The sequence below is a fragment of the Lathyrus oleraceus genome, chromosome 4 (genome assembly GCF_024323335.1).
Source record: "Lathyrus oleraceus cultivar Zhongwan6 chromosome 4, CAAS_Psat_ZW6_1.0, whole genome shotgun sequence".
In the NCBI taxonomy this organism is placed as follows: Eukaryota; Viridiplantae; Streptophyta; class Magnoliopsida; order Fabales; family Fabaceae; genus Lathyrus; species Lathyrus oleraceus.
The window spans coordinates 293,638,739-293,710,827 of record NC_066582.1 but is presented as its reverse complement, the minus strand read 5'-3'; the positions used below and the strand labels follow the sequence as shown (position 1 = coordinate 293,710,827).

General features: G+C 36.7%; 1 protein-coding gene and 1 non-coding gene across 2 annotated transcripts; one reads left to right on the top strand and one right to left on the bottom strand.

The window, feature by feature from the left end:
* Positions 1–46,896: 46,896 nt before the first annotated feature.
* Positions 46,897–47,003, top strand: LOC127077723 (small nucleolar RNA R71). The gene has a single exon (XR_007787502.1). It is a non-coding gene; the product is annotated as a small nucleolar RNA R71 (small nucleolar RNA).
* A 9,903-nt stretch (positions 47,004–56,906) lies between these two features.
* On the bottom strand, positions 56,907–58,881 carry LOC127137167 (uncharacterized). Its single transcript, XM_051063652.1, has 3 exons — positions 57,930–58,881; positions 57,572–57,758; positions 56,907–56,949 (listed from the first exon to the last, which is right to left on the bottom strand). The coding sequence occupies exons 1-3, from the start codon at positions 58,879–58,881 to the stop codon at positions 56,907–56,909; spliced, it is 1,182 nt and encodes a 393-aa protein (XP_050919609.1).
* Between the last annotated feature and the right edge of the window lie 13,208 nt (positions 58,882–72,089).

Here is a 72,089-nt window from a genome sequence, read left to right as displayed (position 1 = left end):
ACAACCAGTGTGACATCCAAAGTCTGATAACTAGAATTTCACTCTCTAATTTTTTATTTTTAGAAAATAATGAATTATCTCTCTCTAATTACCTCTTTGTCCCAATTAACTAAATCTCTTACTCCTTGCTCCCATTTATTTCTATTAATTCACACTTTCACCTCATTTTTACTAATTCTCTATTTCTATTATTTTAATTTAATTATTTTTAGCCAACCAACTAAATAATTCGCATAATTCACACAAAATAATTATTTAATTAATTTCACACCAATTAAATTAAATTAAATTAATAAAATAATTAATAATTTTAAATCGGGGTGTTACAACATACATTACTGGTTTTTGACTTTTTCTCCTTTCTTTTGTTGTTCACATTATTTTTGTTTTTGTACTTTTTAAATGTTCCGCATATCACTATAGTATTGATTTGTAAAATGGACCTTGCATGTACATATAAAGAATTTTGTTGTTGATGTTGTATTTTTTATCTTTGTTTTATTTTATTTTATTTTATGTTTTGAAGTCTTTGGTTGACAAGTCAAACCTTTATTTGTTTTTTTTCTTAGATTTTATCTGCATATTATGGTCATTATATGTATTATTAATATCAATATATTTAGATTTTATAAAAAAAGTCTTGTATTTGGACCATTTGGATGTGAGATGTTAGGCCCATTAACCTTTTTTTGCACCTCCCATATGTTGTAAAAAAAATTGTAAATATTGTAAATAAATTTATGTTGTTGTTATTTCATTATGATAAATCGGACTTTTGAATAGCAAATTTGACAATCTTATGTCATTATGCCGCTGAAATTTTTGATATATTGAAAGGATATTTCTCCGTGTTATGATCCTTGCGTACGACATTCCACTCATGTTGTCATTACGCACAAACCGACTTTGAGCACATCGGGGTTAACTTTGCATTTTTTACCATTTTGCTCATGACTTAATTATGCATTGTTTATTATATTTCCTAAGTAATAGGACGAATTAAAATGAACCTTTTCAATAAGAAACAACTTTGGTTCAACGCCAAGTGAATTTTTCGCAAACCTTAGTCCAATGCCAAGTGACATTTTCAAACTCGATTAAATCATTCTCAATTTCATAAAATCCTTTTCTTGATTATAACACAATGCTAAACTCTTTTCATAAACAAACACGAAAGAAGAGGATCCTTGGTCTCTCGCATTCCTTAAATCCTCGAATGATCGGTCTTAACGCATACGTTTTGGGAGAGTTGTTTGTTCTTCCTTTCGTTTCTAAAATACTTAACATAAACTTGGACAAAAAAAGGGACCGTTGGAGTCTAGCACTCCGATAGAATCTTTGAACAATCAATTATGAGGCATACATCTCCTTATTGAATGATCATTATCCATCAAACATAATTTCATAAATATATTGAATGAAAAGTATCTTTGGAGTCTACCATTCCAGTAATCCCTGAATAATGGCCTCGAGGCTCACGTCTCATTCTTATCAAACATTCTTCATTCACTTAAAAAATACTCAACACATCAATCTTAATTCCTCTCCCCCGTAGGATCAACAGACTCTTTTTCAAAAGAACATTGTTTAATCCTTTCTAATATGCATACAAACTAGCGTTTAAGTCTCCACCACGAGCAGGCAAGCCCATGTGTAACCATTAGAATGTGATCTAAGAATGTGTTCATTAAAACAATCCAACCAATTAAACATATCTTTTTCTTGCCCACGTGCGATCGAAACCTTTTCACAAACAGACATTGTTTAGTCCATTCTAACACGTATGCAAACAAGAGCTTAAGCCTCCTATGTGCAAGCATACAACTAAATGTTTAAACTGCTAGAACGTGATCAAACATGATCCCTTCTACCACACAAAAAAAAAATTCTAAGCCTCCCATTCGCGAGCATATAAGCCAATGTTTAACCGTTGGGATGCGACCTAAACATTCATTCTCTAAAATCAATCAACCAACACTCATTCGCTATCAAAAACTACGTAGCTTTGATTTCTCCATTGCACCTGGAGATACGTATAAGTGAGATTCACGTATCGTCAAGCACTATAACCAAAAACACCAAAGATATCTTTTATCTTGCATATAACTATGTCACTTTGAATTCCTCATTGTACACGAGGATACGTAGGAGCGAGATACGCAATCTCATTAAGCACCATAATAAAAACCTTTTTGCGACCCCTTTTGTCTTCCTTTTGCACTTTTGATCACTTGAAGAAAAAAATTAATATAAGCAAACATTCAATCACAAATCTAACTAAAAGATTCATGTTGAGTGCAACGGACATGAGGGGTGCTAATATATTCCCCTTGCATAATCGACTCCTGAACTTGAATATTGTTGCGATGATCATTTTCATTTTCTTTTAAGGGTTTTATCACTATTTTCCCTTTCCTTATTTGGAATAAATAAAGTTCAATGGTGAATCTGTTCGAATCATTTTTTTTGCAACTTCGCGAAGGATCGTATTTTTCGAGATGTGACACTAAGGTCAATTAAGTTATCCAGAACATCAATTGGAATAGTTCTCATGGATTATCCATTTTTCCTCCTCAAATTACTGAAGACATTTTGAAGATCAACTTGTCATTTGATAATACTAATACTGATGAACTCATTTTGACAAGATATATAAATGGTGATCTATCTTTTAAAGAAGCCTACAAATATATCATTAGGGATTACATTGAGCCTTCTTGAACAAAAATTATTTGGCATCTCTACATACATTCTGCTAAGTCATTTGTGACTTAGAAGATGATGCATAATGTTATTGCAACATGAGACAACTTGATTCGAAAGGAAATGCATATAGTTTCAAGGTGCTCTCTTTGTAATCATGATGTGGAAACTAGAGACAACTTACTTCTTAGATAGTGCGCCTTAATTTTTTGGCAATGGGGGAGCGATTGTTTGACATGAAAATTGATATAACTAGTTATAAAAGCTTATTCAAACTTGCTGGTAAAAGTTGGAGCTCTCAAATTTACAATCTGATCATGAATATCATTATAATAATTATTTGGAAAACTTGGCACACAAGAAAAAATGTCCAATTTTAAATGATAATATTGACTTTGGTAAACAAAACATTATTTAAGTTAAATATTTTGGTTTATATGACATCTACTTCTTTCGAGGGGAACTTGTATTCTTCAATTCATGAGTTTATAATTATGAAATTCCTTGACATCAAATGTTGATAATTGAATTAAGTGCAACATATATAGAATTTCAAGAGAAAATATTATAATATCAAGTTATGATAGCATACTCAGGGGTAATTTAGAATTATTATTGGAAGCTTTCTCATATAATATTGGAGTTTGCACATCCTTTCAGGTTGAATCACATGAAATCGTGTTTGCTATTGAATATGCTAACATGAGAAATTTGGGAAATTTTTTACTTGAAATTGACTCAATGATGACCATTCATGCATTTTTTAATGTGAATATTATTCATTGGCATCTTTTAATTAAATGGAAGAATATTTTACATATTATTCATTCCTTTATATCTTACAGTTTCAGATAGAAAAATGTATGTGTAAATAGATTAGTCAATGCATTTTTTTTGTTAATTATGACACTTGGTATGATTCACTTTCTTTTTAGACTTTTGAAAGTGTTTTGAGAATGTTGAGCATGTCCAAGTATCGTTTTTTATAACTATTTGATGTGTTTGGTTTATGCCCTCATCCTTTTTGTTTTTTCTTTTTTATTCAATAATCTATTTTTATTAAAAAATATATAAAATCAAATACCTTTTTAAAATACGCGTAACAATAAAAAACCATTTCGAATGTGTTCTATATTGTGAGACTAATATAACAATTTACTCTATTAGATAATATTATTATTCTTATTTTATTATATAACATTAATAAGGGTAGTTTAGTCTTTTTCTATTATTTAGTATTATACTCTTTTGTAATTCTTATTCTATAAACTTTTGTTATTCTAATGGAAACCCTAAAATCACTTCTCTTTTATTAAATTAGTATCAAAGAGCTTGGTTGAATCAATAGGATATTTGCAACAATAAAAAAAATTATGACTTTGTTGTTATGGTTTGTTTCCTTACTCATTCAATTGATTAGTCTTGCCAATTTCATGTTTATCATTTTACTTCTTTTCTTCCCACAAAGTTTTTTTGATAGAAGTTCATTCGGGTTTTGAGTTTGAATTTGTTTGAACTTAAAATTTTTAGAAAAGTAGTATTGGCAGGTGAAAAATATGATTCTCTTCAATCTATTATTGTTCAACTCAGTGGATAAAATTATGATTATTGGAGTTATGTAATGAAAAAAATCAAAGGAAAAAGGATGTTGAGTTATGTTGATGAAAATTATGCTGAGCCCACAGATAAAAAAGATGAAGCAGCTTATGTAAAAAAATTGAAACATGGGATGTTAGTAATTCGAAGATCCTCACTTAGATTAATAATTTTGTTTCTCAGTCAATAGATGTGCAACTAGTAAAATATGATATTGCCAAGGAGATTTTTGATCATTTGAAATGTTTGTATAGTCAATCTAGTTTTGCAAAATGGTACGAGTTAGAAAGTGATATTAGGGCTCTTAAACAAACCAAAATGACCACTCAAGAATTTTATTTAGCCAAGACTGATTTATGGGATCAATTTACTCTAATGGAATCAGCAGAATCAAGAATTGTCAAAGAATACATTGAGCAAAGAGAAAGTAGTATCTCGTTCAATTTTTTTTGGCCCTTTGGGATGATTTTCAAAGTCTTCATGGAAGTATTCTACATCATAATCTTCTTTCTAATGTTAATTCAAATGTTAATGAGTTATTGGCATAAGAAGCCAAACTTAAGACTCACTATAATATGATTCAAAATAAAGGAATTCTCTACACTCCTCCATCTGGTTTTGCTTCTCATATTCACAAAGGAATATATCAAGGTAAAATTGGACTTGGTTTTGATGAATGTACTCTTTATAAGAAGAAATTTCATCGGAAATCTTAGTTTCTCGAATTGTTAAGAGAGAATAAAAAGAATTTTGAAAATCCATCATCTAATGTTGTTATTGGTTCTCCTACTAACTTTGGTTTTGGTTCTGATTGTGTATGTCCATCTGAGACCACTTCTCATATAGATGATATTGTGGAGCAACTCTGAAAGATTCTTTCTACTAAGTCATGTGGCATTCCTGCCTCCTCGATTAAAGGTTCAAATTATTTTAGCCTATCAGGTATGTCTCCCTTCATATAGATCATTGATTCTTGAGCAGCACATCATATGTCATATAATGATAAAACATTTGTGTCTTTAAAACCTTCTTCATTTATGTCACTCATGACTGTTGATGGTACACATGCATATACCATTAGCATGCATTGGTTATGTCTATTAAACTAATATGTCACTTTCTAATGTTTATTATATTCCTAGTCTTACCTTGAGTCTTGATTTTGTTAGTCAATTGTGTAATTTTGGTTATTTTATTTCATTTTCTTCCACTTCTTATTATGTACATGAACCACATTCTGAGAGGCTGATTGAGATATGTTGTAGACGGGGGGCGGCTTTATATTAGTTTTTTTTTTGAATTATTTTTATTCTAGTTTTTATTTATGGAATTCCCTGTCTATGACATATATATGCTTATAGATACTATGTTTAGTTTATTGATGACTATACTCGTTACTTTTGGGTTTACCTTATGAAAAATCCTTTTGAATCTTTTGATATTTATCATATGTTTCGTGCAATGGTTAAAATGAAACATAATGTTGTTATGAAGTGCTTTCATTGTGATTAAGGTGGTGAAACTATTAACCAAACATATTGTATTAATACTCCTCTTCTAGATAGAGTTGCTGAAAAGAAAACACTTGTTGAGACTACCCATTTCTTTTTATTGTCTGTTTTAGTTCCTATTTAGTTTTGGGATGAAGCAGTTCTTACAGATGTTCATGCTACTAATAGAATCCCCAAATCCATCACATCAGGTTTGTGTCCTTTTGAAATTTTTATGATTCTAGCTCTGATTATTCTTCTTTGAAAGTCTTTGGCTCTACTTGCTTTGACCTTCGTACACAAGTAGAACATAGTAAGTTATCTTCTCGTTTTTCCATATGTTTTTTTTGTTATGGGGATGGTCAAAAGGGTTATCGTTGTTATGATCATCAATCAAGAAAACTATATGTTTTTGGTCATATTGTATTTTTGAACACATTCGTTTTTTCTCTATTTCTTTTGATTCTCATATTACTAGTAGTTCGGAACTCACCCATGTTGATCCTTTTGTTCTTGATGATAATATTTCTAGTGATTGTAATTTTTAGAATTGTGTAACACCCCGATAATAATATGGTAATTATTTAAATTAAGTTAATAATATATTTATTAATTTAATTAGATAATTGGATTATTATTATTATTATTTTGGAATTATTGAATTATTATTATTATTGGAATAATAATATAATTTGGAAAATATATAAGTTGGAATAAGTAAAAAGAGTTTCATTTGGAAAATAAGGTTTCACGTGAAACTCAGAGAAGCGATTGAGAAAGTGGAGAAAGGGCAAAGAGGCAGAGCAAGAGGAAGAAGGTTGGAGAAGAGAAGAGCTTGGAGCTTGAGATTCGCCGGATTAACTTAGGTAAGGGGGTTTATCGTCGTTTAATGGGTATTATGGGTTAGCATGTAATGGGTAGTGATAAACCGTTGAATTGACCCTAATTGGGATTTGTTGAATGCTGAAAATTGTGATGGATATGTTGTGTAAAAACTGAAATTGAACCTGTAATTGAGTGTGTTGTAATTTCCCTGACGTATAGCTTTTTACGGAATTGGAATCGGAGGTCCGGAAGTCCTCCAACGGCAGAAAATGCGGGGAATTCTGCATTCTGCCTTGTGTTAGCGCAGGAACAGCTTCTGTCTTGCGTTAACCGGTTAACCCAGGGTGTTAACCGGTTAACACTGTGTTGAACTGTGAAATTATTGCTGTTTGTGCTGCGTTAACCGGTTAACCCAGGGCGTTAACCGGTTAACACTGTTAAGTTTTGGGACAGGAAGCGTGTTTGTGCTGCGTTAACCGGTTAACCCAGGGCGTTAACCGGTTAACGCTGTTGCATAGTGGAAAAAGTGTTAATTAAAATGTTGTATGCCTAATTGATGGTTGCCTATATCGGTGTGTGATATAGTAGGGATTAATTCCCGCTATTTTGAGCAGTATAGGTGTTAGTAGAGTGTGCTAATACTGTGGTTAATTATTTGACATGATATGATGTTTTGATACATGTGTTGATGATGTTGATAGTATGCATAATGTTGTGAATGTATATGTTATGTATGCAATTGTGAATGGACTGTTGTATGGCTTAGAGTGTGAGCATATGTCCATTGTGGATTTTGTTGTTGATGTTGCATTGCTAGATGATTAGCATGCATATTATGGCCTTTAGGGTGGTAGCTAATTCCCATGGTGAGGAATTAGTGAGTTAGTCATTTTGGACTGTTGTTGATGTTTGCATGCTAGGTGATTAGCGTGCATAGCATGACCCATTGGGGTGGTAGCTAATTCCCATGGTGAGGAATTAGTGAGTGAGTCACTAGGTCTCAAATGAGTGGGACTAGTGGGCTTGGTAGCCGTGCCTGGATTTGGACGGTGAGGTGAACTATATGTTCACAAAGAGTCGGTACCGCATGCATGGAGTCTCATTGCATAATTGATGTATGGCGTATAATATGAATGGATGTATTCCAGTATTATACGTGTGTTGTGTGTGGTGTTGATGTTGAGTATGATTGAGTTGACATTGCTGTTACTGAATGTGTAATCTGATTTGGGTGATAAAACTGTTATTTACTTAGCATTACATGATGTTTTATAATGCTTATTATATCGATTGAGGAACTCACCCTTACAACTATTTTTCAGGTAACGAGCAATAAGTTGAGTAGAAGTTAATGCTTGGAGTCTAGTGTAGTCTCCTTAGTGGGTCGTGCTCTGATAGATGTAATATCGGGATGGGATGTTTTAACTTGTTTTAAAGGTTTTATTGTTGGTTGTGAACCATTTTACATGTAATATTTTACATGATTGATGAGATTTCTATCCGCTGTGTTTATGCAAATGCTTATGTTTTGAATTAATAAAAGAGCATGACCGTTATATTGGTGAATGGTGTGGAATATTGTGTGACACCCTTAAAGGGCATATTTACTCTGATTTATATTTGTTGTTTTAATTAAACATTTGGGGTATTTTAGAAGGGTGTTACATTAGTGGTATCAGAGCATAGTCGGTCGAGTCGAGTCGTAATTATTCTGTTTCCCCTGTACGGGATAGGTGTTGTGTAACCCTATCAGTACTTATTGTTTTAGTTTGTTTGGGTTTTCAGAATAGAGATGGCTGGAAGAGGTAGAGATGATGCTGCGATTGCTGAGGCTCTGGGTATGCTAGCTGGAGTACTTGGAGGGAATCCGAATGTGGTGGGAATGGGAGCTGCTCGTCAACTGAGTGAGTTCCAGAAGAACAATCCTCCAATGTTCAAGGGAGCATACGATCCAGATGGTGCTCAGAAGTGGTTGAAGGAGATCGAGAGGATCTTCCGAGTGACTGAGTGTGCCGATAACCAGAAGGTCAGGTTCGGTACGCATATGCTGTCAGAGGAAGCAGATGATTGGTGGGTTGCTACCCGCACTGAGTTGGAAACTGCTGGGAATGCTGAAATCACTTGGGCTGTGTTCAGAGAGAGATTCCTGAGGAAGTACTTTCCAGAGGATGTCAGAGGAAAGAAAGAGATAGAGTTCTTGGAATTGAAGCAGGGTAACAAGTCTGTTACTGAGTATGCTGCTAAGTTCACAGAGCTGTCAAAGTATTATACTCCCTATAACGAGGCTGCTGGAGAATTTTCAAAATGTGTGAAGTTTGAGAACGGGTTGCGTCCCGAGATCAAACAGGCTATTGGATATCAGCGGATCAGAGTGTTTTCTGACTTGGTTGACTGTTGCAGGATTTTTGAACAGGATTCCAAAGCCAGAGCAGAGAGCTATCAGCAAAGGGTTGATAGGAAAAGCAAGCATCAGAATGATCGTGGGAAACCGTATGCAGCTGGCAGAGGTTTCCAGAGTCAGAGTGGGATGAAGAGGCCCAGTGGGGGAGACTCTAGTGCTCCTGCTAAGTGTTACAGATGTGGTCAGGCTGGACATCGTGTCCATGAGTGTACCAGTGCTGAGAAGAAATGTTTCAAGTGTGGCAAAGGTGGTCATTTGGCTGCAGAGTGTCGGTCGAAGACTGTGACTTGCTTCAACTGTGGAGAGGTGGGTCATATTAGTCCACAGTGTCCTAAGCCAAAGAGAGAATCAGTCGGGAGGCAAGGTCTTTGCTTTATCGGGTTCTGAGACTTCTGCAGATGATCGTTTGATCCGAGGTACGTGTTATATTAATGGCTTTCCTCTTGTAGCTATTATTGACACAGGTGCTACTCATTCCTTTATATCTTTGGATTGTGCTGTGAAACTTAAGTTAGAGATATCTGAGATGTTGGGTAGTATGGTGATTGATACTCTTGCAAAGGGTTCATTGACTACTACTTCAGTTTGTTTGAATTGTCCTTTGAGTATTTTTGGTAGAGACTTTGGGATAGACCTCGTGTGTCTTCCACTAGTGCAGATTGATGTTATTCTGGGTATGAACTGGTTGGTGTTTAACCGAGTTTCTATCAACTGTTTTGATAAGACTGTGATCTTTCCTGAGATTGAGGAAGGGAAGAGTTTGTTTCTATCTGCAAGGCAGGTGAATGAGGCAGTGGCAGATGGGGCAGAGTTGTTTATGCTGTTAGCGACTTTGGAGGCTAAAGATAAACTAGTGATTTGTGATCTGGCTGTGGTGTGTGATTTTCCTGATGTGTTTCCAGAAGAAGTGAATGAATTACCGCCAGAGCGTGAAGTTGAGTTCTCGATTGATTTGGTACCTGGTACTAGGCCGATATCGATGGCTCCGTACCGTATGTCTGCTGTTGAGTTAACTGAATTGAAGAGTCAGTTGGAAGATCTGTTGGATAAGAAATTTATTCGTCCGAGTGTGTCACCGTGGGGTGCACCAGTGTTATTGGTTAAGAAGAAAGAAGGTACTATGAGGTTGTGTGTGGACTACAGGCAACTGAATAAAGTAACGATCAAGAATCGGTATCCTTTGCCGAGGATTGATGATTTGATGGATCAATTGGTTGGTGCGAGTGTGTTCAGCAAGATAGATTTGAGATCTGGGTATCATCAGATACGTGTGAAAACTGAGGATATTCAGAAGACTGCTTTCAGAACAAGGTATGGACATTATGAGTATTCTGTAATGCCTTTTGGTGTGACTAATGCGCCTGGAGTATTTATGGAGTATATGAATAGGATTTTCCATCCGTATCTAGATAAGTTTGTTGTGGTGTTTATTGATGACATTTTGGTGTATTCGAAATCTGAAGAAGAGCATACTGAGCATTTGAGAGTGGTTTTAGAAGTTCTCCGAGAAAAGAAGTTATTTGCTAAACTCTCTAAATGTGAATTTTGGTTAGAAGAGGTTAGTTTTCTTGGTCATGTAATTTCAAGAGGTGGTGTTGCTGTTGATCCTTCTAAGATAGAAGCGGTGTCTAAGTGGGAAGCTCCGAAGTCTGTTGCGGAGATTCGAAGTTTCCTTGGATTGGCTGGTTATTATAGGAAGTTCATTGAGGGATTTTCGAAGTTGGCGTTACCGTTGACGATGTTGACTAGAAAGGGGCAAGCGTTTGTTTGGGACTCAAAATGTGAAGAAGGTTTCCAAGAGTTAAAGAGAAGGTTAACTACTGCTCCTATTCTGATATTACCGAGTCCGTCGGAACCATTTGAGGTTTACTGTGATGCTTCATTGTTGGGTTTGGGTGGTGTGTTGATGCAGAATAAGCAGGTTATAGCTTATGCTTCGAGACAACTGAGAGTTCATGAGAGGAACTACCCGACACATGATTTAGAGTTGGCAGCTGTGGTATTTGTTCTGAAGTTATGGAGGCATTACTTGTACGGGTCAAGATTTGAGGTTTTCAGTGACCATAAGAGTTTAAAGTATTTGTTTGATCAGAAAGAACTGAATATGAGACAGAGGAGATGGTTAGAATTTCTGAAGGATTATGACTTTGGGTTGAATTACCATCCGGGTAAAGCAAACGTAGTGGCTGATGCATTGAGTCGGAAATCATTGCATATGTCTATGTTAATGGTTAAAGAATTGGATTTAATTGAGCAGTTTAGAGACTTGAGTTTGGTGTGTGAGAGTACTCACAATAGTGTTAAATTGGGAATGTTGAAGTTAACGAGTGGCATTCTGGATGAGATTAGAGAGGGTCAGAAATCCGATATGCTTTTGGTTGATAAGTTGACTTTAGTGAATCAAGGCCAAGGTGGTGAATTCAGAGTGGATGAGGATGGTGTTTTGAAATTTGGTAATCGGGTGTGTATTCCGGATGTTACCGAACTTAAGAAGAGTATTCTTGAAGAAGGACATCGTAGTGGCTTGAGTATTCATCCTGGAGCTACGAAGATGTATCATGATTTGAAGAAGTTATTTTGGTGGCCGGGAATGAAAAGAGAAATTGCGAGTTTTGTTTATTCCTGTTTGACTTGTCAGAAGTCAAAGATTGAGCATCAGAAGCCGTCTGGGCTAATGCAACCGTTGGCTATTCCAGAGTGGAAGTGGGATAGTATCAGTATGGATTTTGTTTCTGGTTTACCGAGGACAAGTAAGAATTTTGAAGCTATTTGGGTGATTGTTGATAGATTGACGAAATCGGCTCATTTCATTCCGATCAGAATGGATTATCCGTTAGAGAGATTGGCTGAGTTGTATATTGAGAAGATTGTAAGTTTGCATGGTATTCCGTCTAGTATTGTTTCAGACAGAGATCCTAGATTTACATCGAAGTTCTGGGAAGGTTTGCAGAGGGCTTTGGGAACTAAGCTGAGATTGAGTTCTGCATATCATCCGCAGACTGATGGTCAGACTGAGAGGACGATTCAGTCACTAGAGGATCTTTTGAGGGCTTGTGTTTTGGAAAAAGGAGGTGCTTGGGATTGTTATTTGCCTTTGATTGAGTTTACCTACAACAATAGTTTTCATTCGAGCATTGGTATGGCACCGTTTGAAGCTTTGTATGGTAGGAGATGTCGGACACCTTTATGTTGGTATGAGTCCGGTGAGAGTGCTGTGGTTGGACCAGAGATTGTTCAACAAACTACGGAAAAGATTAAGATGATTCAGGAGAAGATGAGAATTGCTCAGAGTCGTCAGAAGAGTTATCATGACAAGAGGAGGAAGTCACTTGAGTTCCAAGAGGGAGATCATGTGTTTCTTCGTGTTACTCCGATAACTGGTGTTGGTCGAGCTTTGAAGTCGAAGAAGTTGACACCTCGATTTATTGGTCCTTATCAGATTTTGGAGAGGATAGGGGAGGTAGCCTATCGTATCGCTTTACCGCCGTCGCTTGCGAATTTGCATGAGGTTTTTCATGTGTCTCAGTTGAGGAGGTACATTCATGATCCGTCGCATGTAGTCCAAGTAGATGATGTACAGGTGAGAGATAACCTGACTGTTGAAACATCGCCTATGACGATCGAGGATCGAGAGTTGAAGCAGTTGCGGGGTAAAGAGATTGCCTTGGTAAAGGTAGCTTGGGGAGGACCAGCAGGTGGCAATGTGACTTGGGAACTGGAGAGTCAGATGAAAGAGTCTTATCCGGAGTTATTCGCTTGAGGTATGTTTTCGAGGACGAAAACTCTTTTAGTGGGGGAGAGTTGTAACACCCCGATAATAATATGGTAATTATTTAAATTAAGTTAATAATATATTTATTAATTTAATTAGATAATTGGATTATTATTATTATTATTTTGGAATTATTGAATTATTATTATTATTGGAATAATAATATAATTTGGAAAATATATAAGTTGGAATAAGTAAAAAGAGTTTCATTTGGAAAATAAGGTTTCACGTGAAACTCAGAGAAGCGATTGAGAAAGTGGAGAAAGGGCAAAGAGGCAGAGCAAGAGGAAGAAGGTTGGAGAAGAGAAGAGCTTGGAGCTTGAGATTCGCCGGATTAACTCAGGTAAGGGGGTTTATCGTCGTTTAATGGGTATTATGGGTTAGCATGTAATGGGTAGTGATAAACCGTTGAATTGACCCTAATTGGGATTTGTTGAATGCTGAAAATTGTGATGGATATGTTGTGTAAAAACTGAAATTGAACCTGTAATTGAGTGTGTTGTAATTTCCCTAACGTATAGCTTTTTACGGAATTGGAATCGGAGGTCCGGAAGTCCTCCAACGGCGGAAAATGCGGGGAATTCTGCATTCTGCCTTGTGTTAGCGCAGGAACAGCTTCTGTCTTACGTTAACCGGTTAACCCAGGGTGTTAACCGGTTAACACTGTGTTGAACTGTGAAATTATTGCTGTTTGTGCTGCGTTAACCGGTTAACCCAGGGCGTTAACCGGTTAACACTGTTAAGTTTTGGGACAGGAAGCGTGTTTGTGCTGCGTTAACCGGTTAACCCAGGGCGTTAACCGGTTAACGCTGTTGCAGAGTGGAAAAAGTGTTAATTAAAATGTTGTATGCCTAATTGATGGTTGCCTATATCGGTGTGTGATATAGTAGGGATTAATTCCCGCTATTTTGAGCAGTATAGGTGTTAGTAGAGTGTGCTAATACTGTGGTTAATTATTTGACATGATATGATGTTTTGATACATGTGTTGATGATGTTGATAGTATGCATAATATTGTGAATGTATATGTTATGTATGCAATTGTGAATGGACTGTTGTATGGCTTAGAGTGTGAGCATATGTCCATTGTGGATTTTGTTGTTGATGTTGCATTGCTAGATGATTAGCATGCATATTGTGGCCTTTAGGGTGGTAGCTAATTCCCATGGTGAGGAATTAGTGAGTTAGTCATTTTGGACTGTTGTTGATGTTTGCATGCTAGGTGATTAGCGTGCATAGCATGGCCCATTGGGGTGGTAGCTAATTCCCATGGTGAGGAATTAGTGAGTGAGTCACTAGGTCTCAAATGAGTGGGACTAGTGGGCTTGGTAGCCGTGCCTGGATTTGGACGGTGAGGTGAACTATATGTTCACAAAGAGTCGGTACCGCATGCATGGAGTCTCATTGCATAATTTATGTATGGCGTATAATATGAATGGATGTATTCCAGTATTATACGTGTGTTGTGTGTGGTGTTGATGTTGAGTATGATTGAGTTGACATTGCTGTTACTGAATGTGTAATCTGATTTGGGTGATAAAACTGTTATTTACTTAGCATTACATGATGTTTTATAATGCTTATTATATCGATTGAGGAACTCACCCTTACAACTATTTTTCAGGTAACGAGCAATAAGTTGAGTAGAAGTTAATGCTTGGAGTCTAGTGTAGTCTCCTTAGTGGGTCGTGCTCTGATAGATGTAACATCGGGATGGGATGTTTTAACTTGTTTTAAAGGTTTTATTGTTGGTTGTGAACCATTTTACATGTAATATTTTACATGATTGATGAGATTTCTATCCGCTGTGTTTATGCAAATGCTTATGTTTTGAATTAATAAAAGAGCATGACCGTTATATTGGTGAATGGTGTGGAATATTGTGTGACACCCTTAAAGGGCATATTTACTCTGATTTATATTTGTTGTTTTAATTAAACATTTGGGGTATTTTAGAAGGGTGTTACAAATTGCATGTTTGATACTATTGTTAATCCTTATATTAACATCCCTCTTGTTCCCACGGATACCCAACAACTTCCCGCCATTTTTGTTCCTCCTTTTCATCCTCCTCATTATCCGTCTCGTGATCGTAAATATACTCAATTTTCTGATTTTGTCTATTCCACTTACTCTACTTCTTCTTCTTATTTCCTAACCTTTATTCGCAGTTTTTCTGATCCATCCTCTTATAAAGAGTTTATATTTGACACTCTTTGGAAGCTGGATATGACAGAAGAACTCTTTACTCCCCACAAGAGAAATACTTAGGAGTTAGTAAGTCCTCCTCTTGGAAAACATGTTATTGGATCTCAGTGGGTATACAAGATAAAAACTAGGTTTGATAAGTCAGATGAGCACTACAAAGTACATCTTATTGCTAAGGTATTCTCTCAAAAATATGGTATTAGTGGCCATGATGGAAGGTCAGGAATTCGAGTCGAAGCTTGACCGCCAAAGAGGAGAAGGATGAATCCGCTTCTTGAGAAAAGCAACCCAGATCCTCAAGAAACCAAGATAGCTTAGCAAAAAAACTCAAACCAACCCTCTCAATATTAGTTATGAGAAAACATGGTGTTGAATATATTGTTGAACCTTGTTAGTGATAGTTAACTCACTTAGTGGTGTATAACTTAACATCTTGTTTGTGATGATTATCAATATGAAGTATATTACACACACAAAAAAAGTAATTATGCTTTATGTCTTCTTTTTTGTTGAGAATAACAAGTGTGAGTAGTGTGGGGAAGTCCCATATGGATTAAAAATGTCGAGACTTTAGCATTTATAAGTGGGAGAATCCACACACCTATCTCCTTAAGGTTTTGGGTGAGTATATGTTGTATCTCTCATAAAGGTGTGTTTCTCATAAATAAAGTCCCTAAAGTAAAAATGTTCCTCGTGTTGACCCTCCAAATTGACCCCAACAGTGGTATCATAAGCCTTTGGTTCGAATGAAGGGACTGGCTCACTTGTATCAAAAGTATCCCCATATGGTCGTAGGTAGAGTGTCTCGTTAAAGAGTGCCAATGGTGGTACAAATGTATGTGATAAAAAAAATGTGAGGAGTTTGAGGAAGTTTTACATTGATTAGAAATATGGGGACTTGAGCATTTATAAGTAGGAGAATCCACACACCTATCACCTTAAGGTTTTAGGTGAGTATGTGGTGTCTCTCACAAATGTGTGTTGTTCATAAACAAAGTCACTAAAGTAAAAATGCTTCATTGTGTTGACCCTCCGAATTGGCCCTGACATTTTTTATGTGTATTATATGTTACTTTTAAATTTAATTTTTATTTTATTATATACTTTTGTAAATAAAATAAAATAATTTTTTTAACAAAAATATCAAAAGTTAATTTTTTTAAAATAATTATTTTAATAAACTAATTATCTAAATGAAAACATTATTTAAATATTAAAAAAATACTTATATAAAAAAAATACTTACATGGTTCGACAACAGTCAAAGATGTGCATGCCATAATCGAAGTTTGTTTTTGCATGCAAATATTTATGTTAGTTTGTTGTTTAAGTTAGCATGATAAATTGGGTCAGGTTGTTTATTATGTTAGTTGAAAGATATGGTTTAGTTTTCTTATAAATAGTATACTTGTTATGACTTTTCCCATAATCCCTGATAATCCTAATCAGAGTGAGAAAGTGGTGTGGTTGAGATTCAATTGTAAACATTGTTCATTAATATGTAATTAAATCCAAAATCAAGTTTTTTAACCACTTTGGTTGTTCTTTCTCTTCTATTCTCCCTTTTATTTTCCTTTGTCATTTTCTTGTTCATCAAGAAACTAATCATACTCTATTTTTTGGGCATCGATTTCACAACAAATTGATGCACTGATCATGGAGGAGAAGATGTCATCAGCAAAGTATGAGAATGAGAAATTCATCAGTGTGAATTATTTCTATTTGTGGCGCTTGAAGATGCAAGCCCTATTGGCTCAGTAGGGTTTGTTAGAAGTGTTTAAAGGAATGAAGAAGATGGATGTTACCCTAATTGAGAAGGAGAAGACGACGATGATCGAGAAAGCCCACGGTGCCATTATAATGAGCCTTGGTGATAAGGTTCTCCGACGAGTCTCGAAGGAGAAGACGGTAACGGGTGTATGGAGCAAACTCGAGGGTTTGTTAATGACCCAATCCTTGGTCAACCATCTCTACCTGAAGCACGCTTTATATTCATTCAAGTTGAGTAAAGATAAAGTCTTGGATATGCAGCTCGATATATTCAACAATTTGGTTCTTGATCTTGAAAATATTGAGGTCAAGATTGATGATGAAGATCAAGTGTTGCCTTTGTTATGTGATTTACCAAGATCACATGCTCATTTCAAAGAAACTCTCTTGTATGGAAGAGATTCATTTACCTTTGAAGAAGTTCAATCAGCCTTGAACTCTAAGGATTTGAACAAACGAAAGTAGTACAAGCCACCTTCTGTTGGTGAGGTTTGTCCGTTAAAGGGAAATTCGTGAAGAAAGATGGTAGGTTTGAGAAGAAGAATGGTAAAGTCCTACAAAATTCTTATGGTGGTAATGCTCTTGCAATTAGGTGTTTTCATCGTAAGAAGGAGGGCCACACAAGAAAGATGTGCCTTGGTCAACTGAATAATCATGGTGGAAAGGATAATGGTAATGCAACTATTGTGCAAGACGATTATGAATCATATGATATCCTGGTGGTTTCAAGAAGCGACTCTTGCAAGGAGAGGATTATGGATTCATGTTGTACTTGACACATGACTCCAAACAAAGACGTTTTTGAGGAACTATGTGATCAAGATGGTGGATCAGTGTTGTTGCGAAAACTTAAATCCTGCAAGATTGGATGAATTTGATCTGTGAGATTCAAGCTCCATGATGAGTAAATAAGGCTATTGACTGATGTCAGGTATGTACCTGAACATAAGAGGAATTTGATTTTTCTTGGTGAACTCGACAAGAAAGGATATGTTTTCAAAATAGAGAAGATTATCGTAAGGGTAATGAAGGGGTTGAATGATGTCTTGAGAGGCATTAAGAGGAAAGTCATGTATACCTTAGATGCTAAGGTTGTAAGTGGTCCACCAGATGTGGAATCCATAAAATATGTGTCGAAGACTGAGCTATGGCACAAGAGACTTGGCCATGTCTATGAAAGTGGTCAGGTCAAATTTTTAAAACAAAATCTGTTATGTGGTGACAAGGTCGAAAAACTAGAGTTTTGTTAACCTTGTGTATTTGGTAAATCCTGTTGGGTGAAGTTTAACAAAGGTAAATAAAGAACACATGAATCCCTTTATTATATCCATGTTGATCTTTGGGGGCCTGTAAGAAATATTTCACACTCAGGTGCAAGATATTTTCTATCTATAGTTGATGATTACTCACGAAAGTTGTGGCTATTCATTCAAAAAGATAAGGATGAAAATTTTGAAAATTTCAAAAGTTAGAAGACTATGGTCGAAAACCAGAACGATAGGAAGGTCAAAACGTTGAGGACCGATAATGGTCTTGAATTTTGCAATGACTCTTTCAACAACTATTGTGTTGCACCTGGTATTGCAAGGCACATAACTACTGCAGGAAATCCTCTACAAAATGGTTTGTATGAAAGGTTTAATTGAACCATTTTGGAAAAGGTTAGATGCATGCTGGTTAGTGTTGGATTGAAGAAGGTGTTATATGACGAGGCTATTGTGACCACATCATACCTGATAAATAGGTATCCTTCGAATTCCTTGGGGATGAAGACAGTTGAAGAAGTTTGGTCAGGTTATCCATGTTGGTGTAAGCCCTAGAGGACAATACTTTTGGTACTTGTATTGAATTATTTGTTTAAAATAAAAGGCGTTTTCTTTATTATGTTTGTTTAATAAAGTCCCTAGAATAGCTAGTTTTTTTAATGTATCAAATGTGACTTAATCATGAGATACCATTAAACATAAGGACATTATTCTTAAAGTATCCGTAGTCGAGCTTTGTTGTGAAGTGGGATAACATTAAACCATTAAGACAATTATGTATATAGACTGATGATCATATCTCATGGATCATGGATAAGGAATTATCAAGTTTTAAACATAAGTATGAATATTAGAAGTAATATTTTTACTAGATTGACCCGCTATGAGAATACTACATAGAATGTTATGCAAAGTGTCATAAGTTATTCTCATGGTGATAGTAGTGTATACCACCCTTCGACCTGAAACCATTATGGACCCTAGATGTAGAGTCGAGTGCTTTATTGTTGATCAAACATTATCTGTAATTGGATGACCATAAAGACAGTTGATGGGTACTCCACGAAGCATGATGAGGGAGATGAGTGACCTAGATGGAATTTGCCCATCCTACGTAACAGGATAAATGTCTAAGGGCCCAATATTGAACTAGACAAGGATGACACGGTCTATGTCTTATGTTCAATATAAACATAAGGGCAAAAAGGGTAATTGTAAACACAAGTATTATTACAAAAAGGGATTTGTCATATCACATGACATTTTCGTCTCTTGGTAGCAGTGATGTGTTGCTAGATATTGCTCACTGTTTATTATGTTAAATACGTGATTTAATATAACTGCCAATATTGCGAAAACCTACAGGGTCACACACAAAAGGACGGAGTGATGAGAGACAGAGTAAATAAGGAACATCGTAAGGTACGGTGCACTTAAGTGAATTGTAGAACATCGTAAGGCAAGTTGCACTTAAGTAGAACACAAAATTTGGTAAAGTACCATGCGCTTAAGTTATGGGCCACATACACTTAAGTGGGCTTTTTAGCTTGTAGCCCACACAAGTGGTTCTATAAATAGAACCCTTGTGCAGAAGCATTTAACTTGATGAAATATCGTTTTTGTCTCTCTCTCTCTCACTCAAACCCTTCATTCGTAGAAGCTAGCACTGAGACTGAAGGAATCTGTTCGTGTTGGACTGAGTAGAGACGTTGTCACCATTCAACGCTCATGATCACTCCTTGGATCTGCATCAAAGGTTTCAATCACCACAAGAGGTAACGGTTTATATCACTGATCATGCCCATTCGTAAGGATCACTAAAGGAAAAATTTAATTTCCGCTGTGTTTAGGATCGTAATTTTCCTTCAGTGGTATCAGAGACACTTATGAAACCATGCATCTGATAGCTGTTTATTTTCTGTATTTTCTGTATTAATACGATTAAAAGACAAAATGAATTAAATAATAAACAAGTAATTAAATTTGACATCATGTGTGTATGATTTGGATGATTGATGTTGACTATGCTTCAGAATATGACATTAGTATGGTGAAGTAGCGATACATCAATCGTTTATAGGTTACACAAATGAGATTGATCAACTTATATATATATATGATATAAGTAATTTTGATGCAAAATATGGTATATATGATATATTGTTTCTATTTTGTTCTTTCAAACACTTAATGATTGATATTCCTTTGAGTGATCAATGGTCATTTGCTTCGGAATCCGACATTAGTATGGTGAAGCAATGATATGTTGATCAATCATACCGAATTATCAATCGAGGTGTGTTTGACGGTATGAAATTGTTGCATGAGGGTTCGTGACAGTACAAGGGTTGTGTTTTCAAAGAGTTATGCAATTAGGATTGTGACTGCACAAGAGTTGTGCTTTAAAGTAGCAAGTGTTGATGCAAAAAACGACGTCGGTTTCAAATGAATTGTTTATTAAAATTTTGCGTCGGAGTGCTGCGCCTAACAACCCTATACGGGGCGCTTCCCCCTTGACCCCCGTCGCTTACCGGGCAGCGGAACCCCCAGCTAACTCTGCGTAGTATGATCAATCGCCGAAATTTAATTTGGTTTATTTAATTAACAGAATTTAAATTAATAATGATAATGTGTTGATTATTATTGTCTTATAGTGATTAGTTATGGCCTTAGTTATCCTTTATTTTGTTTTTCGAATTTTAAAATACGGCTTGTGTGTCATGCCTCTCTTTTAATCTCTTAATGTAACGTGTTTTTTATCTCACTCCCTCGTATGTAAAACGAGTTTCTTTCATGTAATGTAATGTTATGAAGAAAGAGAAGAATATAATATAAAAGGAGGACAACCTTGAAGATCTTGCTTGGAGAAGCTTAGATAGTTATTGGGTTAACTTAGGTTCTCTCATTAGCTTGGAAGAACAATTTCGTTAGAGGTCATAACTGTTTCATTTTGTATGTATGTGTAAGACCCCAATTTTGACCCTAAGATCCCTCATGTTATCTCATCATATGCATTGGCATTGGATTCACACCTTGGCATCCTCCTTACCCCTCATTCATTGGGTTTGCATTAGGAGAGATCACCAAGCACATTTTGATTGTATCATACTTGATTTTTCTTTTATTTACTAACCAAAATACCAAAAATATGTCAATATATAGTTTTTTGCTTTTGTAGGTAGTGTACATGCTCACCTATGCTCTATCAAGCTCATATCTAGGGTTTGAAACCCTTAATGCAAGGATCCCAATCAAGAATTGGTTTACATTGGATCTAAGTATCATATATGGATCCCCATGATCTTCACATGTTATTTTGATCAATAAATCATTAAGAGTTAGGAGTTGGTTTGCCTTGGAAACCCTAATTCATCTAGGTATCTTGTGTGACTTCCTTAACAAGTTTCTTCAACAATTGATCAAATATTTCAAGGGATACTTCAGATTAAATCATCTCATGCATATATTATCCTCCATGAGTCCCAAAAGTCAAGAAAATGTCAAGCTAGAAAGTTGGTTCACGTTGGTTGACTAGAGAAAGTCAACTGGTCAAATCCGGGGTTCCCTAGACCCTATCTCCTACAATTTTTGTCATATGAAAATGATTCTAAGAGAAACATTACTCTAAATGACATAAAAAACAACTTTCATGTTTAAGTCAAGTGATAATTATTCTTGGAAAGTCATTTTTTATGGTGAAGGATTATAGGTCATTTTGTCTGAACCCTAGTTTGGAGGTCAATTTCCCAAGACCATAACTTGCTCAATTTTTACGATATGAAATCCATTAAAATTGTATGATCAAATTCAAGATGTCTACTTCAACTTTTATGTTTAGAGTAAGTGCAAATTCAACTTGAAAATGCATGTTCCAAGAGGAAACATTATAAGTCATTTTGGACCAATACCATTGAACAAGTGATTTTCCTCAATTTCTAAAATGCATAACTCCCTCATTCCAAATCTAAATGAGGTCAAATTAGTGACTAAATTGAATAGGTTTAAAAGAGATACAACTTTGATGAATGAACGTTTTTCATTTTAAGTCCATAGAAAAATTTGTTCAAGGTGGAAGAAGTGAACATTTGACTTGGGACTTAATATGTTTGATTTCCCAAACTTCCACCTCAAAATTCATTATGATCCAAACTTCAAATGAAAAAGTGTTCAACATGAAAGTTGTTCCCCTTGATCCCGCCTTTCCAAAAAGTCCAAAATCATCTCCTTTGGATAATTTCAAGTTCCAATTTTTACACACATTTGCATGAGCTTCTAACATGATTTCAGCATATTGTACATTGGATTTTTGATCAAAACACATCATCTTATGGGCCTAGTGCACGCCCATGCATCCATGCAAGGGAAAATTTGAAATTTTCCCAAAATTGCAAGTGTGCAAATATCAATCACATTGGCTATAAATAAGACCTTTCATGCTCAAAATTATGGACCTCATGCCCAAGCTTTGAACCTGCAACAATAAACCCTCACCATTGAAGGATAAACCTGAGGATTTTCTTTGAAAGTCGAGTTTCAATTCTCCATATGTTTTGAGATTGAAATTCCAAGAGTCCATCCTTTTCCTTGATCTATTTCTCTTCCATCAATCATTTGAAGCAAGGCCAAGCATAATTGGAAGCAAGATCGAGCCAATCTGAAGCACCATTGAAGGTGAATTTTCATATTTTTCATCTCTTCAATTCTCCCTCAATTCTCCATCATTCTTGTTGATTTTTGGTTGTTTGAAGTCCTACTAATGTAGGCAAGAAGATTGAGTTGCTTTGAACTCAAATCGAAGCAAATTAGTTCATGATTCTCAAAACTCAAATCCCTATATCTTTTTATATACTTGGAATTAGACAAAATTGAGGCTAGATTCGTGCTCCTGAGCATTTTTTCTTCAAAATAATGTACTCATTTTCCATTTTTCTTTGAGTTGAGCTTGGACCAGTCCGGTGGTCCTCACCGGAGAAGATGACCGGAGTTAGGGCTCCGATGGTGTGTTTGCAAGGTTTCAACCATCTGATCTGGTTCACAGCTTCTAATCTCATCCATCCAAAGTAATTACCACACGTGTGGGACAGTTGACTCGTGTACACATGGAGCGCGCTTTTTCACCCATCTGATCTGCCACCTCAATTAATGAGGGAGATCAGATGGTTCTCATTTTTTGAATTTCTGATTATTTCATTTAATTGATTATTTTTAATTAATTCATATTAATTTCATTATTAATCCAAAAAATATGGGACTTTCACCAAAAAATTCAAATATTTTTCTCTTTCATTTTCTGAATTAAAATTATTTTTTGGATTAATATTGATATTTTTCATGATTTAACTTTTTGTGTGCATATTTTTAATTGTTTAAAAATACTTATGACTTTTCAAAAATAATGAAATTTTTTCTCCAAGGTCCTTTGACCTTGTTTGACCTATGATAAATCTCTTGACCATTTATTTGGTGATTTGAAGAGATTTTAGGTTTTTGATAAAACATAATTAAACTTAAATGCGTTTTAATTTGATTTTTAATTGATTAATTGTGAATAATTTGTGTTGAGCCATTTTTATTGGTCAAGGTTGATTAGACTTTTGTTGGATTAAAATCATTGGATTTAGGGGATTGATGAAATGTACATTTCATCTCCCAAAATGAATGAATGATTTTAATTTAATAAAATTCCTCCCATGATCAATTTGTGTTTGTCTCATTTCCCCTCCCTCTTCATCTTCAATCCCATTCTACCCCATACCTCTCATTGACCAATGATATCTCAATATCATAAGGCTAATTGGTTCATCAATAACTTATGTTAAATGAACCAATACAAGATGATATTAGGTCCATCCTTTGATCATTTTCTTTTTATGTGTGGTATGTTTTAGGAGTACGGTTCATTGCACCATACCTCTAACATGCATTAACACCAAAAATTCTATTGCTCGACCTCAGATAGTTGTGACTTCTACATAAGTCCAATTACGATTGCTTAACATAGCGCTAAATTTTGATCCAAAAGGCATAGAATTCTAGTTAGTGGGATTGTAAGTCTCCCCCCTTTCATGGTATTGTGTGGAAACTTGGCCGTTTTTCCTTACTTTGGAAGATGTCTTGGTTCAAGGATCCATGCTTGTGAATAGAGGGTTAAGTGTTCTCCAAAGAATGACTTAATAAATTGAAATGCAAAATAATCCTAACATCTAATCAACTAACATTTGACTAACTTTTATTCTTATTGCGTTTAATTTCAAGTCATTTACTTTATGTCATTTATATTCAAGTCATTTACCATTTGCCATTGACATATCATTTAATTTGTTTATGTTTATGCCATTTTTCCTTTTGCTCATTTGAGCCATATATTGTGATTGTATATATATGTTTGTGTATCTTGTTTGTGTATCTTGTTTGTGTTTATGGTCTTAGGACCTTAAAGTACATAATAAACCACAAAAACCCCTAAAAAATGTTTGTGTGGACTATTGGATGTGATCTGAGCTTTGGACTTAGAATTAGGCAGCATTCCCTATGCAAAAGGACTTAGCCAATGCCAACATTTCTGAAACCAAGTTATCATCATTTTAGCTTTCATCTGATGCAAGTATTTGGGATCCACTTGAGTTCATCTGCTACATGGTCTTGATGCAAATGTTACTTTAAACCTGTGTCTAATGCCTTATTCTTAGCCATTCAAGGAGTATGTCATCTGATACATGGGAAGATTATGAAGAAGACTATGAAGTTTCTAGTTTGCATTTGGCTATCTTTATTTGATGCCTTGCTCTTCACTTTTTGACTTGCTTATTAATATTTCTTGATTTAAAGTCCAGAGGAAAAGTGGGTTTCTATATGACATTCTTATCTATTGGATTTCATCCCATTGGTCAGATCTTTTCCACTCTCAACTTTTAAATTTTTGCTTAGGATTAGTCTCTTCATCTTCTCCCACTTATTAAATTTCAAATCTCTCCCTCCTTTTTAAAATCTTCTTTGCTTGTGATTTCTAAACTTAGACCTTATTGCAAATTAGAAACTTTGGCCTTATGCCATTGCATTTTTAAAAATATTTCCTAAATCAAACTTTTAAATGAATCTAACCATATTGACTTACAATTTCATAAAAGACAAAAAGAACTAACATTCATCCAAACTCTTTTAGGCCATTTGTCCCTCTCTTAAATTTAAATTTTTGTTATAAGCAATTCACTCACTTTGAAATTGATACCACGAACTACGAGGTTTTGATCCCTCATTTTTATGTTGGTACGTACGCACAAGTCTGAAGGTCTTATCAAACACAAAAATATAATCAATGAATTCTTTTCTCATCCCCACACTCTATTTGTTACAAACATCATTTTACACCAAAACACATGCACACATAAAAAAAATGGCTCCCTAGGAGTACCTAGGACACTTTGGGTGCTAACACCTTCCCTCTGTGTAACCAACCCCCTTACCTATAATCTCTGGCCTTTTATTAGTTTTGATTTGAAAACTTCTTATCTTTGGGTTTTGTTCGTACTTTTCCTTTTTCCTTTGGAAACAATAAAAGCGCGGTGGCGGCTCTGGTTTTATTGACGTTAAGTTTGTCCATAGCTTGATGGTCATGAATTTATTGCTACATAAATTAAGTGGTGACTCTGCTGGGAAGTAGTCCTCAATGGGTTTAGCCTACTTTTAATGTGTATATAACGGTATATCTGATGTTTTTATATTTGTTTGTATGATATAATCTTCTTGTTGTGCTTGGTGATATTTGAGTGGTGAGATAAGTTCTAACCCTAACTTAAGTGCAATTAAGATAGGATGATGGTATAATCATGTTCAACTTGTGTGGAGTAGTCCTTAATAAGTTGGCTTGAGACCCGTCTACTCAATGGAGACCCTTTTGGAGCTATTGATGTCACACAAGTTATTTGTGGTTAGGCATTACTTTCTCTGATTTGGGGTCCGAGAAGGTGAGGACCGTAGAACATTTAACCCAACTTGGCCTATTTAGGACGTAGTGAGGAGACTGTTCAAGTGTAGACTTCATAACAGTTGTTACGCGATACTACACTCAGACGAGTTTCTCTTGAGAATATTATGGGTTGATGAGTCAGTCATCCTAACCTGTAATATCCGATAGGTGGAATTAAGACTCTGGGATCTTTTTAGAACCTGATCTACAGGTTTTTATCCTTAGTACACTCCTTTGGGATGGTTCTTAACCCGACTCCATGCTCGTGACTCACAAAATACCCTTGATTCTTGGTCGATCCAATCAAGTCTTGTCTATGTAAATGGAACTTGGGTGTCTATAAGGTGAAAACCATAATCCACCAAAATGGATGATTGATCTTGACAATGACTTGATTCATCCCTTGACCTTTGTTTGTTTGCCTTGTGTGTGATCCCTTACTTGTGATTGTTGCATTCATGCATTCATGTGCATCATAACATTCATCACACGAAAAATAACTTCAAGGAACTGAGGTTTTATTTGTAAATATTCAGACCATGGATTGTAGACAAAGGAACACTAAGAAGTACAATTTCAGATATCCCGACTTGAAAGAGCTAAGGAAGCTATCATCTTTTGTATTAGATCCCTTGGAGTTCAAGCAACATCATGGAAAGCTCATATTTGTACTGTCTACTGATGTGGTTGAAGGACTCTTGAGTGTGTTGGTTCAGTTTTATGACCCTCTTTATCGTTGCTTCACTTTTCCCGATTATCAGCGTGTGCCTACTTTGGAGGAGTATGCCCATCTCTTGGGAATACCCGTTTCTGATAAGGTGCCTTTTAGTGGATTTGAGGAGATTCTCAGATCTCATATTATAGCTGAAGCTCTTCACCTGAAGAAGTCTGAGATTGAGGCTCATTGGGTGAAGAAAGGAGGAATGTTTGGGTTGACTTCTGAGTTTCTCATTGGGAAAGCTACTGAATTTGCTCAATCCGATAGTGTGGATGCTTTTAAATCCATCTTTGTGTTGCTCATCTATGGTTTGGCTTTGTTCCCTAACATTGACGGTTTTGTTGATGTTAACGCCATTAGAATCTTATTGATTGGGAATCTTATGCCTACTTTGTTGGGTGATATGTACTTCTCTTTGCATTTGAGGAATTCTAAGAGTGGTGGAACTATCGTGTATTATGTTCCTCTTCTGTATAAGTGGTTTATTTCGAACTTGCCTCAGACGCCTGCTTTTGTGGAGAATAAGCAATGTCTACAGTGGTCTCAGAGACTTATGTCTCTCACCAATGATGATATAGTTTGGTATAACTCCGTATTGAGTAGCTTGGATATTATTTATAGTTGTGGTGAATTCTATAATGTGCCTCTCATTGGTACACAAGGAGGAATCAACTACAACCCTGTTTTGGCTCGTCGTCAACTTGGGTTCCCCTTGAGAGACAAACCTAATAATACTCAGTTCGAAGGTATTTTCTATGAAGAGGGTAAAGATTCCCAACATTTGAAGCAGAAGATGATACATGCTTGGCATAATGTGCATAGGAAAGGAAGATCCGAGCTCGGTCGGCACAGCTGTGTAGCCTTGGGAGCTTACACTACTTGGGTGAAAAAGAGAGCTTTGGATTTGAAGATGTCATATTCTTGTGAAAGACCTATGTCTTGGGTTATGGCTGAGCCATCAACTCTCCCTAACCAGGATGTAGAGGAGCTGGAAGACGCACTCGCCAAGATGAAGCAAGAGAAGGATATGTGGGAAGAGCGGTTCCATGCTTTGAGCCAAAAGCATGAGGAGTTGCAGCTTGAGTTTAAGGATAAAAACGCGCTTATTGAACTTATTGAAGACTGAGCAGTGAAGAGACAAAGAGAGCCAGAGGGTCCATCTCCTTCTAGTATGCCTCATCCTTCCGGTGCTTGGAAGAAGGTTGTTGATCAGCTTGTCCTCGAGAAGGCTCAGATGAAGACTTTTTTTGAGTCCGACATTCGACGCATCCGAAGGAAGTACGCGCCTGCAGCCAGATCATCTGACATTGTTGTTAGGGGATCCTTAGGATGATTAGTTTCCTTTTCTCTTGTACTTGTATTTTATTTTTTGAAATTGTACTCAGTGTAATCCTTCCAAAGTTATATGAATAAAAGATAATTTTATGGTCAATCAAATTCTTATTGTTATTATATACTTACAAATGAAATAGTATGTTCCTTGAAACAAGAGACTCATGGAACATTTGGAACAATAGAACCAGGAGTTGAAAGATGAGATTGCTCATTTAACAGCTATGATGGAGTCTGTTCTCGCTGCTCAGAATCAGTTTTCTCCAACACCTGCAACTCCTCCTCCTCAGAGGACTATCATTTCAAACGTTGCTACCTCAACTGTGCCTGCCATTCAGTTTGCTACGACTATGCCTACCGGATTCCCGTGGGGAATGCCACCGAACTTTGTGCCTAAAGGGTTTGCGCCTACCTTTACTTCTATGCCGATATCTAGCCCGGTCATGTCTGTTCCACCCCCAATTGTTCACACTCTACCTCGTGTCGAGGACACCATCTACCATTCCGAGCCGTCTGAGGGTCCGGATGTTTATGAGAAGATGGATGAGATGAAAGATCAGTTCCTTGAGTTGCGAAAGGAATTGAAGACATTGAGAGGAAAAGACTTGTTCGGTAAGAGTGTTGCTGAACTTTTCTTAGTGCCGAATGTCAAGATCTCGATGAAGTTCAAAGTCCCTTACTTTGAAAAGTATAAGGGAAATACTTGTCCACTTAGCCATCTTGTCATGTACACCAGGAAAATGTCAACACAAACTGATAATGATCAGTTATTAATTCACTCCTTCCAAGACAGTCTGACTGGTTCCGCTTTGAGGTGGTACATGGGGCTAGATAGTGTAAGTGTTCGCACATTTAATGATTTGGGTGAAGCTTTTGTGAAACAGTATAAGTACAACGTGGACATGACGCCAGATAGAGACCAGTTGAGGTCTATGTCTCAGAAGGACAGAGAGACATTCAAAGAGTACACCCGGAGGTGGAGAGAGATTGCTGCTCAGATTAATACTCTGTTGGAAGAGAAGGAGATGACCAAGATTTTCCTTAAGACCCTGAGTTTGTTTTATTAAGAACGAATGATTGCTAATGCCCCCAGTGACATTATCGAGATGGTAAACATGGGGATGAGATTAGAGGAAGGAGTCTGAGAGGGATGTTTGTCTAAGGAAGAGGTGTCATCAAGCAAGAAATATGGAAGTAGTTTCTCCAGAAAGAAGAAAGGATAAACCAATGAAGTGTCAGTAGGGACGCAGATGTGGCCTCATGTCAAAAGAAATCTGCAACCGCATCAGCATCATCAACGAGTTTCATCAGTTATTCGAGTATTTTCAAACAATTCAAATAGTCAATCAATGCTAGTTCAACAACAACGTCAACAACAGCCGCAACAAAGAACAAACAACTACAACAACAATAATCAACAACAACAAAGCTTCAAGAGGAAGAAGTTCTCCTTTGACCCTATTCCTATGTTATACGCCGAACTTTATTCGTCTCTGGTTCTCAAGAACCTACTCCAACTAAGAAATCCGCCACAAATTCCAGAACCACTTCCATGGTGGTATAAGCCAGAACTCCGTTGCGCCTTTCTTCAAGGATCTCCTGGCCATGATATTGAAAACTGCTACCTATTGAAGTATGAGGTCCAGAAGCTAGTGAATAGTGGGATGGTGTCCTTTGAGGACCGTGCACTGAATGTGAAAGCCAATCCTTTGCCCGCTCATGGTAATTCCTCTATTAATATGGTAGATGGTTGTCCGGAAAGTTTCTGAGTATTTGATGTGCGACGTATTCGTCGGTCCTTGGTAGAGATGCATAAGACCCTATGTACCATCAGTGATTATGAGCACGGCCATGAGGGTTGTGCAATTTGCAGTGTAAACCCTCGTGGGTGTTCAATCGTCAAGAGAGATATCCAGAAATTGATGGATGATAATGTAATCCAAATTCAACAGTCGAGGGATATAGATGATGTGAATGGGATAGTACCAGTGTTTAGTACCAGTGATACGGTTAGGGAGCCCCGTCCTATATGCATCCGATAAAGCTGTTCGGTACCAATATAATGCAACAATGTTAGAGAAAGGTCAAGAGGTTCCATTACCTACGACCAATTCTGTCGTGAACATTGTTGATGTTACGAAGGTGACCCATAGTGGTCGTGTTTTTGGACTTGTCTTTCCGAGAGAGGTGGTGGAAGATGTGTCTGTTGGTAAGAAAGTTGATGTGCCTATGATGAATCCGGCTAGTGCTCCAAAGTGTTAGTCTAGTGAATCCAACAATTTGAATCCTAACGATGATGACGTGGTACTGAGATTCATAAAGGTGAGTTTAATATGTTGGAGCAGCTGCTCCAAGCTCCGTCGAAGATTTCAGTGTTGTCTCTGCTTATGAATTCTGAAGCGCACAGAGAAGCATTGCAAAGAGTGTTGGAGTAAGCATACGTAGAGCGTGATGTAACTGTGGGTCAATTTGACCACCTCGTGGCTAACACACTTCCTGCAATAACTTGAGCTTTTGTGATGAAGAACTTCCTGAGGAAGGCAGAAATCACAATCTAGCACTGCATATATCGATGAATTGCAAGAAGGATGCATTGTTTTATGTGCTAGTAGATACCGGTTCTTCATTGAATGTACTCCCCGAGTCAACTCTATTAAGGTTATCATATCAAGGCGCTCCTATGAGGTACATTGGCATGATCGTCAAAGCTTTTGATGGTTCTCGCAAGACTGTTATAGGAGAAGTGGACCTCCCAGTGAAGATAGGTCTGAGTGATTTCCAAATTTCTTTTCAAGTAATGGACATCCACCCGGCCTATAGCTGCTTGTTGGGAAGGTCGTGGATACATGAGGCTGGAGTTGTGACGTCCACTCTACATCAAAAGTTGAAATTTGTGAAGAATGGCAAGCTTGTCATTGTGGGTGGGAAGAAAGCGCTGTTGGTGAGCCATTTGTCGTCTTTTTCATACGTGGAAGCTAAGGAGGAGGTTGGAACTCCGTTCCAAGCTCTATCTATTGCTGGAGTGAAGAAAACCGGGGCACTCATGTTCTCTTTCAAAGATGCGCAAAAGATTATTGAAGATGGCAGTTCAGATCAGTGGGGTTGTATGGTAGAGGTCGCCGAGAACAAGAACAGAGCCGGATTGGGATTTCAGCGAGGGTCGTCTTATGTCAAAAATGAAGATATGCAACCTAGTTACCGTAGCGGAGGGTTCATCCATGGTAATGAACAACACTCACCTATTGTGATCGAGGGTGATGAAGATGAAGACTGCGCAAATTTCGTGACACTTGGAAAGGCTTGCAACAATTGGATTGCTATTGATGTTCCTATTATTGTCCATTTCTCAAAGTAATTTGTTTTTAATATTTTCAAAAAATCCTTCTCCTATGCCTGAGGGAGAAGTGAATATTGTTGGGCATATTTCAAATTAATCATCAATAAAATGCAATTCTCTTCATCCACATCTATGATGTTTTTATTTTTACTTTTTGTTTTTCTGAAAATGGTAATCACAAAAAAAAACATAAATAAATAAATAATAATTGTCCATCTGCATAATATTTGGTCATAATTCACTTATCTAAAATCAAAATATCAAATCATTATGCAAGTTGGTTTCTAAACCCATTGAATACAACGATCCTACTCCTTCTCCAAACTTTGAATTCCCTATACTTGATGCTGAGGAAGAAAGTGATGAAGCAGCGTCTGATGAATTGTCTCGTCTACTTGAGCATGAGGGAAAAGTCATTCATCCATTCGAAGAGCAGAGTGAGTTAGTCAACTTAGGTTCCGAAGACTAGGTGAAGGAAGTCAAGATTGGGTGTCAACTGTGTCCAGAGGTTAAGAAGGGGTTGGCTGATCTTCTTTGAGAGTATTCAGATGTGTTTGCTTGGTCCTATCATGACATGCCTGTTTTGGATTTTGAGATTGTGGAGCATAGATTTTCGTTGAAGCCAGAATGCCCGCCAGTCAAGCAGACGTTGAGAAGAACTCATCCTGATATGACAGTGAAAATCAAAGAAGAAGTGAAAAAGCAGATCGATGTCGGTTTCCTTGTTACTGCTGAGTATCCGCAATGGGTGGCCAATATTGTGCTTGTTCCTAAGAAGGAAGGAAAAGTCCGTATGTGTGTCGATTATAGAGATTTGAACAAAGCTAGTCCGAAAGATGATTTCCCTCTGCCACACATTGACATGTTGGTAGACAATACAGCTAAATTCAAAGTCTTTTCGTTTATGGACGGATTTTTCGGATATAATTAGATTAAGATGGCACCCGAAGATATGGAGAAGACCACATTCATTACACCCTGGGGAACATTCTATTATAGAGTGATGTCTTTCGGTTTAAAGAATGTTGGCGCAACGTACCAGAGAGTTATGACCACTCTTTTTCATGATATGATGCATAAAGAGATCGAAGTCTATGTTGATGACATGATTGCCAAATCAAGTGATGAAGAAGAACATGTTGAGCATTTGTTGAAGTTATTCCATCGTTTGAGGAAGTACAAACCCCGCTTGAATCCCAATAAGTGTACATTTGGTGTTCGTTCTGGTAAGTTGTTGGGCTTTATTGTCAGTGAGAATGGTATTGATGTTGATCCTGCCAAGGTCAAAGTAATACAAGAGATGCCTGCGCCAAAAACTGAGAAACAAGTTAGAGGCTTTCTTGGCCGCTTGAATTACATTTCAAGATTCATTTCGCACATGACTGCCAGATGTGCACCTATATTCAAGCCTCTTCAGAAAGATCAGTCTTGTGATTGGACTGAAAATTTCCAAAAAGATTTCGACAGTATCAAAGAGTATCTCCTTGAGCCTTCGATTCTGTCTCCACCTATTGAAGGAAGACCTTTGATCATGTATTTGGTTGCACTTGATGAGAGTATGTGTTATGTTCTTGGTTAGCAAGGTGAAACTGGAAAGAAAGAACATGCAATCTACTACCTAATTAAGAAATTCACCGACTATGAGACTCGGCATTTTATGCTTGAAAAGACTTGTTGCACATTGGCTTGGGCTGCTAAGCATCTGCGCCAGTATATGTTGAATCATACTACTTGATTGATATCCAAAATGGATCCAATCAAGTATATTTTTGAGAATCCTGCTTTAACTGGGAGGATTTCCCGTTGGCAGATGTTGTTATGAGAGTATGATATTGAATAATGATCTCAAAAAGCAATTAAAGGTAGTGTATTGGCTGATCATTTGGCTCACCAACCGATTGAAGACTATCAGTCAGTGCAGTATGATTTTCCTAATGAAGAGATTTTATACTTGAAAATGAAAGATTGTGATGAACCATTGCTTGAAGAAGGGGCAGAACCTGGTTCACGTTGGGGCATGGTATTTGATGGAGCTGTTAATCAATATGGTAATGGCATTGGGGAAGTGATTATTACTCCTCAAGGCATGCATTTTTCGTTTACAGCTAGATTGACTTTCAAGTTTACAAATAATATGGCTGAGTATGAAGCTTGCATTATGGGGCTTGAAGAGGCCATTGATCTCATAATCAAGTATTTGAACGTCTATGGAGATTCAGCTTTGGTTGTGAATCAGATCAAAGGTGAATGGAAGACGAATCAACCCGGTTTGATACCATATAGAGATTATGTGAGGTGGATTTCAACTTTCTTTACAAAGGTTGAGTTTCATCATATCCCTCGAGATAAAAACCGGATGGTGGATGCTCTTGCAACGTCAGCTTCAATGATTGGGGTGGAATTTTGGAATGAAGATCCCAATCTTACTGTGATGCGTCTTGATAGGCCAGCTCATGTATTTGCTGTTGAAGAGGTCAGAGATGAAAAACCGTGGTATTTTGATATTAAATGTTTTCTCCAAAGTCAGGTTTACCCACCTGGGGCGTCTTTGAAAGATAAGAGGACTTTGAGAAGATTAGCTGGAAACTTCTACCTGAATGGTGAGGTACTTTACAAGAGAAACTTCGATATGGTTCTGCTCAGATATGTGGATAGACACGAAGCAGACTTATTGATGATTGAAGTCCATGAAGGTTCCTTTGGTACTCATTCCAATGGACATGCTATGGCAAAGAAGATGTTGAGAGCAGGTTACTATTGGTTGACAATGGAATCTGACTATTTAAGTTTGTGAAGAAATGCCACAAGTGTCAAATATATGCAGATAAAATTCATGTTCCTCTAACCTTGTTGAATTTTATTTCCTCTCCATAGCCTCTATCCATGTGGGGAATTGATATGATTGGCATGATTGAGCCCAATGCTTCGAACGGACATCGTTTCATTCTGGTGGCTATTGACTACTTCACAAAGTGGGTTGAAGCGGCATTGTATGCAAATGTAACCAAGCAAGTTATTGTGAGGTTTATCAAGAATCAGATTATATGCTGGTATGGTGTGCCAAGTAAGATCATTACTGATAATGGATCTAACTTGAACAACAATATGGTGGAAGCTCTTTACAAAGACTTCAAGATTGCACTTCATAATTCTTCTCCTTTCAGACCCGGGATGAATGGGGTTGTTGAAGCTGCAAACAAGAACAATAAGAAGATCATCCAGAAGATGGTTGTGACCTACAAGGATTGGCATTAAATTCTCCCATTTGCTTTGCATGGGTACCGTGCATCCATTTACACTTCAACAGGGGCAATCCATTTCTCGCTTGTTTATGGTATGGAAGTTGTGCTCCCAGTAGAGGTTGAGATCCCATCATTGTGTATTTTGGTGGAAGCCAAGTTGACCGAGGCTGGATGGTGTCAGACCAGGTATGATCAGTTGAATTTAATTAATGAAAAGAGGTTGATTGCCATGTGTCATGGTCCGTTATACCAGCAGAGAATGAAGAAGGCATTTGATAAGAAGGTCAGGCCTCTTGTATCCAGAGAAGGTGACCTTGTGCTCAAGAAGATTTCATCTTTCAAACCAGATGCTAGGGGAAAATGGACTCCTAATTATGAAGGCCCATATGTTGTTAAGAGAGCATTTTTAGGAGGTGCTTTGACTCATACAACAATGGATGGTGAAGAGTTCACACGTCTCGTGAATGCTGATGCAGTCAAGAAATACTTCACCTGAAAAGAAAATAACAGCTTGCTAAGTTGAAAACCCGAAAGGGCGACTTAGGCAAAAATGAGCGTCTCGATGGATTGAAAACCCGAAAGGGAGATCCAGGCAAAAATTAGAGACATAAAACAAAAAAATAATTATCCCGATAAATTGAGTACCCTACCTTGGGGAAATTTATGCAAAAATTAGGGATCATGGCAAGTAACTACATCCTGTTGATCTTCAGTCTTGAAGACATTCTTGAGCACGTCATGGGTTCTGATTCATCTTCAACCAAAGCGAAGAGCACAATGGATATTGAAGTCGATAGAAGGATTAGTGATTATTGTATTCAATGTAGCCCTTTTCCATGTAAATTACCATTTTTCAACTTTTGTAAAGATCTATGGAGTCTTGTCATTTACAGACTACCATTCAATTAAATGAAGTTGGGCTTTTTATCCAATTGTTTCTACTCTTATTTATCTTTCATCCAAATAGAATTAAATTTTTATGATGATCATTTTGAAGTTGAATTTTAAAAATCAAAATCATGTTTTCTTAAATAATAAAAGAAGTTACTTTTTAAGAGCAATCGATTTCATTTAAGGAATATCAACAGCGGTCTGAGAACAGGTGAGCCCTAAAATGAGACGCATTGTTGGTTTTCCCCAAGCAGTTGACGTGATCTTTGTTTCCTCCCCAGCAGCATTTCAGCATCTCCAGCCGAGTTTTGTGATCGCGACTTTATGAGTCGAATTTGGGGTACAAACTGCAAGTGTACAGTTCTATCGCGTAGTTTTAAAAGATATCGATCCCACAGGGACTTATGAATCGATATACCGTTATCTAAGGTTACTTCGTAAAGCTAAGGCAGGTAATACTTTGATTGTTTGAGGGAAAAACTAAAACTAAAATAAGATCTAAAATAAATATCTAATAAGTGGATATCGGTATGTAATTCGTCGTAATTAGGGAATCAATTCTTTATTGGTTTCTTGGTTTTAAAATAAATCTTTTCAGTTGACTCTATTGATTAAAAGTTTTATCTCAAACTCTCGCTCTGTTGAATAAACTATGATTTTATGTTAACGTAGCTGTCACTTATAGTTAAGTCAAAAACCACTTTTTGAAAACAATAGAATCCGTAGAAACTCTTTTTAAGAAAACACTAATCGTTTAAACACCCTTATCTCAAACTCTCGCTCTGTTGACTTAGGTTATATAATTAAATTCAAATGCTTAACTCTTGTCCTCACATTCAATCTTTAAAAATAATTTTTGAAAAAGATTAGAATTTAATTAACTCTAAAAATTGCTCTCGCCCTGATCTAGAATTAATGTCCAATTTACACTGTCCAGTCAAAACCTCAAACTCTCGCTCTATTGATTTTAACTTCTTTATGTCTTTTACTTTCGTACAAAAACTTTGTTATTAAACCTGTAAATTGAGACCGTAAAAAGAGTGATATTAATTTTAAACTTAATTAAACCAACTTAGTTTTGATTCCTTCATTCCGCTTACTTTACATACCGATACCTAAATAATTTAGCCAGACATACTAAACAGATCTAAAAAATCAGCATGCATAAACAAATTCATCTCAAGCAAATAATATAAATAAACAATAAAACAAAGCATATATAAATTCAAACAATAATTAAAGAACCTGAGAAATTAAATAGCAGTCTTGAACACTCCACCACAGGTCGGTTGGATCAGTTCTTGAATTCTTCAATCAGGCAGGAAAATAAAAGCGAAGAAATAAAAAACTAGATTCTAACGTAAGGTTAGATCCGGTAAAAGGTACACAATAGTTTCCGGTGCAGAAACTATTGTGCGAAAAATTAATTAAGTGCTAGAAAAGAAAATAGAATTGCAAAAGAAATAATATAAAAATTGTAAAAGTAGTACTGTAAAGAATATGCTTAAGCTGCTGGAAAAAGAAAAATGCGGAAAAGGAAAAACGGCAAAGAAATCTGGAAAAAGCGTGGGGCTCTTGCAGGGTTTGCAAAGCTGATATTTATACTGGTACTTTCTGTAATGGTTTCCAAAAGTAGTCCGCTTCAAAGGTCTTCACGTAGCAGCGAATGGTTAGGCGTGCAAATAGGACTCAACGTCACTGAAGGCAAAAATATAGGGGAGTGGTGTGACGTCCGTCACACCATGTGTGACGCTCGTCACAGGAGTGTGCATAGCGTGACGCTCGTCACAGGCACAGCGCCTGTGCTTTGGCTTTTGATATTTGTTTCCAAAAACTTCTTTCTGCACCTCCTTTTCTTCCCTTTTTTTACTTGTGCTTCAAATAGACTACCTGAGATAAATAGAAAGGAAATACCGAGTAATATCGAGTAAAATGAAATAAATTGAAGCAAATAATAATATAATTTAATTGAATAAAGTCCTAGAATGTGATACTATTTCATGTTATCAAACTCCCCCATACTTAGACCTTTGCTTGTCCTCAAGCAAAATACAGTATATAGAACTTGTTTTAAAAATTTTAGCCAGATGAAATTTCAAAACACACATCAATTCGTACTAGGTTGCATGTAAACCTTGTTTAGAAGTAACTTGAGTTTTGTCTTGACATCAACAACCACTGTCACAACCTCAGATAACCTCACCTTATACAAACCAGTTCGAGTAATGCCATTATAGCTATCCTAGTTCCTTTACTCTTATTTCACCCGTTTTCATTCTAGCGAAATCACATTAAGCCCTTTATCTTTTCGTGCACATAGTGGAGTAACCGGTTAGTGATTTTGATCCCTTTTTAGCTAGAAGTTCTGGTACATAAGTCGGATAACTTCGTTATTCAGTCCATTGCAAATTGCGGGGGATCGGACCGTAGTCCGCCCTACCAAGTTCAGTACCAGATACCTGCTGAACCAACTCATAATGGATCTCTCATATTATGATTTTGTATGATCTGCAACCTTTAGATTAAATGATCTGGTAAGGATCACCTAACTTAATTAGTGCATTTGCTGATATATATATTTTTTATGTTACTTTGGGAATCATTCACTTATATTCATCGGCTCTCCACGTAGTTTGCTATTAAGATGGTGTTGACTTCTCGTATAAACTACTCGGGGTTACTATAAAACTAAAAGTTCAAGGGATTGGTATAATAGGTACTTATCCTGATCTAACATGTTGAGGTTCTTAGAGCGTTGTTATGGTAATAATTTTTGTCTTAATTTGTCTCAAGTTCGATAAAATGAGCAACCTTTATACTTACTGGGTGTGATGAATTTTTGTTATGTCTCATGAAAATTGAGGGGAATAGATAATATAAGGTTTTCACATTTGGGACTTAACTTAAAATAAATCTATATTATAAGAAATATTTTTTATTATATATATATTTTTTTTATATAAGAAAGGGAATAACAATGAAAAGAAAGATACATACTTGAAAAGGAGAAAGGAGGATAGAAAGAACATGGTTTTCCCCCCCATACTTGAATGAAACATTGTCCCCAATGTTTTAAGAAAAAGAAATGAAATACAAAAAGAAAGGAAAAAGAAAACTAAAGTTAATGCTGCCTTCCGCCTCTTGTTCTTGGGCCTGGTGATCGCTGACGTAAGTCTAAGTCGTCAAACCTGCTGAACAGCGCAGTGAACCGCTGATCGGTTACGGCATTCCTCTCTTCCTGTTGTTGTTGCATTTGGCGCATCATGTGCATCATTTCGAGATTCTGTGCTTGCATACCATCAATAGCATCCATGATGTCGTCATTGGTTGCAGGCCTTCTTCGTCGACGACGTCGGGAGGATGGGCCAGCTGCAGTGTCGGAAGGGTTGAGCGGGACTGATTGTTGTTCAGGAGCATGATCAACTTGCTCCATTTCTTCGAACTCGTCTGTAGACGGGTTTGTATGTGAAGGCTCGGTGGCTTCGGGAGCATTCAGATCATAGAGGTGGCGGTTGGGATTGGTGACATCTGTTAGGGAAATGTTGGGGAGAACAACGCTTGGGACGGCCTGGTTATTCACCATAAGGTAATATTTTCCGCCTACTCGGTTCTTTATTAGGCGGCTGGACCGACAGTAGCCTATATCCATAAATAGGGGAGGTAAAGATTCTAAAGTTTGGAGTCGGTCCCCTAGGTTTAAGCCAAGTGCTATGGTGGTGATTAATCCACCAATTACAAAAGGTTGACGGCCTCTAGCACATAAGGTGCGGATATGATGAAATAAGAAGGAGGCGGCGTTTACCTTAGCATTCGGTTCGAAGATGCATTCGAGGAAGAAGAGTTCCTTTGCGTTGACCTTGCTGTTGTTCGGTCATTCAAAAACGGTGTTTTGTAGGATGCGGATAAAGTACCGGATAGTTGGGTTATGTATATGGGAAACAAGGAGCTCTTCCCAGTTGTTGGCATCTACACCGGATATTTTCTTAAAGAGGTCGAAAGCGGCAACTGTGCTCCAGTTTAGGTTTGGAGGGATTCTGGGGTAGACTTGACCTTCTGTGGGGAATTGTAGCATGGTACTCAATTGGTTTTGGGTTAAGGAGTACTCGGTGTTGAACAAACAGAAGGTTGCGGTACCGGTTAAGAATTCGTCTTCACCGGCGGGAGTGTTGTACGCGTATGAACTTAAGAATTCTAAGGTTAGGGAGGGGTAGGTGGGTTGATTATGCGTGCATAGAAAGGTTAGATCGGCAAGGCGGAGCATCCACTCGATACCTTGAAGTAATCCTAATTGTTGTAAACAAGTTGAATCGGGATACCTGGTAGAGACGACGCCTCGCTGTTGGAAACGCTCGAATTGCTCCCTTTGATAGTTTTCATCTCCGGATCGGAAGATGACATTTCCGAAATTCTGATTTCCCGCCATACTGATGAATGAATTTAAAGGAGTAATAAAGAAAAGAAATGTATTTGATATTAGAGAGTGGTTTGTGGTGAATGAAGGAAGGTTTGGTGGGTATTTATAGGAAAAAATTTGGAAGTTGGAAAAGATGTGGTTGAAAAGTGAATAAATGTGGGTTAATGTGAATAAATGGGGAAGGTAAAAAGGTGTAGGGGTGTAACGTTCGTCTCCAACGGCTATGTAACGTTCACCTAGTCTGGAGGTGTTACGTTCGTCACAGGGGCGTGACGGGCGTAACAAGTACTTGGCATGCCGTCCGTCATAGATTGTGTGACGCTCGTCACACAGTCTTTTTGGCAAGGTTCAGCTAGCGTTCTTCATAATGATTTTGGTAATTTATTTTTTTACTATTTCGTTTTGCTTTAGATTATTTTATTCTGCTATTTAATTTTCCTGCATGCTATTCTACTTTGTATAATAGTGCATAAATGTATTATATTGTTAATAATTTATGTAGGCAGCAACAGTAGAGAGCATAATAGATATTACATAATAAAATAAATAAATATCTTCAATAAAATAATCATAATGTAACATTGGAAGAAGAAAACAAAAATTGCGAAAGAGAAACAAATACGAGCATAATTTGAAATAACATTAAATAATAAAACTAACTAAAACTAGATAACTAAGAAAAATAAATTCTATCCATCTGCACGATCTTTGGCCGGAGGAGCAAAGGAGTTAACACGGTTTAGCAACTCGTGAAACTGATTTGTCATACCGTTCATGTATCCTTGAATTTCGTGTCTCATGTTAGCGAACTCTTCTCTGAGGGCTTCTTGTTCTGACATCAAAGCTTCAATGGCAGTGTTATAATCAGTTCCGGGCATATGATGTCTAAGGTCGGGTATTGCCGATTCTTCGGTCTGAACAGGTTGAGGAGGAGGATCAATATCATAATAGCCAGAGGGTGTCTGAGGGTCAGATTCGGCATAAGGAATCTGGTCATCACAAATCTCATAGTCCTGGATGGATTCAGTGGATCTAGCAGGAGAGGGGGTTTCGTTCGGATTGTAGAGCCAGTTACTGCGGTTGTGAACACTAGTCCTAGGATCGGGCATGGTGAATAGGCAAAGGACTTGGTTATTAATTATAAGCTCAAACTCATCAGACCCTAGGTTTGCTATAAACATAGTGTTGAAGAGGAAGGGTATACTCATAGTAGTAATGCCACAAAAAGGGCTTAAGTCAAGCATAGGCTAACGTAATCCAATAGCATTACCTATCATAGTTATCAAACCGCCTATTCGAATTGGTGCTCGCTCATCTTGGATAAGGTGGTCCAAATTTGCTAACATAAAAGTGGCACCGTTCACTGAACGGTTCTGGGAAGCACAAAATATGATGAAGAGTTCATCACGTGAAACTGTGGTACTGTTTGGCTTCTTCCCAAATAAGGTGTGGGTCAGGATCTTATGGAAATAACGGAAGGTCGGGTTATGTATGTTTCCAGACAGAAACTCATGTTCCTCGGGATCGTCATTTCCAGTCAAGTTACCCCAAAAGTGTTCAAGTTCTCTATATTCAAAAAGTTCTTCCTGGCTCACTGTGAATGTGTCAAAGGATGTAGGGAAACCTAAAAGGTTGGTAAAATCTTGAATATTAAATTGGTACTCCATATTAAACATTCTGAACTGGATAAAACCTCTGCTTATTCCTTTTCCATGACTGGGTAGATAGATCAGAGAACTAAGGAATTCTAGGGTCAGTCTCCGGTATGTGACAAATTGTCTACCGATAGGGGAGGTTTCCCACCCAATCTGATTCAGCAAATACAGGACACTTTGTCTAAGGTCCGAGGGCAGTCATTGCCCAGTCATCAGCATACAGGCTAGGTAGCATCTCTCTCGTGGCTAGTTCCTCAAACTTTTGTTTCTGAGCTGTTCCTCTGAATTTGATACCCATACGATCAATTTGTCCCATCAGGTAAATGTTAGCTAGAGAAAAGAAAAACAAGAGTTTTAGTCAGGATTTGGCCAAATGCCGAAAGAAGAAGTGAAAAGTTTTTAATAGATAAAAATAAGAATGAATACCAAATAAAAGTTAAAAGAATAATTAAGGAAGAAAATAAAAAAATATAAATATGATAATAGAAGAAAATAATAAAATATTTGTGGGTTGTCTCCCACTAAGCGCTTTGTTTAATGTCGCAAGCTCGACATAAAAACAATCAATTATAATCTATAATTTCTGGAGGCATTTCGTCTAAGTGCAAGACTTGCGAATCTTCATTGTTTTCTGCATAGTGATAATGTTTTAGACGTTGCCCGTTTACGGTAAATGGTTCCATAGATTTGCCTTTAATTTCTACTGCTCCACTGGGAAAAACATTGGTGATTTGAAAAGGACCCGACCATCTAGATCGTAGTTTTCCCGGAAATAACTTTAGTCTGGAGTTAAATAAAAGGACTGTATCGCCTTGTTTGAAGATTTTCCTTGATATGCGCTTGTCATGCCATTGTTTTGTTCTTTCTTTGTAGATTCTGGCATTTTCGTAAGCGTCTCTTCTGAGTTCCTCTAATTCGCTTATATCAAGGATTCTCTTTTCACCGGCGGCTTTATAGTTTAAATTTAGATTTTTAATAGCCCAATAGGCTTTATGTTCTAATTCTACCGGGAGGTGACAGGATTTTCCATAAATTAGCTTAAATGGGGTTGTCCCTATGGGAGTTTTGTAAGCAGTTCGGTAAGCCCATAAAGCTTCTGGTAATTTTAATGACCAGTCTTTCCTTGAAGTGGCGACTGTTTTTTCTAATATTTGTTTAATCTCTATGTTAGACACTTCTACTTGCCCACTGGTTTGAGGGTGGTAAGGTGTCGCTACTCTATATCTTACGCCATACTTAAGCAGTAGTTTTTCGAGTACTTTGGATATGAAATCCGATCCACCATCACTGACTACTATTCTTGGGACACCAAATCTTGGAAATATTATATTCTTAAAGAGTCTAGTTACTACTCGTGTGTCGTTAGTTGGAGAAGTTATAGCTTCAATCCATTTTGATACGTAGTCAACTGCCACGAGTATGTATTTGTTACCGAAAGAGGATGGAAAAGGTCCCATGAAGTCTATTCCCCACACGTCGAAAATCTCTACTTCCAAAACGCCCTTTTGTGGCATCTCGTCACGTCTAGATATGTTTCCTGTGCATTGACATATATCACATCTCTTAATAGCTGCATGTACATCTTTCCATATACTTGGCCAATAGAAACTGGCTTGTAGGATTTTAGAGCAGGTCTTGGATGTACTTGCGTGTCCACCATAAGGAACGGAGTGACAGTGTTGGATTATATTTTCTACCTCTTCTTCGGGTATACACCGACGGAAAATACCATCGGGGCCTCTTTTAAAAAGTAAGGGGTCATCCCAGTAATAATGTTTTATGTCATAGAAGAACCGTTTCTTCTGCTGGTAGGATAAAGTAGGTGGAACTATTCCGGCAGCTAAATAATTGACGAGGTCAGCGTACCACGGTGTAACAGATATAGCTAAGGTGGTTTCTACCTGTTTATCAGCGTTATTTTCTTCCAAAGTAGCTATAAGTTTATCGTACGAGAAATCATCGTTAATTGATGTTCTTTCCAGTTCAAGGTTCTCAAGTCTAGAGAGGTGATCTGCTACTACGTTTTCAGTTCCTTTCTTGTCTTTGATTTCCAAATCGAACTCTTGTAGCAACAGGATCCACCTTAGGAGTCTAGGTTTAGCAGCCTTTTTAGTTAAGAGGTATTTGATAGCAGCGTGGTCAGTGTAGATGATTATTTTGGCTCCGACCAAGTAGGAACGAAATTTATCTAGCGCAATTACTACTGCTAGAAGTTCTTTCTCGGTTGTGGCGTAATTCATTTGTGCTTCATCTAGAGTTCTACTTGCGTAATATATAACGTGAAGCTTTTTATCTTTTCGTTGTCCTAAAACAACACCTACAGCGTAATCACTAGCATCACACATTATTTCGAATGGTTCGTTCCAATCTGGTGTCTGCATTATAGGTGCGGAGATCAGTGCTTGTTTAAGCGTTTGGAATGCTTCTAAACATTTATTGTCGAATATGAATTCAGCATCCTTCATTAACAACCTAGTTAAAGGTTTAGTTATTTTAGAGAAGTCTTTAATGAATCGTCGGTAAAAACCGGCATGTCCTAAGAAGCTTCGTACTTCTCTCACAGTTTTCGGGGGTTGAAGATTTTCGGTTACCTCTATTTTGGCTTTGTCTACTTCAATTCCTCTGTTCGAGATGATGTGTCCTAAAACAATTCCTTCTTGTACCATAAAGTGACATTTTTCCCCATTAAGTACTAGGTTTACTTTTACACATCGTTCTAGAACTCTCTCTAGGTTTTCAAGGCATTCTTCAAAGCTTTGTCCGCATACGGAAAAGTCATCCATAAATACTTCCATGATGTTTTCTAGAAAATCGGCGAATATTGCCATCATGCACCTTTGGAAAGTTGCAGGGGCATTACACAAGCCAAACGGCATTCGTCTATAAGCGAAGGTACCAAAAGGGCACGTGAACGTTGTCTTTTCTTGGTCATCAGGGTGAATTGGTGTTTGAAAGAAACCTGAGTAACCGTCTAGATAGCAGAAATGTGAATGTTTTGCTAATCGTTCTAACATCTGGTCAATGAATGGTAAAGGGAAATGATCTTTTCGGGTTGCTTTGTTTAGTTTCCTATAGTCAATGCACATTCTCCATCCCGATTCGATTCGTTTGGTTATAGTTTCTTCTTTTTCATTATCAATGATTGTTACACCTCCTTTCTTTGGTACTACGTGTACAGGACTAACCCATTTGCTATCAGATATAGGATATATGATACCTGCCTCTAATAACTTGGTTATTTCCTTCTTCACTACCTCACTCAGGATCGGGTTTAGTCTCCTTTGGTGTTCCCTGGAAGTTTTACAGTCTTCTTCTAGCATGATGCGGTGCATACAAATAGAGGGACTTATTCCTTTAAGATCGGTGATGTTGTAACCTAGTGCGGTTGGATACTTTCTTAAGATATGCAGGAGTTTTTTTGTTTCGAGTCTTCCTAGGTCAGCATTAACTATCACTGGTCGTTCAAGTTCTAAGTCTAGGAATTCATATCTCAGATTCTTGGGAAGTGTTTTCAAGTCTAAGGTTGGTTTCTTAAGGCATTGCGTAGGATCCGGTGTTATTGCTAAACATTGGTCAAGTTTGTCTTCTACAAGATAGTCAGATGATTTGTCTTTTTCTAACTCCGTTTCTTTTATGCATTCATCGATGATATCCATGAAGTAACATGTATCTTCTATTGCAGGTGCTTTCAAAAATTGGGAAAGAATGAACTCAATTTTCTCTTCTCCCACTTCAAAAGTGAGTCGTCCTCGTTTTACGTCTATGATTGCACCGGAAGTTGCTAAGAACGGTCTTCCCAGTATAATTGGTGTAACTTCATATTCTCTAATATCCATAATTATAAAATCAGTTGGAATGTAGAATTGACCTATGCGCACTGGAACGTTTTGAAGAATTCCTACAGGATATTTGACGGAACGATCTGCTAGTTGCACAGACATTTTAGTTGGTCTTAATTCTCCCATTTCACGTCTCTTGCATATGGATAAAGGCATAACACTAATACCGGCTCCTAAATCGCATAAGGCTTTGTCAATGACAAATTTTCCTATGTGACAGGGTATAGAGAAACTACCTGGGTCTTTAAGTTTAGGAGGCATATTTTGGATTATAGCGCTACATTCAGCGGTGAGTGTAACGGTTTCGCTATCTTCAAGTTTCCTTTTATTAGAAAGAATTTCTTTGAAAAACTTGGCATATGAGGGCATCTGTGTAATAGCTTTTGTAGACGGAATCGTGACGTTTAATTGTTTTAGTAGGTCAACAAATTTTTTAAATTGGCCCGCATCTTTGGTTTTAATAAGCCTTTGAGGGTAAGGGATAGGTGGTTTATAAGGTGGTGGAGGTACATAAGGTTCCTTCTTTTCTACGGTTTCCTTATTACTCTCTTCCTTTTCCTTAGGTTCACTTTCCTTCTCAGTTGACCTTTTAGAGTTTTGGTTTTCTATCCTTGGGTCAGACGGTCCTTCCACTTCTCAGTATGATTGCATGAGCGTGGCTTCTTGGGTTAGGTTGGGGTTGGCCAGGAAATGTACCAGTTGGGGCAGCAGTAGGCGCTTGTTGTTGAGCTACTTGTGAAATTTGCGTTTCCAGCATTTTGTTATGAGTAGCCAGGGCATCTACTTTACTTGCTAGTTGTTTAATTTGTTCGCCAGTGTGTACATTTTGGTTTAAGAAATCTTTATTGGTTTGCTGTTGAGAAGCTATAAAGTTTTCCATCATGATTTCCAAGTTGGATTTCCTAGGGGCGTTATTGTTAGGTGTAGATGGGGTCGGCTTCTGATATCCCGGAGGTATAGCTGGGGCTTGATTTTGAGATTGTCCAGGTGCGTATAAAGCATTATTACTCTTATATGAAAAATTGGGATGATTCTTCCAATTTGAGTTATAGGTGTGCGAGTAGGGGCTTCCTTGAGCATAGTTTACTTGCTCCGCTTGGATTCCTGTTAGAAGTTGACAATCTGCAGGAGTGTGACCTTGGATTCCACAGACTTCGCAATTCTGAGTTATAGCAACCACGGTGGCTGGAGGTGATACATTTAAACTTTCTATTTTCTGGACCAGAGCATCCACTTTTGCATTAACATGATCAAGGTTACTTATCTCGTACATGCCAGTTTTCGTTTGAGGTTTTTCCACCATTGTTCGTTCGGTTCCCCACTGATAGTGGTTTTGAGCCATGCTTTCGATAAGTTGGTAGGCATCAGCATAAGGTTTGTTCATTAGTGCACCACCTGCGGCGGCATCTATTGTTAACCTCGTGTTGTATAAGAGAGCATTATAGAATGTATGAATTACTAACCAGTCTTCTAAACCATGGTGTGGACAAAGTCTCATCATGTCTTTGTATCTTTCCCATGCTTCGAAAAGAGATTCGTTATCTTTCTGTTTAAATCCATTTATCTGGGCTCTTAACCTAGCTGTTTTGCTTGGCGGAAAGTATCGGGCAAGAAAAACTTTCTTTAACTCGTTCCATGTGGTGACTGAGTTGGAAGGAAGAGATTGAAGCCATCTTCTAGCGCTATCTCTTAATGAGAAAGGAAAAAGACGAAGTCGAATTGCCTCTGAAGTGACACCATTAGCTTTAACAGTATCAGCGTATTGGACAAATACAGATAAATGAAGGTTAGGATCCTCGGTAGGATTTCCAGAGAATTGGTTCTGTTGCACTGCCTGCAACAGTGAAGGTTTGAGTTCAAAGTTGTTTGCTTCGATTGCGGGTGGAGCAATACTTGAATGCGGTTCATCTTGCGATGGAGCGGATAAATCTCGAAGAGCACGAGTTGGTTCTGCCATCTCGGGTATAGAAGGGAAAATATTTTTGAAATCAGGGAGTACTACAGGAGGTAGATTGTTTGCAGCACGATATTCTCGAATTCATCGTAAGACTCGGAGATATAGTTCGATATCGTTGATTCGCAAGTAGAACGGCTCGCCTTGTGAGCGAGTGCGTGGCATACAAATCAACGAAAGGAAGAAGAGAGAAAAGAAAAGCCTTAGTCTCTACAGCGTAACAGAAGAGTTACGATATCGACTAAATAAAAGTCCCCGGCAACGGCGCCAAAAACTTGATCGCGACTTTATGAGTCAAATTTGGGGTACAAACTGCAAGTGCACAGTTCTATCGCGTAGTTCTAAAAGATATCGATCCCACAGGGACTTATGAATCGATATACCGTTATCTAAGGTTACTTCGTAAAGCTAAGGCAGGTAATACTTTGATTGTTTGGGGGAAAAACTAAAACTAAAATAAGATCTAAAATAAATATCTAATAAGCGGATATCAATATGTAATTCGTCGTAATTAGGGAATCAATTCTTTATTGGTTTCTTGGTTTTAAAATAAATCTTTTCAGTTGACTCTATTGATTAAAAGTTTTATCTCAAACTCTCGCTCTGTTGAATAAACTATGATTTTATGTTAACGTAGTTGTCACTTATAGTTAAGTCAAAAACCACTTTTTGAAAACAATAGAATCCGTAGAAACACTTTTTAAGAAAACACTAATCGTTTAAACACCCTTATCTCAAACTCTCGCTCTGTTTACTTAGGTTATATAATTAAATTCAAATGCTTAACTCTCGTCCTCACATTCAATCTTTAAAAATACTTTTTGAAAAAGATTAGAATTTAATTAACTCTAAAAATTGCTCTCTCCCTGATCTAGAATTAATGTCCAATTTACACTGTCCAGTCAAAACCTCAAACTCTCGCTCTATTGATTTTAACTTCTTTATGTCTTTTACTTTCGTACAAAAACTTTGTTATTAAACCTGTAAATTGAGACCGTAAAAAGAGTGATTTTAATTTTAAACTTAATTAAACCAACTTAGTTTTGATTCCTTCATTCCGCTTACTTTACATACCGATACCTAAATAATTTAGCCAGACATACTAAACAGATCTAAAAAATCAGCATGCATAAACAAATTCATCTCAAGCAAATAATATAAATAAACAATAAAACAAAGCATATATAAATTCAAACAATAATTAAATAGCAGTCTTGAACACTCCACCACAGGTCGGTTGGATCTGTTCTTGAATTCTTCAATCAGGCAGGAAAATAAAAGCGAAGGAATAAAAAACTAGATTCTAACGTAAGGTTAGATCCGGTAAAAGGTACACAATAGTTTCCGGTGTAGAAACTATTGTGCGAAAAATTAATTAAGTGCTAGAAAAGAAAATAGAATTGCAAAAGAAACAATATAAAAATTGTAAAAGTAGTACTGTAAAGAATATGCTTAAGCTGCTGGAAAAAGAAAAATGCGGAAAAGCAAAAACGGCAAAGAAATCTGGAAAAAGCGTGGGGCTCTTGCAGGGTTTGCAAAGCTGATATTTATACTGGTACTTTCTGTAACGGTTTCCAAAAGTAGTCCGCTTCAAAGGTCTTCACGTAGCAGCGAATGGTTAGGCGTGCAAATAGGACTCAACGTCTCTGAAGGCAAAAATATAGGGGAGTGGTGTGACGCTCGTCACAGGAGTGTGCATAGCGTGACGCTCGTCACAGCCTCTGTGACGCTCTTCACAGGCACAACGCCTGTGCTTTTTGGGATGGGCTTTGGCTTTTGATATTTGTTTCCAAAAACTTCTTTCTGCACCTCCTTTTCTTCCCTTTTTTTACTTGTGCTTCAAATAGACTACCTGAGATAAATAGAAAGGAAATACCGAGTAATATCGAGTAAAATGAAATAAATTGAAGCAAATAATAATATAATTTAATTGAATTAAGTCCTAGAATGTGATACTATTTCATGTTATCATTTTGTTGGTTCCCCCAGCTGAGTTTGTAATTGCCTCCCTTGGTTTGTAGGTGCATTTTCTCAGCAGTTTGCATCGATCCAACACAAGATTGTGTTTCCCCACAAGTCTCCAAAGGATTTCATTCAGCACTGATTCTATAGCAGTATGTCTGACCCTCTATAAGGTTGTCTCCCATTTGATATGGTGTTGACCTAAAATTTCTCGCAGAGTTGATGGTGCAGATCCTCGGCAGATATTTTCCTTTCCCCTAGATAGGTTTGAGCCTTTGCGATGGATAATTCGCGTTCATCCTTTACCTCTCTTTCTCCAGTTGATTCCCTCCTATTGGGATTGGCTGAGTGTTGTATTGATGATTCAGATCGGTGACGTTTGTACCCTTTGTGTTCGTTTTGTCAACATAATCATCATATATACATATACATATACATTCATAGATTTCATTATTACATTATTACACTTTGTGATTCATTATTTATCTGATCCTCTTCTATGGTGGTATCCTTTCCCCTGCACAGATTTGGTGCGTCTGTCCTCTTTCAATTGTAGAGTGTCATCCCCTTAAGCATAAAGAATTTAACCTTTCTCATTCCCCACTGAGTTATTTCCTCGTGGATGATTATTATTTCAGCTTCCTCCCAGTTGATTATCTGGATGGAACCATTCCCCCTAAGTTATATCCTCATTGGGTTGAGTCTTTGATTGACCTTTTCTTTCTAGATCTTGCCTAGATAAATGCTTTTGGGTCCCCTGAGAGTTTATTACCCAGTAACTGGTAATATTCTTCTCGATTTATGAGTATTTTACTATTTTCCAATACCCGGTAAAAGTAATCTATTTCCTTTATTCTTCCGAACGGATCCGTTTTCATGTTTCCCCAAAAAGTCTATCCTTGATATGTTCATCTTAATTGATGATGGATTTTCTTTCATTTTTGAGTTTATCCTTGATATGTTCTTCTTAACCGATGACAGATATTCTCGTTTTGGTTTTCTACCCAGTAAAAAGGTAGTTGTAATCCCTATTTCCTTCCCCAAAGGGTTAATCCTTGATATGTTCATCCTAATTTATGACAGGTTTCCTCCTCTTTGCGGTCTTCTTCCCAGTTCCCGGTAGTTGTAAATCATATTTCCCCTTGCGAAGTATATCCTTAATATGTTCATCCTGACCGGTGACGGATATTCTCTCTTTTGGTATTCTATCCAGTAACTGATAGATATAATTCCTATTTTCTCCCCTCGGAGTCTATCCTTGATATGTTCATCCTAACCGGTGACAAATATTCTCTTTTTGGTGATTTACCTAGTGATAGATAGATGTAATTCCTACTTTTTCCGGCAGTCTATCCTTGATATGTTCATCTTAACCGATGGCGGATATTCTTCCTTTTGAGTCTATCCTTGATATGTTCACTTTAATCAGTGACAAATATTCTCTTTCTTTGGTCTTCTTCCCAGTAACCGGTAGTTGTAAATCCTATTTTGGCTTTTCCCCAATAGATTATTCTTACCCAGTAACTTGTAATGAATACACCTCCTGGTTGCCCTTAGCGAGTCATCCTTGATATGTTTACCCTAATCGGTAACGGATGTCCTCTCTGACAGATATTGTTATCTCCTTACCCAATAACCGGTAGTAGATAATATACTTCTGATACTCTTGTGTTGAAGTTCATTTTTTCCCCAGTCGAGTTCGAGTGCATATTTCCTCAGTGAAATCACTGTCCCCACAGAGATTATTTTTTAACATTTCATATATGGGTCATGAGGTCTCTTAGGGACCAAAATTTGTTTCTATTACTGTTATTTAAGTCCATTTTACTGTGTCGATATGAAGATTTTTTAACCTTCATCTCCTTAGCTAGAACGTCCTTAAATAGGGGCAGCTGTAAGACCCCATTTTTTACCCTAAGATCCCTCATGCTATCTCATCATATGCATTGGCATTGGAATCACACCTTGGCATCCTCCTTACCCCTTATTCTTTGGGTTTGCATCGGGAGAGATCACCAAGCACATTTTGATTGTATCATACTTAATTTTTCTTTTATTTACTAACCAAAATACCAAAAATACGTCAATATATAGTTTGTTGCTTTTGTAGGTAGTGTACATGCTCACCTATGCTCTATCAAGCTCATATCTAGGGTTTAAAACCCTCAATGCAAGGAGCCCAATAAAGAATTGGTTTACATTGGCCCTAAGTATCATATATGGATCCCGATGATCTTCATATGTTATTTTGATCAAGAAATCATCAAGAGTTAGGAGTTGGTTTGCCTTGGAAACCCTAATTATTCTGGGTATCTTGTGTGACTTCCTCAACAAGTTTCTTCAACAATTGATCAAATATTTCAAGGGATACTTCACATTACATCATATTATGCATATATGATCCTCCATGAGTCCCAAAAATCAAGATAATGTCAAGCTAGCAAGTTGGTTCATGTTGGTTGACCAGAGAAAGTCAACTGGTCAAAATTGGGGTTCCCTAGACCCTATCTCCTACAATTTTTGTCATGTGAAAATGATTCCAAGCGCAATGTTACTTTAAATACATTCCAAACAACTTTCATGTTGAAGTCAAGAGCTACTTTTGCTTGGAAAGTCACTTTTTATGGTGAAGGATTATAGGTCATTTTGTCTGAACCCTAGTTTGGAGGTCAACTTCCCAAGACCATAACTTGCTCAATTTTTATGAGATTAAATCCATTCAAATTTCATGATCCAACTCAAGAAGTCTAATTCGACTTTTATGTTTGGAGTAATTTCAAATTCAACATTAAAATGCATGTGCCAAGAGGAAACATTATAGGTCATTTTGGACCAATACCATTGAACAAGTGATTTTCCTCAACTTCTAAAATGCATAACTCCTTCATGCCAAATCCAAATGAGGTCAAATTTGTGACCAAATTCAATATGTTTGAAAGAGATACAACTTTTATGAAGGAAATGTTTTCATTTGAAGTCCATAGAAAAAGTTATTCAAGATGGAAGAAATGAACATTTGACTTGGGACTTAGAAAATTTTCAAATATGTTTGATTTCCCAAACTTACACCTCAATATTCATCATGATCCAAGCTTCAAATGAAAAGGTGTTCAATATGAAAGTTATTCTCCTTGATTCCATCTTTCCAAAAAGTCCAAAATCATCTCATTTGGACAAAGTATGAGGGACTTGCACATAGGTGTAAGTTAAAGCACCATTTGGATAATTTCAAGTTCCAATTTTCACACACATTTGCATGAGCTTCTAACATGAATTCAGCATATTGTACATTAGATTTTGGATCATAACATATCATCTCATGAGCCTAATGCACGCCCATGCATCCATGCAAGGGAGAATTTGAAATTTTCCCAAAATTGGAAGTGTGCAAATATCAATCACATTGGCTATAAATAAGACCCTTCATGCTCATAATTATGGACCTCGTGCCCAAGATTTGAACCTGCAACCATAAACCCTCACCATTGAAGGACAAACTTGAGAATTTTCTTTGAAAATCGAGTTTCATTTCTCCATCTGTTTTGAGATTGAAACTCCAAGAGTCCATCCATTTCCTTGATCTATTTCTCTTCCCTCAAGCATCTGAAGCAAGGCCAAGCATAATTAGAAGTAAGATCGAGCCAATTTGAAGCTCCATTGAAGGTGAATTTTTAGATTTTTCATCTCTTCGATTCTCCCTTAATTCTCCACCATTCTTGTTGATATTTGGTTGTCTGAAGTCCTACCAATGTAGGCAAAAAGATTGAGTTGCTTTGAGGTCAAATCGAAGCAACTCAGTTCATGATCCTCAAAATTCAAATCCCCGTATCTTTTTATATACTTGGAATTGGACAAAATTGATGCCAGATTCGTGCTCCTGAGCATTTTTCCTTCAAAATAGTGTACTCGTTTTTCATTTTTCTTTAAGTTTAGCTTGGACCAGTCCGGTGGTCCTCACCGGAGAAGAGGACAGGAGCTAGGGCACTTGTGGTGTGTTGGCAAGGTTTTAACCATCTGATCTAGTTCACGGCTTCTAATCTCATCCATCCAAAGTAATTACCACGTGTGTGGGATAGTTGACTCGTGTACACATTGAGCGCGCGTTTTCACCCATCTGATATGCCACCTCAATTAATGAGGGAGATCAGATGGTTCTCATTTTATTGAATTTCTGATTATTTCATTTAATTGCTTATTTTTAATTAATTCATATTAATTTCATTATTAATCCAAAAAATATGGGACTTTCACAAAAAAAATCAAATATTTTTCTATTTCATTTTCTGAATTAAAATTATTTTTTGGATTAATATTGATATTTTTAATGATTTAATTGTTTTTGTGCATATTTCTAATTGTTTAAAAATACTTCTGACTTTTCAAAAATAATGAAGTTTTTTCTCCAAGGTCCTTTGACCTTGTTTGACCTTTGATAAATTTGTTGGCCATTTATTTGGTATTTTGAAGGGGTTTCAGGTTTTTGATAAAACATATTTTAACTTAAATGCATTTTAATTTGATTTTTAATTGATTAATTATGAATAATTTGAGTTGACCCATTTTTATTGACTTGTGAAGTTTGACTATGTGTTTGGGCCTTGGTCAAGGTTGATTTGACTTTTGTTGGATTAAAATCATTGGATTTAGGGGATTGATGAAATGTACATTTTATCCCCCAAAATGAATGAATGATTTTAATTTGATAAAATTCCTCCCATGACCAATTTGTGTTTGTCTCATTTCCCCTCCCTCTTCCTCTTCAATCCCATTCTACCTCATCCCTCTCATTGACCAATGATATCTTAATATCCTAAGGCTAATTGGTTCATCAATAACTTATGTTAGATGAACCAATACAAGTATGGATGAGATTAGGTCCATCATTTGATCATTTTCTTTTTGGGTGTGGTATGTTTTAGGAGCATGGTTCATTGTACCATATCTCTAACATGCATTAACACAAAAATTTCTATTTCCCGATCTCAGATAGTTATGACTTCTACATAAGTCCAATTATGATTGCTTAACATAGCGCTAAATTTTGACCCAAAAGGCATAGCACTGTAGTAAGTGGGATTGTAAGTCCCCCCCCTTTCATGGTATTGTGTGGAAACTTGACATTTTTTCCTTCCTTTGGAAGATGTCTTGGTTCAAGGATCCATGCTTGTGAATAAAGGGTTGAGTGTTCTCCAAAGAATGACTTAATCAATTGGAAAGCAAAATAGTCCTAACATCTAATCAACTAAGATTTGACTAACTTTTATTCTTATTGCTTTTAATTTCAAGTCATTTACTTTATTTCATTTAAATTCAAGTCATTTACCATCGACATATCATTTAACTTGTTTATGTTTATGCCATTTTCCCTTTTGCTCATTTGAGCCATATATTGTGATTGTGTATGTATATATATATATATATATATATATATATATATATATATATATATATATATATATATATATATATTATATATATATATATATATATATATATGTTTGTGTATCTTGTTTGTGTTTGTGGTCTTAGGACCTTAAAATACATAATAAACAACAAAACCCCTAAAAAATGATTGTGTAGACTGTTGGATGTGATCTTAGCTCTGGACTTAGAATTAGGCAACATTCCCTATGCAAAAGGACTTGGCCAATGCCAACATTTCTGAAACCAAGTTATCATGGTTTGAGCTTTCATCTGATGCAAGTATTTGGGATCCACTTGAGTTCATCTGCTACATGGTCTTGATGCAAATGTTACTTTAAACCCATGTCTAATGCCTTATTTTGAGCCATTCAAGGAGTATGTCATCTGATACATGGGAAGATTATGAAAAAGACTATGAAGTTGCTAGCTTGGATGTGGCTATCTTTATTTGATGCCTTGCTCTTCACTTTGTTACTTGCTTATTGATATTGGTTGATTTAAAGTCCAGAGGAAAAGTGAGTTTCTATATGACATTCTTGTCTATTGGATTGCATCCCATTGGTTAGATCTTTTCAACTCTCAAGTTTTAAAGTTTTGCTTAGGATTAGTCTCTTCATCTTCTCCCACTTCTTAAATTTCAAATTTCTCCCCCCCCCCCTTTTTAAAATCTTCTTTGCTTATGATTTCTAAACTTAGACCTTATTGCAAATTAGAAACTTTGGCCTTATGCCATTGCAATTTTTTAAAATCTTTCCTAAATTAAACTTGTAAATGAATCTAATCATATTAACTTAAAATGAAATTCTGGTATCAGATGTGAGATGTCGAAGGTAATGTCACGACACTAATATCTGAACATCAAGTGAAATATAAAAAGGATAAAAACAGAGTAACAATTGAACAAACGACACAAACAATTGTTAACCCAGTTCGGTGCAAACTCATTTACGTCTGGAGGCTACCAAGCCAGAAAGGAAATCCACTAAACATAATTAGTTCAAAGACTCTCAGTAAATAACTTCAAGTTACAATCTTTTCACCTAATCTCTACCTGTGTGACTTCTATCTAAGAACTCTTAGATATGAGACCCTACTCACTCCCCCTCAATCACAGTAGTGATATAAGAACAAATACAAAAAGAAGGAAGACACACTTCAAGGACACATACTTGATCTTGCTTAAAAGGTTTAATCAAGTAAACAAATACACTCGTACTTCAAAGCTTAGAGTGAACAAATTACAACACAAAACTCAGTCCAATTCATACATCAACAAGATGAATGAATGGATCACAATACACAATCTCACACAAGAATAAAACCCTAAAACTCTCTCACTTCATCGTTCGTATCTTGTGTGTCTAAAACAGGTTTTACATGGCCTTTAAATAGAAGCTTTTTGAATGGGCCTGGGCAGCATGAAACCCTAATTCTATTTTAATTGCGTATCTCCTAAGAAACAGCAGCTAATCATTCCTTTTTGGAAAATAGAGCATTCTGGTTTTAACTAGAATTACTCCTTGAATAGCGCATGCAATCTTCACATAACCACACAAATATTTGCATGAAAAGCGCAACAACAAAACACATAACATTCAGACTGAATGTTCTGTATGCACATGTCTTAACATCGGGTCTGACATCTTGGCTAAATCCTGCACAACCCTATTTAAACAACCTGCAAGAAGCTGATATCAGATGTCAAGACAACACGCGTGACATCTTGTGATAACACTAAGTTTTACCAAAATTGATACCAACACATAGAACCAACAAACTCCCCCTTTGGTAAATTTTGGCTAAAATATACATCAGATCATACGTTCACAAGAAATCAATCAAAGTATCAGTTCAACAACAGAAGTAAACATACACACATGACTAGCAGAAAAAGCAACTAGTAAACACACATGCGCTTGTGCTCAGAACACACCACCTCCCTCTTCAGCAACAACCTGCTTTACACAGACATAACACAGAAAGCTCTCCCCCTGTGCCAAAAAACTACACACCAGACAGTTCTCCCTCTTTGTATCAGACAAACATCATCTATAGCTATAGCTACTTCTCACCCTTTTTATCCAAAAGAGACGAAAGAGACAAAATAAATGTTTATTTAGTCATTAAACGAAATGTCAAAAGTTAAAGGGTTACAAAACCAAGAACATAATCAACTGTAAGCAAGCTGAGAAACAGATCAACAAAGTAATACCCAAAAATAAGTAAATCCATCAAAACAGCAACAAAAACCATCAAGTCAATAGGGACCAAAGTCAAAGGAGCTAATCAGTAGAGCTTGAGCTTGCAGCTTCATCAGCACCAGAAACAGAATTGCCACTTGTCTCATCATTGTTTGCAGACCTCTCACTAGAGGTGTGGGCTTCAGCTTCCTTAGCATGTTCAATGTTTTCACCTTCAGCATGCTCCAAGCTTGCATTCAAGGCTTCCAACGATTGTTTCCTAGTTGTTGCTACCCTTATCCCTTCACCCACCTCTTTACAAGTCTCCTTAAGCTCAGCAATTGTTCCAACTTTTGAAGATGGCTTTTTCATGGCAGATGTCATGACAATATCTTCAACATGACTGCCTTCAAACAGTTTATAGTGCACAGACAGAGCAGGTTTTCTTCTACTAGGTATGTTATTAGAACTCAGAATACTAGGGTGTTGACTCAGGATAATCCCACAAATCATAGAGGAAAGGCAATAGGCAGCTTAACTGCATTAGTAGATACATGCTTGATGATTTGTTCAAACATAAATCTACCATAGTCAAAATTCACTTTGGTTCCAACCGCAAAAATAAACCTTCCAAGGGTATTAGCAACGGTGGAAATATGGTTGGTAGGCACCCAATTTGCAGCTCCTATTTTATGCAATATAGCATACTTGACAGTCAACTTCCCAGCAGGAATATGCTTTCTAATAGGCCAACCTTTCACTTGCCTAGCTGTAATCTCTCTACGGACCTCATTGTCTGTAGCTTCCAATTCACCTGCACCCTTAATTTGTCTTCCCAAAAAATTGTTAATAACAGTCGGAGAGAATGTGATACACTTACCCCTCACAAACACCTTGCAAAATTCCTTGTTGTTCTTATCAGCAATATCCTCAGGAATGTTGACAATGAATTCCTTAACTAAACCCTCATCGCATTGAGAGAAACCAGCCACAGTCTTCAACAACCCAGCAACCTTTATCAGGTCCATGACCTCCTTGACTTCAGCAGCATCTTTTCCCAACTCCCTTTCCACAGCCACCCTTCTTTGAATCATAAATTTCCACTTGGCAGCTCCATCCTCAAGATGGAAAGAGATGTTATCCAAATGCACAGCAACAACTTTAACAGGAGACTTCCTCACAGTGGTTTTCTTCACATGAGAGATGTCAAGGACATCTTCCTCAACATCCTCTTCAGACTCAGAATCTTCTCTAACCTTCCTCCTCTCCAGACTCAGAGTCTTCTTAGTTTTTCTAGTTGACATAAGTTCAATCACAGATCTTCCTTTTCGAGTCTTCATGCGTTTAGCCACACTTGGCTTTAAGTGATGAAGTAAACTATCCTTTTGATCATCAGACCTATCATCCTCTAGGTCAATCACATTGTTTGCCTCATCATGCTTCTCAGAGTGGGAAGCATTGGCAGTTTTAGATGCCACAGCTTTTCCTTTATCAGACACAGTTTGCCCTAGAGAGCACAACCCTTCAGCAGCCATGTCCTTCTCAGAACTGGAGGAATCGTCATCCTTCTCACTATGTTGTTCAACCTCAGGAGATGGGTACATTTTAGACAGGGGAGTAGAGACTCCCTTCACAGAATGTCCTTCATTAAGGATTCTAGTGACTAGGTTTCTTATAACACGATCAGTGTAGTGTATATCTTCCTTAGAATTAGTGGCAGAAGTTGAGCCAGAAGGGATACTATAGATGTTACCTAGATTGGGGCATGCAGAAGCTGAGGCATCCATGGGATGGTTCAAATCAAGGGCCTCACAGGGAATAACTGTTAGAGGAACCACATCCAGAATGTCATCATCTGGAATGTCCATGGAAGGAGCGCTAACCTTTTGAGTAGACTTAGCAGTTTTTGAAGCAGAAGTATTTTGATGTTGTGACATTTTGGAGATTTTATGGAAAAAATGCAGTTACCCTAGCAGAGGAGTGTGAGGAAGGAGTAGGAAGATGGAAGAGTTGGAGTAGGTAGTGAGGTTGTGGGGGGTAGCGTGTGAAGACGTAATAGATGGTGTTTCCAAAACTAGGTGATGATTTACCATTAATTAGTTCTTTTCTCATCCCCTTTTTCTATTTGTTTGTAAACATCATTTTTGTACCAAATGCATATGTACACAAAAAGGGCTCCCTAGGAGTACCTAGGACACTTTCTGTGCTAACACCTTCCCTCTGTGTAACAAACCCCCTTACCTGTAATCTTTGGCCTTTTATTAGTTTTGATTTGAAAACTTCTTATCTTTGGGTTTTGTTCGTACTTTTCCCTTTTCCTTTGGAAACAATAAAAGCGCGGTGGCGACTCTGGTTTTATTGACGTTAATTTTATCCATAGCTTGATGGTCATGAATTTACCGCTATAGTATGTTGATGCATGTGAATGTATGTTGATGCATGTGAGAGACGATGAAATCAAAATAATTGCAAAGTCCCTTAAATTAAATATTAAGTTTATGCTTTCCAAGTTTTAGCACTCATCAAGACTAGTATCGAATAATGTAGGTTTCACCTACGCGAGGTGCATGTTCTATATTAGTAAGGTACGATGGGATAATTGTAATATCCAATTGCTAAAACAATGGTTCAAACTTAACTAAACAAATTATAATAATATTATATACGTTTAGAAGCAAGAGATGGAAATGATCCATATGTTGAATTGGAATAAGGAGTTATTCACCTAACTAAAATATTCGAGAGTTGTATTACATACAACTGGAAGAAGTTCCTACCTAAATAACTTGGTTTTGTGTAATCCTCCTACGCGAACTTAAAACAAAGTGAAATGTGGATCTCGACCCACTAGAAAATCTTCCAACGGAATTTTTGTGAATCAAATGGTGAGGGTCATTTGTTTTGAGTAAAATAGTGGGAGCATATTTAATTTAAGGCCTAATTGAATATGTTATTTTAATGATACTTATATTTTCATATTTTTTATGTAGATTACCATGACAACAAACACCTCTAACAACATTTTAGGATCAATTCTTGATAAGGAAATATTGTCTGGGATAAATTTTCTGGATTGGCACCGAAATTTTAGGATTGTCCTCAAGCATGATAAAAAGTTGTATGTCTTGGAGGAACCTGTTCCTGAAGAGGAACCTCCTAGTTTTGCACCTAAGGCAGAAAGAGATGCTTATAAGAAGCATGTCGATAATGCCAATGAAGATGCTTTCCTCATGCGAGCTACCATGAACTTGGAGTTGCAAAAGAAACATGAGAATATGGCAGCGTTTGATATGATCGGCCACCTGAAGATGCTCTATCAAGAGCAGGAAAGGCATGAAAGGTTTGAAGTTTCAAAAGCCCATTTTTAAGGAAAGTTAACTGAGGGAGCCCATGTAGGTTCCCATATGCTCAAGATTATTAGCTATGTGAAGAACCTTGAGAGGTTGGATATTCCCCTCGAAAAGGAACTTGCGACTGATTTGATCTCGCAATCGTTGCCAGAGAGCTTTAGTCAATTTGTCCTTAATTTCAACAAGAATGATATGGACAAAACTCTTCCTGAACTGCTAGGCGAGTTAAGAACTGTTGAGCAGAATCTGAAGTCAAAAGGGAAGTCCATTATGATGATCGGAAATGGAAAGAAACAAAACAAAAGGCCTATCAAGCAGGGTGGTAAAGGGAAAGGCAAGGAAGTTGCCAAACCCAAACCCATTGCTCTTGCTTTGAAGCCTAGTGGAGGCATAACAAAGGATGTCACCTGCTTCCATTGTGGTAAGACCAGAAACTGGAAGAAAAACTGCCCAAAGTATCTGGAAGATAAGAAGAATGAAGTAGAGACTTTAACTTCAGGTATTTTTGTTATTGAAATTAATATATCTACTTCTGCATCATGGGTATTAGATATTGGATGCGGTTCTCACATTTGTACCAATGTGCAGGGGCTAAAAAGGAGTAGAGATTTGGAAAAAGGTGAAGTTGACCTACGAGTTGGTAATGGAGCAAAGGTTGATGCTTTAGCCGTAGGAACTTATGTATTGACTTTACCTAGTAGTTTAATAATTCAGTTAGAGAACTGTTACTATGTACCTACAATTAGTAGGAATATTATTTTCGTTTCTTGTTTGGACAAGTTTGGTTTTTCATTCATAATAAAGAATAATTGTTGCTCCATTTATTTGAATGATACATTCTATGCTACTACACAAATGAATAATGGACTATATGTCCTTGATCTTGAATATCCTATTTATAACATTAATACTAAAAGGATGAAACCTAATGAGTTAAATCTAACTTACCTTTGGTAATGTCGATTAGGCCACATAAATGAGAAACGCATTTCCAAACTCCATAAAGATGGACTCTTTGACTCTTTTGATTATGAATCATATGAGACATGAAGATCTTGTTTAATTGGAAATATGACAAAGTCTCCATTCACAGGAAAAGGTGAAAGAGCTAATGATCTTTTGGCTCTCATACATACTGATGTATGTGGACCACTAAACATACCAACCATAGGAGGTTTTTAGTACTTCATCATATTTATTGATAATTTTGATAGATAGGGTTATGTGTATTTAATGAAACACAAATTAGAGTCCTTTCAAAAGTTCAAGAAATTCAAGGACGAAGTACAAAACCAACTAGGTAAGAATATTAAAACTCTTCTATCAGATCGAGGTGTTGAATATTTAAGCCTAGAGTTTGATGACCATCTAAAAGAGTGTGGGATTCTATCCCACCTTACTCCTCCTGAAACACCCCAATGGAATGGTGTATCTGAGAGAAGAAATTGAACCTTGTTAAACCCTTGATGAGTCACACTGATTTTCCAAACTCCTTTTGGGGACATGCACTATTGACAACAGCTTACATATTTAACTGTGTTCCATCCAAAAAGGTTGAGAAGATACCATATGAGATATGGAGTGGTAAGAAACCTCATATGTTTTACATGAAGATTTGGGGTTGCGAAGTTTATGTGAAATGACAAATTTCAACTAAGCTTGAGCCCAAATCAGACAAATGCTTATTTGTGGGGTATCCTAAAGAAACAAAAGGGTATTACTTCTATAATCCTTCTGAGGGCAAAATGTTTGTTGCTCGAACTGGAGTTTTCCTAAAAATGGAGTTTATTTCCAAAGGAATCAGTGGGAGGAAAGTAAAGCTTGAAGAAATTCAAGAATCACCAAGCATTGATACACCTATGGAGGAATTAGAGCAGGAAACGCAAGTAGTTGTGGAAGAACAACTTGCTCAAGTAGAACAAGACCAACGTAGGTCAAGTAGGATACGTTACCTACCTGAGAGATATGGATATCTCATAACTGATCAAGGTGATGTATTACTCATGGATCAAGATGAGTTTGTGACCTACCAAGAGGCCATAATTGGTCTTGAGTATGGGAAGTGGCTAGACGCCATGAAATTTGAAATGGATTCCTGTACACAAACCAGGTTTGGACCTTGGTAGAGCCTCTTGTAGGATGTAAGTGGGTCTTCAAAAAGAAGACTGACATAGATGGTAAGATATATACCTATAAGGAAAAACTGGTTGCAAAAGGATATAAACAAAGTCATGGGGTTGACTATGATGAAACCTTTTCACCAATTGCAATGCTTAAATCTATTCAGATTTTACTTGCTATCGCTGCATATCATGATTATGAAATATGGAAAATGGATGTCAAAATTGCTTTCCTTAATGGGGATCTTCTTAAGGATGTGTACATGACACAACCTGAACGATTTGACATACCAGAAGAAGCCCAAAAGATATGCAAGTTACAGAGATCAATCTATGGATTGAAGCAAGCTTCTAGAAGCTGGAATCTTTATTTTGATGAAATAGTAAAACAAAATAGATTCATCAAGAATGAAGATAAGCCTTGTGTCTACAAGAAGGTTAATGGGAGCATGATCGTCTTCCGGGTATTATATGTAGATGACATATTACTCATTGGAAACGATGTCCCTACCCTGCAACAAGTAAAGACTTGGTTGGGGAAATGCTTTTATATAAAGGACCAAGGTGAAGCAGCCTATATATTAGGAATTAAGATCTACAGAGATAGATCACAAAAGCTGCTTGGCCTAAGTCAGAGTACATACATAGACAAAGTGTTGAGACGCTTTAATATGCATGATTCCAAGAAAGGATTCATACCTATGCAATATGGTATGTGTCTATCAAAAAGACAATCCCCTTCAACTAAGGAAGAAAAGGATCACATGAATAAGATTTCATATGCATCTGCAATAGGATCTATCATGTATGCCATGTTATGTGCTCGACCATATGTCTCGTATGCTTTAAGTGCAACGACTAGGTACCAATTTGATCCCGGTGATGCTCATTGGGTAGATGTCAAGAATATCCTTAAGTATTTGAGAAAGACTAAGGACCCATTCTTAATATATGAAGGTCAGGAAGAGTTTGTTGTAATTGGATACATCGATGCTAGCTTCCAGACAAATAAGGATGACTTTAGACCACAATCTAGTTTATGTGTTCTACTTAAACGGTGGCATTGTGAGTTGGAAAAGTCCAAAGTAAGATGTAGTTGTTGATTCTACAATCAAGGCCGAGTATATTGCTTCCTCAAGTGCAGCAAAGGAAGTTGTTTGGATCAAAAAGTTCATTAGTGAACTTGGTATAGTTATTAGCATTATGGATCCCATTGATCTATATTGTGATAACAATGGTGTTATCGTATAAGCTAAGGAGCCTGGATCTCACCAAGGATCCAAACACATACTTAGGAGTTATCACCTTATTTGTGAGATAATAGATAGAGGAGAAGTGAAAATATGCAGAGTACGCACACTTGACAATATTGCTGACCCACTAACAAAGCCTCTTGCGAAGCAGAAGCATGATGGCCATACTAGATCTATGGGTATTAGGGGTATGTCTGGTTGGCTCTGGTGCTAGTGGGAGATTGTTGGTGTAAGCCCTAGAGGCCAATACGTTTGGTACTTGTATCGTAGATTCTTTGATGTATGATATGGTCTGTACGAGGTCCGACATAGCGTACGGAGTGAGCTTTGTAAGCAGGTATATAGCCACTCCTAGGAAGGCAAAATGGTAAGCATTGAAGTGGATTATAAGGTACATAAATGGGTCTCTAAGTAGAGTCCTGATTTATGGTAGGGTCTGTGGTGATGATAGCAAAGTCGAAATTGAATGATTTATCGAATCTGATTATGCAGGTTGAATGGATTCCAAAAAATTTATTTTTGGATATTTATTCGTTATTTTTGGCACAACAATCAATTGGGAAGCAAAACTTTATAAGGTTGTTGCCTTATCAACCACTGAAGCATAATATGTTTCCCACATTGAAGTTGTGAAAGAAGTATTATGGCTTAAAGGTTTTGCTAGGGAGCTAAAACTTCAAGGTCAAATTATCACTATTAAATGTGATAGTCAAAGTGAAATACATTTTTAAAGAATTCAACATATCATGAGCGAACCAAGCACATCGGTGTGAGACTGCATTTCGTTAGAGAGATAGTCGAGCGTGGAGAAGTCCTAGTGTTGAAGGTTTTGATTGATGACAATGTTGTTGATATGATCACCAAGATATTGTTAAATAGCAATTTATTCCACTATATGGAGTTGATAAAGTTGCATGATGAAAGTTAGTTTGTTCCCTTGTTAGTGTAGAGTTTGTTCCAAGGTGGAGATTTGTGGTATTTGGATCGAACTCTAGCCTCGACAAGGTTAACTTTATTGTTCAACAGCAGTCGAAGATGTGCATGACGTAGTCGAAGTTTGTTATTACATGCATATGTTTATGTTACCTTGTTGTTTTAATTAGCATGATGAGTTGGGTCAGGTTGTTGGGCTAATTGCTTATTATGTTAGTTGAAAGCTAGCGTTTAGTTTTCTTATAAATACCATACTTGTTCTCACTTCTCCCTCAATCCCCGATAATCCTAATCAGAGAGAGAAATTTGTGTGGTTGAGATTCAATTATAAACGTTGTTCCTTAATGTGTAATTGAATCCAAAATCCAGTTTTTTTAACCACTTTAGTTGTTCTTTCTCTTATATTCTCCCATTTTCTTTTCATTTGTGGTTTTCTTAATATTTATTTAACTAAATAAAAAAATAGAATCCTTATAGCCGATTGACCCTTAGAATACATGGGTGGGTATATGTTGAATATAAGTATTATAACTTTTTTACAATAGTTTTTTTAATTTTATTACCATAATAATCATACTTTTTAATAATATACCAAAATATTCATGTTTTAAATTAAAAAAATCGTAGCAAGAAAGAGGTGTCACATGTGACACAAACACTGACGCATGCACCACCAATGCGTCACTCCTACTAGCGCAAGTGATGTAGAACAAAGAGAATGCGTCAATAGGTTTGACGCCGATGTGTACAAAAAGAGATGCATGCACCAGACTATTGGTGCCTCGCCTCCTCTTTATTGTACAACATTGGCGCCAATAGAAGTGGAGCATTGGTGGTGCATGCGACAATGTCTATGTCGCATATGTGTAAATTTGAATGCATGCGCCAGTATTTGTGGTGTCTTCTCTTTGCTTCAATTTTTTTTGTTTGAAACATAAATATTTTGGTATATTATTGAAAAAGATGCTGTTGTGGTAATAAAATTGAAAATTTTGGTTATTGTGAAAAAAAATTAAATACTACTTATATAGTATTGTAATAATATAATCAATTTATTGATAAATTATGAATCTTCTATGTATTTTATTGTGTAAAATATTCAATTTTATATATCTAATATCGTTAATAAATTTAATTGAATTTTTTTAAATAATTATAGTATCCATATACACCGTAAATATAATTTAGAAATAAATATTTTAATAATTGAAGATTTTCCAAAATAAAAATGTAATTAATAATGTTATGAATTTTTTTAAAATAAAAACTACATTAATATAAAATATATTTTATGATTAGAAGATAAGTCATACAAAAATATTAAATTAAACAATATTCAGAATATTAATTAAACAATAGCTCATATAAATCATAAAATATATGATATATTAATCACATAATCTTTATTATTTAAAGGAGTCTCTTTACATAAACACCTTGATATTCAAATATTAATTAAAGGAGACTTCAGAAATAATACACAAATTCTCAAATTTGATCCTTTTTAGAATTCCATCATCTGTATTGAAGTAAAAGAGAAGTAAATAAATTTTAAAAATTAGATTAAAAACAATAACTTACACACCGTTAAGAATTGTGTTTTAGGTCTGATAGATCCTTATAAAATCAGCATTATTAAAAATAATATATTTTCTAACACCGTTAAGAATTTTATCCAATAAAAAATTAAGGTATAACTTTTATATACGTTATATTTTTTAAAAATATTTTATATTCCCTCAATTTTAATAGATAAGTAAGAGAAAAATTAACTCAAAAGACATACATTGAATTTAAATAACTATGGTTTATATTTGTATCTTCTTAAAAATGATTTTTTTTTGTATTTTAATAAAATTATATATATATATATATATATTATATATATATATATATATATATATATATATATATATATATATATATATATATTATATATATATCCACTTTCATATTATCCAAACGATCAATGTCCAATCCATCTTAAATCCACTATATTTGAATCAAAATATAAAAGCAGTTCATATGCTAAGAGCAAGGTACAATCTTTGTTCTCTACTTTCAATATAGTAATCTTTAATCTTGAACTGACTTGGGCATTGAAGTGGTAAACCATGCAAATCCACCCCGCGCCACCGTATAGGAGATCGAAGACACTGTTTAAGTTCACCAGTTACCCAACTATCTTCACTTCTAGTTCTTTCGTGGAGTGAGAGCATCCATTTCTGGTTCCTCGATGGAATAATGGCGCAGTATTTGACAATTGAATTTTGATTCTTACGTTTTCCACGAAAATCTCATTTTCTTTGAAAACAACATCGAACAAACTTAAAATTGCTAGACCTAGATTATTGAAGATTAGGTCCAAATATCTGATTTGTCAGTTCGTAACCTTCCTAGGTCACCAAATCAAGAGCAAATCAACCTTTGATCACATTTTCCACGAACTCGCGTTCCCTTTTCATCTCCATCGTACACAGCTTCCTCCGATCTCATAATTAAGGAACGTTCAAAAAAGAACATAGAGGTTCGTCCAAGTTGATTCAATAACCGCTTCCACTCCCGTTCTTCGAAGTCCAAAACTCTGATTCCCTGGAGAAATCGTTGAAAAGAAAATGAAGGGTCTTAGATCCAGATCTACGGTTACGCTGGGGTCTAAAGGCGATTCCAATGAAGGTCGGTCTGTGAATTCACAATTCATCGTTCGACTTGATTGCGTTGATACTTCCTGTCGTTTCTAGGGTGATTACAAGTACGACGTTAGAAGATACCACAAGTTCATAGTTAATGGCGCTTGTATACCGAAAGTTCATAGTTAACGTCAAGCGTCGATCAAAACCAGGAGCATCATGGGGATGCCATGAGATTTCAACTAAATGTTTCGATCAGACAAAATTGTAGAGTAGAGGTCCACCAAGAGTTCCTGAAGAAAGATGCCCCAAATTCCAGTTGTAAGGAGAGCGGTCGGTAATAACATCCAACCACCACTCTCCATCCCTGTTCCAAAGGAAGGACTAGATGGGTCTGTCAAGGAACACAATTCACATCTGACCATAATTCTGGGTGCGAGGAAAGCCGACCTACAAGCCAGATTCTCCATAGGCAAACCCTGGATCTACTAGAGGTAGATACCCACTCCAGAGTAGGAAGGAATCTGGGGAACCACAACCCGATAATCGAAAAGCACCATGATGAAGTATTGGACAAAGAAATTCGTCGCTCTCAAAATTCAATGGTTAAAGTCAAGCTATATCCCCGAAGAAGCTGACCATGCCACACAACATCGACATCTAATACAAGGCGGACCATCTTAACATCCCATCCAACCACAAAAGGAGATTTCAAGCGCGATGTACACTAAACCCAGAACCCACTCTAAAGCCAACACCGAAAGATCCCAGGCACCATCCATCTATGTTGGAATTGACGTTGAAGGTTATCTACCTTGTCGTTCCATTATTTGTAACAAATTAAATTTACTATATATATATATATATATATATATATATATATATATATATATATATATATATATATATATATATATATATATATATATATATATATATGTGTGTGTGTGTGTGTGTGTGTGTGTGTGTGTATTTATTTATTTACTTATTTCTTGCGAAAAAATACTAAAAGGTCAACTTCCTTGTTTTCAGTTAATGAGAGCCTAAAACGATTGGTTGAAGTGTTTGTTATATATTTTTTGTCTCGTATTTGCTTTTCCTTTACCCTCAAAACATCTTTCTATTTATAGGTCTTCATCTCCTTCTCTCTCCCCTTGCTTGACTCCCCGTATTCTTCATAGATACTCTTGTCAATAACATCTGTCGTCCTTCTAATTTCCATGTAACGTTCGTTTCTTCGATAATTATAACTCCCCTGACATAATGTATCATCTTGTTACCGTTTCTTATGACCATTCAAATGGCATCCCAGCCTTGTCCTCGGATCTGACTTGTACTAACCAGGTCGTTCTCGGCTTTATAAGAGGTCAGCCCCTTCTTGTTTATTCTGATATCCTAACCGGATTCTGATTAGTAGGTCTGATGTCTTAGTCGGTTTCCAATTGGTGTATGATATCCCGATTATCTGACCTGCTAACTTGACCATACTCGATCTATCATGCCACCTCGGCCTCAAAGAATTTATGTGCTCAAATAGGCTTCGTCAATCTCATATCTCGGTTGGTCAACTGATTTTTTGGGATGTACATAAGCCCTCCGAGTATGAGATTAAAAAGGTTGAAGTTCTCAGACAAAAGAAGCCTGAAAAATTCTTTTTAAGTTCTCTCCAATCCCCTTACACCGTGATGTTTGTTTGTGGAAATGTGTCTTTAATCATGACAACATATCTTCATCAGATTTTATCCTTTGTTAGTAACGATGATTTTTAATGGGAACTTGTTCCCTCTCAATGATCCGAAGTGTCTCATACTGTTAATACCCTTTTAAGAAGATTTCCTCCTAATTAAAATCATCTCTCTATCTTCTGGTTTATCATTCTCTAGAAGAAGTCTTTCTCTCTTCTAAGCAACCTTTAGAGTTTTTCATTCATTCTTCAAGATCGGGTATACTTTCTTTTTGCTTCCACATTCTTTTATTGAATGACTTTTTTTATGCATGCGATGAGAATACAAAAGCATTAAGAACCTTGAGTGCTCGCAAAATAAAATATCTTTGAGATTTTCATGCGAGAGGATGTAGAGATACTCTAACCCATACTGACTTTGATCATATTATAAATGAGGCTTATGGCGATATTTCTGCCGCTTTTAGTGATTTTGAATTTGACTCTTCTTCATCAGGTTCATCTGTAGAGGTGTTGATGGAGATTATGGAGTCATTTGATCAAGAAACAATGAGTTATGATCACATCTCCATAGACGGGGTAAAGATAGCTAAACTTCAGTCTTTGAAGAATATATCTTCTATTAGGAATGAAGATGATATTATTTTGGAGCCTTCTATTCCATAGGAATGTGTTTGCATAGCTCGTCCTATGGGAGTTAAAGATGAATATTTTATTTTCTATGCCATAGTATTGGAAGATTTTAATATCCACCTTCCCTTTATCGATTTTGAATCTGATATACTAAAAGCCCTAAATGCTACCCCTTCTTAACTTCGTCCTAATAGTTAGGGGTTTATCAAGGCTTTGAAAATAGTCTAAGAGGCCATAGATATAGAGCCCACCATAGTTATATTTTTCTAATTATTTGAAATCAAAGGCATTGATAAGGGTGGATGGGTGACCATTAGTGGCCTTCCCGGTAAGATTTTTCTCCAAGCTTACACTACCGACTACAAAAGTTTCAAAGACCGATTTCTACGAATTAGGTGTGGACCGAGATGTCCCCAAGTAATATACGCGCTAGATGGGTCTTATCTTTTTCCTATCTATTGGACCGAGAATCCTCTTTCATCTGAGTTTGATTTTGACAAACTAGACGACCATGAGGTTAGATCTTTAGCCATCTTAGATTCCTTCCATTTGATGAAGACCTGAGATCTATTGTCTCAACCCGAAGAGACAATTCTTCTTTTTTGGGTAATGATCATTTATTTTCTTTGCGTACCACTTGGGATACAACCCTACTTTTCACTAACTTCTTTTCTTACTTTGCCTTCAGGAAAAATGATTGACATATATGTGAAGGAACACAAAAGGCTGATGTTGGAAGCCCCCGCGACGAGGAGAGTAGTCGGCCAAAATGCTGCTAAATTGGACTTGTCTAGTTTAGAAACCCGGTTACTGAAGAAAATAAAGGTAGTTCAAAACAAGGAAGTTCCCAATGTCCTGGAATCCTAACCCTCAATTATTTTTCCATCGAAGAGTGTTTGTCAGAGTTCTTCAAAGAAGATGAAAACTCTGATGAGTGACGAAGTCTGCTGGGCCGATTGGGAAATTTCATCTTTGATGTGCGAGACTGGTGGGAGTGACCAAACTAGATCATCCAATGAGTTCAAGTTCTGGAGCAACAGTTTTGAAGGATTGAAGTTCCTTTACAATCTGAATGCTATAAAAGACGTAAACAAGGTAAAGACCATAGGACAGGATAAACTAACCCAAAACATTAGTTCTTATCTGATGAGATATGTTGTTTTAACCTGCGGACTATTTGAAGTTGGGGATGACTGCGAACAGAACGAGATACAATTGAACCAAGAAATCAATTAGCGGAAGGAGCAACAGAAAATACAAATGGTTAGAATGTCCGACCTGGAGAAGCATTTATTGGAGGAAAAAACTAGGAGGTAAAAATTGGAGGCTATGAATCAGGAGTTCAAGTCCAATGTTAACAAACAATATGAGAAAATGAAATCACTTCAAGATTCAAACATCTAATTGTAAAACTCTTTATAGAAAGCTCAAATTGACGTCCTTGATGAAGGTGATATTGCCTTTGATAGGGAAAAGGCTCAAGCCTTATGTCTCTATCCCAATCTTGACTTGACCGAGATGGAATTATTTAAAGTTGTGATTGATAATAATCTTGTAGATATGGAAGAAGCCGATTTCTCGCCTACTGACTATCGGATCCAGGAAGACCATACTGTTGTTAGTAACCCCAAAGTCGGGGGTGAGGATAAAGGTGAAGAGTAGTTTCCTGTCGTTCCTTTTGTAATGTTTTCAAGTATATTAGTTTTTCCTTTTCATTTTCTATATGGATCCTTTTAAGACCATTACCATGGACTTTCATATTTTGTTCAATGTTTACTGATCGCCCTTATCTTTACAACTGTTTTTTTGAGATGGTTTTTACATAAGTTCTGAGTGCTTGCAAAGTTTTATGAATGCATTGTTGGTGTAAGCCTAGAGGCCAATACTTTTGGTACTTTTTTCGAATTATTTATTAATAATAAAATGCTTTTTCTTTATTATGTTTGTTTAATAAAGTCCCTAGAATAGCTAGTCCGTTTAATGTATCGAGTATGACTTAATCATGAGATCACATTAAACATAAGGACACTATTCTTAAAGTATCTATAGTCGAGCTTTATTGTGAAGTGGGATAATGTTAAAGCATGAAGACTATTATGTTTATAGACTGATGATCACATCTCATGGATCATGGATAAGGAGTTATCAAGTCTTAAACATAGGTATGAATATTAAGAGTAATATTTATACTGGATTGACCCGCTATGAGAATACTATATAGAATGTTATGCAAAGTGTCATAAGTTATTCTCATGGTGATAATGGTGTATACCACCCTTCGACCTGAAACCACTATGGACCCTAGATGTAGAGTCGAGTGCCTTATTGCTGATCAAACGTTGTTCGTAACTGGATGACCATAAAGACAGTTGATGGGTACTCCACAAAACATGCTAAGGGACATGAGTGACCTAGATGGAATTTGACCATCCTGCGTAACAGGATAAATGTCTATGTGCCCAATATTGAACTGGACAAGGATGACACGGTCTATGCCTTGTGTTCAATATAGACATAAGGGCAAAAGTGTAATTATACACAT

Coding starts and splice junctions, on each gene's coding strand:
- LOC127137167 (XM_051063652.1), bottom strand. CDS start 58,881: ATGTCACAACATCAAAATACTTCTGCTTCAAAAACTGCTAAGTCTACT. Junction 57,759..57,929: donor GTTGTTGAAGACTGTGGCTG/GTTTCTCTCAAT, acceptor TTAAGGGTGCAG/GTGAATTGGAAGCTACAGAC. Junction 56,950..57,571: donor GTTGCTAATACCCTTGGAAG/GTTTATTTTTGC, acceptor TCTGTTTCTCAG/CTTGCTTACAGTTGATTATG.